At 40.5% G+C, this 66,603-nt stretch overlaps 1 protein-coding gene across 1 annotated transcript; it reads left to right on the plus strand.

The window, feature by feature from the left end:
• The first annotated feature begins 1,669 nt into the window (after positions 1-1,669).
• Positions 1,670-57,183, plus strand: LOC117515614 (tyrosine-protein kinase CSK-like). The gene is made up of 13 exons (XM_034176250.1): positions 1,670-1,842; positions 22,395-22,483; positions 22,556-22,669; positions 28,783-28,895; positions 48,672-48,891; positions 49,221-49,314; positions 49,447-49,512; positions 55,022-55,121; positions 55,203-55,293; positions 55,370-55,443; positions 55,534-55,729; positions 55,833-55,919; positions 56,739-57,183. Exons 2-13 carry the CDS (start codon positions 22,469-22,471, stop codon positions 56,922-56,924), a joined length of 1,356 nt encoding a protein of 451 aa, XP_034032141.1. The 5' UTR covers positions 1,670-1,842; positions 22,395-22,468; the 3' UTR covers positions 56,925-57,183.
• The last annotated feature ends 9,420 nt before the right edge of the window (positions 57,184-66,603 follow it).

Here is a 66,603-nt window from a genome sequence, read left to right on the forward strand (position 1 = left end):
GAAGTGTGCAGTGGCCTTCCAAAAATGGTCATGTTTTAGGAGTACAGGTTCTTCCAACTTTGTCCACCTTCACATACAGTGAGGAATAATCATACTACTAAAGAAACTTCTGCCAGTTTTTGAAACCCATCTACTTTTTGATGCCAACAGCAAAAGAACAATCAGTAATGCATTCACATGTGGTAATAGCATTAATCCAAATGAAAACATAGAAATCAGTTGTTTGTTTTTTTATATTTTGCCTCAATGTACGATGCTTGTAAAATTTAAGGCCATTTTTAATTGCAATTTTTTTTTTTTTTTTCAATTAATTCCATTTGGGAAATCTGACACGTCATTTATGTGGGTGGCTAATGTCTGTTCGATGGGGTAGCTACATTATCTGTGTTTCAGCACTTTGGAGTCACGGGTTAAGCTGTGATGTACAGGGCTCATGAAGATGCACACAGTATACAAAACTCCAGCAATCTTGGCTTTAAGTAATTTAGAATATTTGAAACAATTTTTGGTACAGATGTAAGTGGTAAGTTTGATCCATTATGTCTCTCCCCCCCAACATGTCATAATGAAAATTTGACAGGTGCCACCTTTTGGTTTTCTACGTGTCTGCCCCTCCCTGATATTTTTGTTGTATACCCCACTTATGTCTAAGTATTTCAGTGAAGAGCTGTTTGCTTTGTGCTCTTTTTGATGCCTTGATGAGGGAGGCTGTCCACTTGGGGAATACTACCCCCTTTGAAAGTTCAAACTGTTGTTGTTTTTGACAGAGAATTGCTTTGGTTACAAATTTGTGTTTAGAACCAAGGAATAGTTATAAGTTATGCATTCCGTTGTTCACGTCTAATCTTAAAGGAACACGTCTTCGTAATTGTGCAAGTGCAAAACGGTGCAGTCCCAATGGCAGTTTTGTGTTTAAACTGTTAATGATCAGTGTTGAAACAAAAATGATGCCTTGTGGCAGAAAAGTTTGCCTTTGGTGCACTTTTTTTTTTTTAAGTGTCTCTGTTTACTAATAATAAAAAAAATCTCTGCACACAGTTAGTGAAACTTGCTTGGGCACATTTTTCTGTACCCTGGCAAACATTCCTCTGGACAGATGTGCACGTCACATCTGTTGGCACACGTATTGTGTGTCTAGCAGGTGCTTTTCTGGCGTCGGCCGCCAGGAGGCGCTGAAGGTCCTCCCCTGCAGTGACTCGTCTTTATACTTTGTATTTCCTCATTCGATCATTTTGTAAAATATGAACAGTTTGAGACTGTAGACGGTAAGTTTCACTTATTTGATAGTGAATTGTAAATGCAGTATGAATTTTGTTGGCTAACTTGAAATCCAGATGTGCGGTTTGCACTTTGGCTCTACTGTGCAGAACATTGCTGTGCGATCTGTCACGTCTGCAGATTGAACCAACAATAATTAAAAAATGCACTTCACTCCTTTTGGACTGTTGGTCCTTACATTCGGCTTGATGGCGTGAGTTTTCGTGAACGCGCATGTGCTACAAAAACAAGGTGGAGCAAAAAGTTTAACTTCTAACAGGAGGAATGGAGTGCAAGTTTAGTCTGGGGAACTGCAGATTCAGTTTTCTGACAGAGGAAGAGAATTTGTTTTCTTCGTGACAGCTGCTGGTGGACAAAAATACTCGCTTCCTGCTGTCTTTTTTTTTTTTTTTTTTTAAAGGGGGGAGCTGCTGTTATTTTTATGTCACCTGAGAGATTTCACTTCCTCAGTCTGAGCACCGACGGCTGAGCTTCGACCTCAGCTGCCGATTATTTATGTATTTATTTGTATGAAGTTGTTTCTTGAGACTCTGGACTTCGGGCTCTTCCTTCCTTAAAGCAGAGGTAAGAACTGTGTTCGGGGTCAAAGTCTATACGGTCTGACGCTCCCGTCAGCATTTCTTACAAACTTGCATTTTAAGGCTGCTTGGTCACTTGACTGCAAAAAAGGCTAAAAGTAATTTTTCGAGGAACAATCGGGCGGAGACAGCCCTCATTTATCAAAATACGTAGAAAAGGTGCTACATGCTGACGTACGAATAAAATTTAGTATGGGTGTAAATTTAATAAAGGCTAGTTATGTAACAGGTGCACGTCAATATCAGCTGGTGATAAATCCCAGGTCCTGATGTACAGGCTCGTGCACGCTCTTGGTCGGTATTGCTCTCAATCATATACTGTAGAACATCCGTTGCTTGTGTTCATCACCGGAATAACGGCCGAGAGAGTGAAGGAAGTGAAGTTTTTTGAAACAGAGATTTAGGTGTTTGTGTGTGGGTACAGCAGTTCAACTTAAACGAGTCACTAGCTCAGAGAACACTCCAACCACTTACGTATAGCGTCAGGTTTCGAAAATATGTCAGAAATCACTTTTAGACATCATTTTAGCAAGCTGTTAAAAAAAAAAAAAAACATGCTCACTACAGTTAGCGTAACATGTTGAAATTAACAACAGTAGACAATTATTTATACGTTTTTCCCTGAATCATTTAAGCTCCTGTGACGTCACTGGTTGCTGTCTTTATAATGCTGATTTTGAGTGCATACAGTCATTGAAAGCCTGGTTCTTAGACTTAATCCAAAACATTCGTAAAACCAGTCTCGGATTTCTCACTCTATTAATCCGATACTGCAGTCAGGGAATCTGCTGAGTTTGTAAACACTGCAGCATTATCTGTGAACCTGCTAGTCTCCACAACCTTATCATCACCCAGTCCATATAAGCATTGAACAGTGTAGGAGCCCAGACACATCCTTGAGGGAGGTGATGGTCTAGTGGTTAAGTGTTGGGCTTCAGACCAGAGGATCAATGATTCAAAACCCAGCCAGTCTATTTGATGTTTGGTAGTTTTCATAATGTCCCAGGCGACCGCCTACGCTTCCCAGAATGCACCGCGGTGCTAGCAGAGTTCCGCTGTCTCACACTGCATGTAAACAATGGCAAAGTGAGGATGTGGATGCCACCGATTCGAGTTCGCGAGAGATTATGATGATGACACATTCTCTCAAGTTGAGAGGGTTATCTAGAGGAAGTATAGCACCTGTGATAAACTTCTGCTGTGCTGTGTTGTCTTGTTGTCCACGCTTCATGAGGTGTGTTTACATTATGCCCTAAACCGGAACTCTCGCGTGAGTCACGGCCCGCCAGACGGCGTGAGATTTCACAACTGTGAAACACCGAATGGGATATTGTCAAGAGGAAGATGAGAGCAACCAAACCCAGCAATACAGTTGAAGACCTGGGGCCTGTACTACGAAGTGGGGTTAACTTCCTCAGATGTAACCCAGGGTTAACTTCTTTAACCGGGGTTGACAAAACCTGGTGTTCTCAAGTGGTGTTAATCGGTACTACGACGCTGATTAAGATGTTGATTTGTTGAACCTGTGTTAACTTAATTGGAGTTTGTGCGTGTTCACATAAAAGGGGCAGGTTGCAGCGCACGTCACCATTTTTTAATGATGGCACAGTCACCTTACTTTACCAAAGAAGAATGCACGATTATTATGCGGAGCTACGAGGAATTTAAATTAACGTTAAGGGGGACATCGAACACATCGTCTGCCAATAAAGCAAGACAGGCTTGTTGGCAACGTATTGCTGATCGGGTAAATGCGTAAGTACAATTCAATTGTTCTCCAAATCGGTTACAGATGATTAACCTGTGGAATGTCTGATATGTGTAAAATAATGACCTTCTTTCATGAATTACACCCAGGTGCAACACGATTCAGAAGTGGACATAGGCCTACTAATAAATGTTAGGTTAATTTAATGTTTCCTAAATAGGCTACCTATCTAAGGATTTAAAGCCATTAATGGTTATTCTGTTAACATAGTTACATATATATCACTTTGGCATGAAGGTTATCCAACAGGACAGCCCCATGTGGGGAGAAAAAGAATGTGAAATATGTAATTATAGTAATTGTATATTAGAATATTTAGAAAAATCACCCAAACCAAAGCAACCCTTATGTGGCTGAAATAAGTGAAAAGAAGGTGAGCTTAGAGTGGACTACACGATAATGGGTATATGAAATAGGCCAAATAGAACTATACCTGCACATTGATACTGTGAAAAGATTTGCGATTGATATAATCGCCCTCGTGCTCTCCCAGGGGTACACTGATTGGGATTTGCATGCAATCAGTGGCTCCTATTACTCTTGGGAAACCTAGGAGAAATTGTTATTGATCAGCCCCACTTCGCCTAATTAATGGACATGCATTAGACCTATTTTGATATTAGTAATTACCCGCGATTGCATAAAACCCTTCTTTGATTTGCATTGCAGATAAATGGCCAGGAAAACGACAAATACATCCAACAGTTTAGATAGAGCAAGTACTACCTTGCGAATCATACGACATACAGTATTCTAGCTCAGATGTTCAGCATCACCGATGGAATACATAAATTGTCCACTGGCAAAATATCTAAGTGCAAGGCACATTATCTGCTCAATCGTCAGGGCATTGCTACGATGGGTTGATGTTACAGACGTCTGGCCCGATCAGCTGACAAAGATAACGAATTCCCTCAGCTGAGAATCTATATCTTTCATGGAGTATATCATCCGGGTATGTCAGCGGATTCTGGCGGTCTTTAAAAGCCCTCGCCCTGCGAAGAGAGCCCCTCACAATTTGTGCCCCAATATCAAACGGATCATCCAGGTAGGCCGGCATTGTCTTCGGAGTGATTGAAGGTGGATGGGCGGTACTTATAAAGGGAGTGGTTAAGCGAAAACCTCAAGCTAACCGAGAACATAACCTGCTCGGAGCAGGTTTGGCACGCAGCGTAAATTGCCATGGCAGCAAACCTTGATCAAAACCTATCCACCTTTCGTAGTATGGGTTAACCGGGAAGTTACTCCACATGTCATCATCTTACTCCCGAAGTTACCCTGATAAGCCAGTAACCTCGCTTCGTAGTACAGGCCCCTGAAGACCACTATAAAAGCAACCTGGACTTCCAGAACACCCCAGCAGTTCCACAGACTGATCGCCTCCATGCCAACCAGCACTGATGCCGTGATTCATACAAAAGCAGCCCCAACAAATGACTGAGGGCATAAATGACCATACCTTTCAGAAGTTGACATTTCTGTATTATAAATCCTTTTGTTTTTATTTTTAAACTGATCTTATGAAATATTCAAATATTTTGAGAAGCATATTTTTTATTTTTAGGAGCTGTAGTCTGTAATACTTAGAAATTTGAAAAAAAATGCTAGAAACATTTTTAGTATATTTGTAATGTCTAACATATATAAAATGTCCACTTTCTTAAATAATGAACCAAAAAAAACAGCCTTTTCCCCAAATTCTATTTTTTATTTTATTTTTTTTTTTTTTTGAGCTGTACTTGTGTAGGCTGTCTATGATGTCCAACAACTTGTTTGGGATCCTGTGAATTTTTAAGATGTCTCAGAGGAGCCCAGTGAAAAGACTGAAAGGCTTTGCCAAAACATAGGTTTAAAAAAAGCACTTCAATGAGTATGACATTGTCACATTTACTTTATCTTGGAGTAAACATACAGTTGTATGCAAAAGTTTGGGCACCCCTGATAATTTTCATGATTTTCTTTTATAAAATATTGGTTGTCTGGATCAGAAATTTCAGTTAAATATATCATATAGCAGACGAACACACTGATATTTGAGAAGTGAAATGAAGTTTCTAGTATTTACAGAAATTGTGTAATAATTATTTAAACAAAATTGGGCAGTGCATAAATTTGGGCACCCCAACAGAAAATAAACATCAATATTTAGTAGAGGAAATGTTTTTGTTGCCTTTTCACCAAAGTATCTGCCAGCTGTGACACTGGAAATGCATCCAAGCAACCCTCGATACGATCACAACCGAGGCACACATGGAGCTTGTTGCTCATGATGATTATTCTTCTGAATCAAGTGGCATGCTTAGACGTACATCTGAACATCCAGTCAGAATCATCACAGAGCATGCTAGTTTTGTCTGCCAGTTATTTAAGATTAAGTGATTTGTGACCCCTCTCAGCTTGATGCTTCTTGATTCTTGATTCTTCTTCTTCTTCTTCTTGATTCTTTTCCTGCAGTCATGTAGTCCTTTTCATGGAAGAAAAAACAAATAACTGAAATTTTGTAAAAGCCACCACTGTACTGAAGGAAAGTGCCAGAGATTAAATAAAAGATCAGTGAATGCAGAAGTTTTCAGAGAGCGGAAATGAGGCCTTTGGGTCGTTTGGGGTGATGAAGAATTCCCTCAAAGGTCAGCAGTTTTCTGAGAAAAGCTGAGGCCAATCTGACGCCGTGGGAAGCATGGCTGTTTTTTGTTTTTTTTTTTCTTTTTTAACTAAATTGTAAAGTAGAATTACAGTGATGAAACCAGATGCAAAGAGCTCACAAAACCACAGCAAAGCGTACATGTTGCCCTGCAATGTGTCATGCACTGCAGGATTGGCAGAGCAATGTTGCAGTGCATGACAAAAAGGAAGTGTCCATTCTTTGCTCACGGGTATCTACAGTGCATCCAGAAAGCATTCACAGTGCTTCACTTTTTCCACTTTTTGTAATGTTACAGCCTTATTCCAAAACAGATGAAATTATTTTTTTTCTCAAAATTGTACACACAATACCCCATAATGACAATGTGAAAAAAGTTTTGCTTGTTTTTTTTAGATTTTTGCAAGTTTATTTTAAAAAATTACAAAAAAAAAAAAGACATGTACATAAGTATTCACAGCCATTACCATGACGCTCAAAATTGAGCTCAGCTGCATCCAGTTTCCACAGATCATTTTTGAAATGTTTCTACAGCTTAACTGGAGTCGACCTGGGGTAAATTAATTTGATTGGACATGATTTGGAAAGACACACACCTGTCTACATATAAGGTCCCACAGTTGACTGCGCATGTCGGAGCACAGACCAAGCATGAAGTCAGAGGAATTGTCTGTAGACCTCTGAGACAGGATTTTCTTGAGGCATAAATCTAGAGAAGGGTACAGAAACATTTCTCCTGCTTTTAAGGTCCCAGTAAGCACAGTGGCTTCCATCATCCCTAAATGGAAGAGTTAAGACCCACAAGGACTCTTCCTAGAGCTGACTTCCTGTCTAAATGGAGCAAACAGGGGAGAAGTACCTTAGTCAGGGAGGTGACCAAGAACCGGATGGTCACTCTGTCAGAGCTCCAGCATTCCTCTGTGGAGAGAGGAGAACCTTCCAGAAGGACAACCATCTCTGCAGCAATTCACCAGTCAGGCCTGTATGGTGGAGTGGCCAGACAGAAGACACCCCTTAGTAAAAGGCACATGGCAGCCCACTTGGAGTTTGCCAAAAGGCACCTGAAGGAGTCTCAGACTATGAGAAACAAAATTCTCTGGTCTGGTGAGACAAAGATTGAACTCTTTGGTGTGAATGCCAGGCGTCTCGTTTGGAGGAAAACAGGCACTATCCCTACAGTGAAGTATGGTGGTGGCAACATCATGCTGTGGGGATGTTTTTCAGCAGCAGGAACTGGTAGACTAGTCAGGATTGAAGGAAAGATGAATGCAGCAATGTACAGAGACATCCTGGATGAAAACCTGCTCTTAACTGCATACTGGGGCAATGGTTCATCTTTCAGCAGGACAATGACCCTAAGAACACAGCCAAGATATCAAAGGAGTGGCTTCAGGACAACTCTGTGAATGACCTTGAGTGACCCAGCCAGTCCAGAATCCGACTGAACATCTCTGGAGAGATCTGAAAATGGCTGTGCACCAACGCTCCCCATCCAACCTGATGGAGCTTGAGAGGTGCTGCAAAGAGGAATCAACAAAACTGCCCAAAGATAGGTGCATCAAGCTTGTGGCATCATATTCAAGAAGAATTGAGGCTGTAATTGCTGCCCCCTGTCTCACCCTTTTTATTTGTGCTCCCATTCCGAAATGAGGCACATTTTCATGATGTGTTTTTTATTGTACTATTTCTAACCCTACCCCTTTCCCTAACCATAACCCCCACAGAGTCCCGTGTTGCCCTGCATTTTGTGATACCATCATGAAATTAATTTGTGCTCCAGTCACAAAAATGTGCTGTTTTTTTTTTCGTGACAGTCTTGTAAACCAGTAGATTCATTTACTTTTTATGATGCTATCACGAAATGGCATGCGATTTGCTTGAATTGCTGCCAAAGATGCATCAACAAAGTATTGAGCAGTGGGTGTGAATACTTATGTACATCTGATTTCTTAGGGGGGGGGGGGGGGTTAAATATAAATTTGCAGTTTTCATTATGGAGTGTTGTGTGTAGAATTTTGAGAGGAACTAATTGACTCCATTTTGGAATAAGGCTGTAACATAAAATCTGGAAAAAGTGAAATGCTTCAAATACTTTCTGGATACACTGTAATTTGCCTCATCTTTCTTTTGGGGGTTTGTGTATTTGGCAAAAATGGCATCTATATTCATCCCAAGATCTCTGTTGTGTGGGTTGAATTTTGTAAAATGAAGAGTTCCCTGTAAGCGCCTGTAACGGTGATTGGCTTCACTTCCTCTTGCTCTGAAAGAGGCCTGTTTTATAGTTTGTGTTCAGTTATTCCATAGTTTTTTTTTGTTTTTTTTTTTAAAGATGTTTACATCATCATTTCCTTTTCCTTTTTCCTTTAATTCCTGTGATACAGTGCCTCACAGACAAGACTTCCAGTCAACAGTGAATCACTGGTGTAATTCTGAATATGCATAACCCTTCAAGAGTGGCACCTAGATCTAGATAGGGCCCAATAAAGAATAACAATTATTAATTTTTTAAAAAGCTCTGATCATGTTCTAAGTTGTGTCACATTATTTGTCCCATCATAAAGGTTCCCAAAATGTATAGGTTGGACTATCTATGGCCTAAAGAAGTGACGGTTTGGGGGTAAAAACTAGACAGCCTATGGTAAATCTTAAAAAATGGAAACAGCCAATTTAATTTTGTGCATTCATTTTTGATACCTGCTTACTCCAGTCAAGCATGACAGGGGAGCTGGAGTCTATCCCAGCAGTCATAGGACAAAAGGCAGGGTGCACCCCAGACAGGACAACAGTCTGTTGTAGGGCCACATACAGACAAACACATTCACACCTACAGTCAATGCACCTGCATGCTTCTGGAAGTTGGAGGAAACCAGAGCACCGGGAGGGAACCCACATAAACTCCACACAGAAAGGACCAGGTGGGAATCGATCCCACGACCTTCTTGCTGTGAGATAACAGTGCTAACTACAACTAATCTACTGTGCCATCCTCATTTTGTATATATGTCAAAAATTTAATTTGCTCAAATTTTGGCATAAGGTGATGCAAATTATTGGTTGAGCTAATAGGATTAGCAAAAGAATAGTTTGCACCCTCTGTTACGATTTTAAAAAATCACAGAGTATAGCTCATATAATGTTGACCATGTTTGCCCACTTTTAATTGTTTTTAGTCGATAGCGCCAAAATAATGTGGAATGATCTGAGATATCATGTGTTATGCTTTTCAATGCAAATGGAGCATTTTGAAAATGTTTTATTATTGTGTAATCATTAATTGAATAGCCTGGAGCCCATATATTGTTATAGGTAAGAACTGATTCAATTTTCAACTCATAGGTCAAAGTCAGGAAAAATCTTGGAAAATTGTAAAAATCCCTATCTTTAACATTGAACAAATTTTCAAAAATTCATAACTGTCAGAAAAGATCAAATCTATTTCATATTTGAGAGCGTTATGTAGGATGGTATCCTTTATTGACTGACAAAGTTTGATCTGGATCTGATCCAGTGGCCAAATAAATCTAACATTGAAATCCCCATTTAATATTTTACAATATATCTTAATCAAACATGCCCCAATCACTCTCATATTTGAAGGAGAGGTGCAGACTGGCACTCACTATCACCTGACAAAGTTGGATTCAGATCTGATCCAGATTGTGGATTTTGTGGATATTTGAATTTAATATTGAAAAGCCTATTTGGTGTACATTTTGTATTATATCTCAGTCAAAAGCGCCTCAATCACTCTCATGTTTCTGTTATAGATTTACCTCCACCACGAAAATTGGATGAAGGTTACAATTTTATGCCTGTTTGTCTGTCTTCCGGTTATCAGTCAGAAGGTGCCAAAAAGCAATGACGAATTGTGCATAGCAGAGATAACCAATGTTCTGTGAAAACAATCTGAAAAATAATTCAGAAACCGAAAAAGTTGGGGAAAAAAAAACCCCTGACAACACCACAAACACAACTTTGATTCATTGCATGAACTAAATGGATACTCCTGATTTAGGTATGACAGATGTCAGGCATCCTGACATTTGATATCATCTAATTTATCTTATGAAAAGCCACTTCTAAGAGGAGTTTGACCTTGCAAATTTTTCCATGTTAAAAGCTTGTATAATTGCAAACTAGTGGGGCAGCATGGTGGCTTAGAGGTTAGCATTTTTGCCTCACAGCAAGAAGGTCATGGGATTGATTCCTACCTGTGGTCTTCCTGTGTGGAGTTTGTGTGTTCTCCCCGTGTTTACGTGGGTTCCCTCCGGGTGCTCCGGCTTTCTCCCACATCCGAAGACATGCAGTTTAGGTGGATTGGAAACTTTAAAATTGTCTGTAGGCGTGTGTATGAATGCATTTGTTTGTCTTTATGTGGCCCAGTGACAGACTGGAGTCCTGTTCAGGGTGTACCCCGCCTCACGCCCTATAGGCCCCAGCCCCCGTGACCCTTAACTGGAGTAAGTGGTTGAAGATGAGTGAGTAGTCCCAGTCATCTAGTTTCACATACTTTCCATTACATATCTATTGCTGCACGTGCAAGGAAATATGCAAACTGTGAAACTTTGCAGCTTCCAGTACTGGTAAGAGAACTTTGCTTCATATATCTTTAATAAAAAGGCTGTAACATGCACATGCACAAATATACATACTGCAGGCAAAATAAGTATTGAACCATTTTCTCAGTAAAAATATTTCTAAAAGTTCTGTTGACATAACGTTTTTGCCAGATGTCGGTAACAACCCATGTAATCTGCACATACAAAGAAATCACAACCATAGTCCATAAATTATGTGTAATAATGTGAAATGACACAGGGAAAAGTATTGAACACACTTACTGAAATTTATTTAACGTTTCACAGAAAAGCCTTTGTTGATAATGACAACTTCAAGATGCTTCCTGTGTGGAGAAGCTACAGTAGTTGCATGCATTGCTCAGGTGTGATTTTGGCCCATTCTTCCACACAAACAGAACCTGTCACATGTTCCATGGACCTCTTCTGTGAACTCTGATCTTTAGTTCTTTTCATAGATTTTCTATTGGATTCAAGTCAAATTCAAACAATAAGTTTGTAAAGATCTTGATAGAGCTCTTTGCTTTGACCCATCATGAGATGTTTCTTGTGCGACACCTTGATAATGACCATCAGTTGGGACTGAACCATCTGATATTAATTTGCACTGACAAGGGGCAGGATTGCTTTCATGTTACTGATAGATTTCAGCTGGTGTCTTGGCTTTTCGTGCCTTTCTGCACCTCCCTTTTTCAGGTGTTCAATAGTTTTTCATTGTGTCATTTCACATCATTACACATAACTAAATTTATGGACATTTGTGGTTTGATTTATTTGCATGTGTGTATTACTTGGGTTGTTACTGATATCTGGTGAAAATTTCAAGTCAATGTTCAATACTTATTTTTCCCGCTTTATAAAAGTGTTTTTAAGAGTTTTGTTTTTTAAAAAATAATAATCATTCCCATTTTGCATCAGGTGATGAAGTATTGGTAATGCTGTTACATTATTGTACTCTTGCCCCCCCCCCCAGAAAAAACCGAAGGTATAAATGTCAAAATAAAGCTTATATGGTTAAAAAAAATCAATAGTAAAATGAAGTGGCAGGCATATTAGATATATGCTAATTGGGCATTGACCCAGTGCTGAGAAATGAGTCAAAATTTGTTATTTTTAGAGCCTTTCTGAAATCTATCCCATATAAATGGTTTCTGTTACAATTTGCTTAGGATTAGGCCCTATTTATTCAAAATATGACTGGAATATAAATAAATATGTTCACCCAGGGGTTTATGTTTTACTGTATTAACAGTATATTGACCATGCATCTTTTTTCTTTTCTGCATTCTGTTGCAAGCAGGTGCTTTTAATTTTACACACCCACAAACAGATGTGGTGGAAGTTATCAAACGCATTACCCTTCTCACTCATGGTAACAGCAACATGACACTTAACTAAACTGACTAAACCAACTGAACTACAAAAAGAATAAATCAATGACACCTAACAACACTGTTAAAAAACAAAACCACAGTAACATTTAAAACCCCAAACTCCCATGATGCATTGTAGCACAATGTCCATTGTTCACTGTTGTTACATAATATTGCTAATTTCCCCAAAAATGTTAGTCCTAGCAACTTTCCGTTTTCGCAGCGTTCATCCTTGACCAAAACTACATAAGCATACCAAACAGCAAATGTTAGATCTCCTGTTTCTCCGTGATCGAAGCCATACACATACATGCACACACGCGCACAGAGGGCACTTGGCTATTATAATATAGATTGCACCTATCGGTCTGATTGTAAATGGTAAATGGACTGCATTTATATAGCGCTTTTCCATCTGCATCAGACGCTCAAAGCGCTTTACAATTATGCCTCACATTCACCCCGATGTCAGGGTGCTGCCATACAAGGCACTCACTACACACCGGGAGCAATAGGAGATTAAAGGCCTTGCCCAAGGGCCCTTAGTGATTTTCCAGTCAGGCGGGGATTTGAACTCATGATCTTCTGGACTCAAACCCAACACCTTAACCACTAGACCATCACCTCCCCCCTGGTACAAGTGTCTGTATACAGTATGTTGCCTGTGTTTCTGCTCAGTGATGTCACTCCCACAAAACACAACACGATAGGGTTTGCTTGCTATGCATGAAGTTTGGACTGAGTAACACCCCCTCTGAAAGTTGGCACAACAGTTAAACAAGTATGTAGTTAGGCCATAATAAAGAAATAGTCTGATTTTAATTTACAGAAAGACTTAAATTAATTTAAAAACATGTTTTTAGTTGCTAGATCTTTCCTGCTGTCTTGACTTTGTATTTATTTAAAGGAGCATTTGTGGAACGTATTTATAATGGTGATTTTTGAGGGACAGACGGTGTGACCCTCCATCACTGTATTACAGCAGCCTTTGCATCTCATATAACGCATACATAGAGTTTTGTCTGCAGATCTGTCTGCAGAGTGGCAGATAGAGAAAGGGAGTGGCAGATTTGAGCAAGACCAAAGAAGACATGTCGACGTTCCTGTCCTGTCTTGCTTTGTACAGTCAGGTTACGACTGATTTGTGCAGACAGTCAAATGTTGATCAACCAGTTTGGTTTGAACAAAAAAATTTTAATGGATGTCAAAAGTGTGCAGGATTTAACTGCAGAAGTGCCCTAATGATTATTAAATGAGGATCTGTGCTGGGAAAGCAGCTTGCAAAATTATTGCACCGCTATAAAATCATGTTATGCACTTCTTTGTGTGTGTGTGTGTGTGTGTGTGTGTGTGTGTGTGTGTGTGTGTGTGTGTGTGTGTGTGTGTGTGTGTGTGTGTGTGCGCGCATAAAGAGGAAATGAAGCAGACTACATGTGACATTTGCAAAGTAATTCACAGTAATTTATGTAACTGCAAATTAAAATGTGAGAATTCTGATTTCCGCTCTTGCAGAACTGATGTGTTGCTAAAGTGAAGTCTGCTGTCGAACAGACGATGATGAATTTGTCAGTGAGGCAGGAGTCAGTAGAAACTACTGACAATGGCAGCCTTGTTTGTGAGATCATTCGCTCCGAAGATGAGGACTTTGCCCAGACAGATTCTGTTGCAGTCACTTCAGCATATTTTTATTAGCTTTACAATCTTGTCAGCACCCTGAGCTGTGATCTTACTTAAAGCGATAAGAAGATGGTTTCTGTTTTAAATTAGAGATCAGATACTTAAACAAGAGGAGCATTTTGTGTGCGCTGGTGTTTGTGAAGTTGTTTTGCGCAGTGGAGAAGTCTGGACAAAAGTCAGTGGAGATTCTGACCGGGATGCAGAGAAATGACTGCAGTGCAGCACTGTGGACATTATTGTTTAAATCGGTGTAAAGACACCCTGACACTTGCACGAATTTGATCCACACACTTGCACACAATCTGCCATGCAGGAGCATAAACTTGTTGTAGACTGTGCGCGGGTTCATGCAAGTGCACACAGAAAATTTAGAAATTTTCAAAATCTCTGTCACGCATTAATTATGTGAACTTCACGTGAACAATGAGCAAACTAAAATTAACACTGGGTGTGAGTGATTGTGTCAGTGCACCGCATCACAGCACAGCTCATCTAAATAATTATGAGATGTTAAATCGATCATAAACATAATTTTACAGCTACTCTAAGAAGAAATGAACATGCAACTGTTTTACCAAGCTATTACAATATAAACATTACAAATAATGTGTTCTCCACGTCATGAAGCATATGTACAGTTTTCTAGATATAATTTTTTTCAGTAAACAAAGGATATTTGGTGTAACGTGAATCACGCTGTAATTAAAAGACTAATTCAAGATTGATCTTATTTTGTTTGTCATTTCACACCTTCTGGCAACTGGCACACGCATGTAAGAAATGGTGTCTAAAAATGTGTATGTGTGGGAGGTACACACACAAAAAAAAACAACTTAAAACAAAAAGTGACCAAAGATTTACCATAGGTCACATGTAAATGTCCATTGTATAATTTTTAATTGTAGATTAACCTGGTAGAAATGAGTTTTTACTGTAAATTGAAGACTGGGCAAAGAAGTAAGATTTTTTTTATTATTTGAAATAAATCAAAGTAAAAATGAAATGTGTAATTTTCCCAAAGACATCTAGTAAAGGTACATTCTTTGAGCTTGCCACATTGGAATTGATATGGCTCAGCATGTGCATCTGACAGTTTTTCTGCTGGATGCTTTCCTGACGCAACTCCACATTACACGGAGAGTGGGCATGAGGGGTCTTCAACCAGGAATTTTTGTTTTGGAAGAAAGTGCATTAACCACACAGCATGCTGCAAATAAGGTACTCGTGCTTACAGTGTTAAAAAAAAATAAGGCAAAACTGTAAGTTACTTGATACTACATAATGAACAAAATGTGAGACCAATTCTCATATTTAAACATACATAAAATATATGTAAACTTAAAATGTGAAATGTGTGACAGAGTTTCACCTTTAACAATGATGTCTTACTGAGTAAAATGATACTATGTTAGATGTTCTGAAGGTCATAGGAAAATTTAGTTAATAATGTTATCTGCAACTTGTCATGTGATAATTGTCATGTGCGCTACATATGCAGATAAAGTATATTAAATGAAATTCTTAAGAATGCCATATTTCATTTTTTTTATTTTTTTTATAGTAATGTTTGCACTTTAGATTTTCTTTTGACAAGTACAAATATCTATATCGTTTGAGGCAATCTGAAAACTTTTTCACAGCACTGTAAACTGCATTTATCATAACTGTATCATGTGTTCTGATGGCGTTCACACAGAAATAATTTGTGTGAACATAAAAAATGAACATAAAAATACTTGCATTGCAAATAAATTTATTTATTTATTGAACAAAAAGAAAAATTTATTATGTTCCAGCTTCTCAAATGTGACTGTTTCCTCCATTTATATGCTTGAACTAAACTGGTGTTAAGCCCCTACATAGAGTTTGCTTCACATAGAATGGTTTGAACTGTATACATCTATAAACGTTAAAACTCATTTAAACATGTTATTTCCCTGCTGGTTTCATATCACACTAAACAGTTAAATGAGTGACAGTGTGGTTTTAATGGATTTAAAATATTTTCATACAGAGAAATGTTTTTGATTTCAGTCGACAAAGCTGTACTAGTTTTACTGGTAGTTGTCATATTTGGACAAAATAACTGTATTGCTGTTTGATGGATTAAGTTGCAGTCGACTGGTCATTGTGACGCCAGAGCAGCTGCTCATCTGTCGAGTCACAGTTTCCCGGGTGCAACGTCTAGCAGAGGTCAGTGGAATGCCGTATGAGTTAGAATTAAACTTTCCATACAGACGTGAGAAACCTGTTAACCCTCAAAAGTGATTCTATCAGTGAGAAAGTGTAATGCTCACAGAGTCACCAACCAAAAACCTAAGCAAGTGAACAAAGATGGGCTAACCCGTAAGTAGGGATGGATATTGATAAGGTTTTATCGATATCGATGCTATTATCGATTCCACTTATCAATTTGATTCTTTTGATTCCCTTATCGATACATCTTGTGAATTTTCTGTGTACTAAAAGTACGCTTTACAGGTTTTCTATGTCAACAATATTTTATTGAGTCTTAAAATAAATACTTATGAAATTGGTCACTGGATCCTTGATCTCTGGATCAGGTTCATCCAGAAGTTGGCAAGACCTTATTTAGGACATTGTTTTGGTGATTAAGGATGTCCTCATGTATTGTAATAAATATTCCACAGAAAGACTAGTGTTTTGCTCAGAATTTAGAAGAATAGGCCTGAAAGAAGTTTCTGTTGGAAGTATTTTAGACATCTGTGACAGACTGGCGTCCTGTCCAGGGTGTACCCCGCCTCGCGCTCTATGACTGCTGGGATAGGCTCCAGCCCCCATGACTCTCATTTGGACTAAGCGGTTGAAGATGAGTGTGTGTGAGTATGTATTTCAGACATAGGATTAGCAGGTTAGGTGAATTGGAAACTTTATAATTGTCCAGGTCTCCCTCGGTGGGACTAACCTGGTTAAATGAAGATTTTTAAATTAAAGTGCCAGGGGGAAGTGTTGGCTTTTTAAATACTTGAATGACACTGGACTCATCGATAGGATTTTAGTACTGCTATAACGGACTGATGCAAAAGGTGGCAACGGTGCAACAATAAGGATGGCTGCCGTTAAACGCTATAGAAGAAAGCAGTGTACATTAGGTTTATATCACAGGAACACATTTCTGCATTCACAAAATACCTCAAGAAACCTCAAAAAATGCATTAAAGTACTTAATTTACTTGTATTTGTTGTCAGTCTGGGTAAAACATCAGACTCTAACCCATTGATTGTGCAGCTAAACTCATTTCCTCTGAGTAATGTGCGAAACAAAAACATGTACAACCCCAATTCCAATGAAGTTGGGATGTTGTGTGAAATGTAAATAAAAACAGAATACAATGATTTGCAAATCCTCTTCAACCTATATCCAATTGAATACACCACAAAGACAAGATATTTAATGTTCAAACTGATAAACTTTATTGTTTTTGTGCAAATATTTGCTCATTTTAAAATGGATGCCTGCAACTTTAGTTCTCGGGAGAATAAAATAGAATTAGAATAAAATAGAATCCTGATCTGACCACAGTGATCAGATATACTCTGTAAACTTTGTAAAAATCTGTTAGAATGGCCCAAGCAGAGGGGCACCACGGTACATGTTTTGAAGGTGTATTTTTGCTCTGCTTTGCTTCAAAAATGCACCAGTTCTGTTTGGGACGCATGGTGCATGTAGTACACTTAGCAGTCAATCAGGCAGCAATTTTCACATATGTAAAAGTGTTTTTCTCCTCATTGTATCTGTTTTTTTCTGCTAACAGGCACTGTGCAGGCCTGTACTGAGACGGTTCTATAGTTGAAAGACACGCACCTTTCCTACAAATTACCCTTTAAAAATATTTTAATATTTTAATACATAATAATAATAATAGTAATGTATTTTTAACAACTAAAACACAGCCACCACACTTTCATCAGTGTTCAATCAGTATTACTCTTGAGTGTTGTAGTTTTACTACTACAGTGCTGCACTACAGAAAAACAAACAAACTTTTAAATTATACTTGTCACAGAAAAAGGTGTTTCTCAGGAATTATATCAGCAGAATGTCTGTTCTAACCGGATGCAGCACTAATAACAGACTGTTGCAAATTTGGATTTTCCTAGAAGTAGACTGCATAGTAATGGACTTGTCAGAGGAGGTGACATCATATATATTATGTGTTGGTCTTCAGAGGCAAGATTTTCCCTGCACTCTGAGCCGCATCATCTCATCGCAGAAACTGATATAGAAAGAGAGGAAGTCTGGTTTTAGGGGAGTAGGGGTGAGCATGACTTCTTCTAACGGTCATTGACTGTAACGCCTCTGTTCTGCTTTGTTGTCTATGTATCATAGAAACAGTGTCACAGCGGAGTCAAGCCACACGTCTTGTCACAGTAGACACATTATGAACAGAAGGAAGCTATGGTCTGCAACCCCAGGACATCCTGCGGTCTCATCACAAGTTTAATTTCAGACACTAAAACACATCCAACTTTAGCTTCACTGGTCCAGTTATTTTAGCTGATTTGTGAACCAGTACATCATCTTTCTTTTTTCTCTTTTTTGGACAAAGTACACTGGTTTGCCAAATGTAATGCAAAGTACTTCCATAGATAAAGGTTTTTTTTCTGATCACCACAGTGGACTTACAACTACAGTTTTCCAATATTGCAGTCATAGCAGCACAACCCAGTGGCCAGAAAATAAAGGCACATCTGTTCACCTGGCTGTGGGCAGATGACCACTTTCAAGAGGTGGGGTTGACCACTTGTCTTCCTGGGTGGTTGTCATCCAGGACCCAAAGTGGTTCTGTAGTGTGGTGGATGTGGTAATGTGATGCACCAGTGCATGCTGATAGACCTAAGCTGATTTTGTTTTTTAAAATATAATCCAGCCTAGCAGGCCTGTAATCGATAACTTTACAAAAGTATTAATGATCACCCTTTGGGTGAAGGCCACTGTTTTAAGCTATTTGTTCAGCAATTAGCCATGAAAACTGTAAAAATGTTTAACATTGACCTGTGCAATTTTTGTAACTTACTTTCTCTGAAGTCGGAGTGTGTGTGCATTATGTATCACTACTCTTAGCTTCATAGTCGAGTAGAGCGGAGAAGGATTCTCTTTCACCAGAACAGATCAAATTGGGCTTACATCTCGGATATACCTTCTGGCAATTTGTATCTAAACTTTCAGGTCTTCTTTTTAAGGAAATCCTCCTCTACACCACTTCATCGTGAAGCTGTATAACTGGGGATGGAAAATGCAAAATTTGCACTGTGCACAATTTCTCCAAACACAGCCACATTAGCCTATAACTTCTTCTGGGTTGTTTGGGTGTCTTGGTGACTTTCCTCACTCTTCTCCTTCTTGCACAGTCACTCAGTTTTTGAGAACTGTCTACTCCATGCAGATTTACCATAAAATACCATACTGTTTGTATTTCTTTGATGTAAATAAAGTTCAAGACATATTCAGTGGCAGCTTTAACATCAGAGAGCCTCGTCCACAACGACCACAAAAGACTCCAAGCCGTCATTGATGTTAAAGGGGGCAACACACGATAATAAGAAAAGGGGTATGTAAACTTTTGATCAGGGTCATTTTGGTAGTTTCTGTTGTCGTCATGATTTAAAGAGAGTAAACAGTTATTTGACAATAAATGGCTTCACACAACTACTAACATGAGTGAAAAAAAGTTTTGTGTTATCATTCATATCCTCTGAAAAATGGCCAGCCCCCCCACCCCACCCCCAAAATTCTGCCAGGGTATGTAAACTTTTGAGTGCAATTGTATATGTCAACAAGAATGAAGTAAATGGAAAAACCTGACTTGCGCTGTTAAAGAAACTGGAGAGATTAAAAGAGACTTTTTCGAGGAAGGTTCAGATCACCATCAAAGTTTCTCACCACTTCCTTGATGCAAGAACTGCCTCTCTGCTGTTATCTCAGTCTTTTTTCTTTGGGTTTTTTTTTTACTTCTCAAACACACACACACAGGGGAAATCATATCTCAGTCCTCATCTGTCCATTAGTAAAGAGGTACATTCAGTATTAGAAAACCTTTAAGTCAACTTGTACACCAAGTCCAGTGTCAAAGTGAACCAAAAAAGAATGAACATTAATGCTGAAATTTGTGTGTGTGTGTGTTTAATTACAGAGCTTTGAATTTGTATGACTGGTCCAATGATTCTGTCCACACATATATACAAATTTGATCTATAATCATACTGTATGTCATGGAAACCCTGTCCCAGTTGTGAAAGTGTGATTTAAAAAAAAGACTTGTGACTTCTGCTTTCCGTATCTCTGGGTTATTTTTAACTTTCATCTGACACCAGGGCTGCTGCTAAGGTTTTGGAGGCCCTAAGCATAACTGGTCAGGGAGGCCCCCCCACCCCCATACAAGAGAAACCCCCCCCCCCCAACACACACACACACACACACACACACAAGTTCTACTCAAACCGTTACTATTTATTAAAGTGTTTAAGTTTAGCGTTTAAAGCTACATCAAATCAGCAAAGCCAACGCAACCTAGCTTAAGCAGCACCACTGAACATTAAATAATCAAAACAATTTAAACCTTTAACACGTACTTACCAGCAAGGGATGCACGGGTATCATCTTTTTGTTTCTTTTTCCTCCGTTTTTCAGCTCCAGACTCCTGCTGTCGCTTCATTGCTTAATTGTGGCATAGTGGCAACTTGTCGTCTCGTGTCAGACTCAAATGTGGGCTAGCAGTGCTGCTTCAGTTAGGCGCAGGGTTGCCAGATTGGGTGTTTTCCCATCCAGTTGGTTTGTTTAGGGTAAAAATATGGCACTGGACGAGTTTTTTGTATAGAATCGCCACACACATTTTAAAAATCAGTTCAAATTGCGTAGGATTTAGTGCCTCCATGCATTTTTGAGCATTTATTGGACTGGAAATCATCACATCTGGCAACCCTGGTTAGGCGACACAGCGAACAGAGAAAGACGCAAACAGGGCTGTACCATTTCAGGGAATCGGGGTGGGGGTGGATGGGGGCTTTATATTAGGCAAAAAAAACCTGTTAATTTACCCCAATTAAGTAATGGGGTAGGGGCCTACACAATGTTTAAAGACAAAAACGATGGGCCTATTCATAAATAATTCACATTGATTTTGAAATGTAATAATCAGTGTTGCTACAGTTACTTTGATAAAGTAATCCAATTACTGATTACTCCTTGAAAAAGTAACTTATTTACTTTACTGTTTACTCAATTGTAAAAGTAACTAAGTTAGATTACTAGTTACTTTTTTAGTTACTTTCCCCAGCTGCCGACAACAACCCTCTGCCACCTCAACATGACAATGATACCTGTTTTGCCAAAACTCACTTTATAGTCACCCTTTCTTGACTTCAATGAAAATAAATACTTGTTTTATAAAAAGTAAAATAATCTTTCTTGACCTCATATTTAACTGTTGACAGCACTGTAACAGTAAAACTTGCAATTTCTAACCTTCATTGTTTATAAATGTAACCATTAAATTCTAACATTTTTCTAACATTTAAATTCTCTATAAACATTTTTCTTGTCAAAATTATTATTATTTTAAGTAGTATTAGTAGTTGTAGTAAAAAAAAAAAAAAAAAAAAAAAAAAAAAAAAAATACGGCTTCAAAACTGGACCTTTAATCTAGGGGTGTTGTGAGGGGGGGGCACCTCCCTGCCCCACGCCCCCATTCCATCTGGATTCGCCCCTGCTTTGGCGTTTGAGCACAAAGAATGGATAACATTTATTTATGCAGAAAACATGACCAGATTTACAGGTAAGAAAGTTTTATTGTGTTTTCACATCATGTGGTCCTCAGAAAGAGAGTTTAGGTGCATTTGAGTGGAAAATAGTGTTAGTTGTTGACGCGTCGCGGAGGATCAGCTGTTTTTAACGAGACGATACGGAGCGGCTCAGCTCAGAATTCTAAATAAAGGAGAAAAATAAAGCATAAAAATGACTTTGTAAAGCTCAGTGCAGGTGTGCTGTTTTCACCGCGCTTTAAGAGGTGAGGATGAGTCGTAGCAGTTGAAAAGTTCACAGCTCGCTTAAAGTGGGCAGTTCAGTCGAACCCCGACCTCCTGCCCACGGACCAAGTTTAATGCTGCTGTCGACCCACAATGCAAAAATAATAGTAACGCACAGTGACTTGGAGAAGTAACTTTAATCTGATTACTCATTTGGAAAGATTAACGCGTTAGATTACTCGTTACTAAAAAGTGGTTAGATTAGAGTAACCGGCATCACTGGTAATAATGTAATAATTTCAACACATTTTTCAGTCAATTGGAGGCCCTGCAAACTAGTGCAACATGGTTGGTGCCCCACGCAGGCTGCGTAGTCTGCTTATGCCGAACGGCTGACACAATTCAAATTTGCCCTGATAATACTCGAGCTGTTTGTCTTGCCATGAATGAACACAGCTGTGAAAACATACGTGCGCTCTCTCACCGTAGACTTTTTGTGGTTCCCTCTCTCTGCAGGTATGCGTGTATGTTTACGAGTACTAATGGTAGCTGTGAGCGAGCATCACCTGAGAGGATAGAATTGTGTCATCATGACAGACTGTCAGGTACAAATAGACACACATTTGGCAAATATTTTTATTGATTTGTTCGGTAATCAGTTTTTTGTTTTCATGTAGACTCCGTGGCCGCAGGGTACCGAGTGTGTGGCCAGGTACAACTTCAGAGGCACCTCAGAACAGGACCTGCCCTTCAACAAAGGAGATGTGTTGACCATCATTGTTGTCACAAAGGTACTATGTGTGTCTTATGAGCAGCTCAAGTAAAGTCTCCACTACGCTGATCTAAATACAAGATGATTTTTTTTTTCCTGAAAATGTACCTGAAAAATATGTTCTCATCTTATAATCCTGGACTGGGTGTTTGGTAGGGTTGTGTAAACCAGTGGTTTAGGTTCCTTTGTTGGCAAGAACAGACCTCGACTTTGAGGACAATGATCATTACGGAATCAATGGATACCCTGATTGCAGCACTTGAGACGATGAGTGAGGAATCAGTGTTTGTATTTCTGACTGTCCTGGATCCAAACTAAGATACAGACTTTTAAAGACTTCCTGGACTCAGTCAACAGAAGTACAGTGAGGAAAATAAGTATTTGAACACCCTGCGATTTTGCAAGTTCTCCCACTTAGAAATCATGGAGGGGTCTGAAATTTTCATCTTAGGTGCATGTCCACTGTGAGAGACATAATGTAAAAAAAAAAAAACCTCCGGAAATCACAATGTATGATTTTTTTAATAATTTATTTGTATGTTACTGCTGCAAATAAGTGTTTGAACCCCTACCAACCAGCAAGAATTCTGGCTCACACAGACCTGTTAATTTGTCTTTAAGAAGCCCTCTTATTCTGCGCTCTTTACCTGTATTAATTGCACCTGTTTGAACTTGTTACCTGTATAAAAGACTCCTGTTCACACACTCAATCAATCACACGTCAACCTGTCCACCATAGCTAAGACCAAAGAGCTGTCTAAGGACACCAGGACAAAACTGTAGACCTGCACAAGGCTGGGATGGACTACAGGACAACAGGCAAGCAGCTTGGTAGAAGACAACAACTGTTATGATTATTTATTAGAAAGTGGAAGAAACACAAGATGACTGTCAATCTCCCTCGGTCTGGGATTCCATGCAAGATCTCACTGTGTGGCGTAAGGATGATTCTGAGAAAGCTCAGAACTACACAGGAGGACCTGGTCAGTGACCTGAAGAGAGCTGGGACCACAGTCACAAAGATTACATTAGTAACACATGATGCTGTCATGGTTTAAAATCCTGCAGGGCAGCAAGGTCCCCCTGCTCAAGCCAGCACATGTCAAGGACCGTTTGAAGTTCACCAGTGACCATCTGGATGATCCAGAGGAGGCATGGGAGAAGGTCATGTGGTCAGATGAGACCAGAATAAAGCTTTTTGGAATCAGCTCCACTTACCATGTTTAGAGGATGAGAACAACCCCAAGAAAACCATCCCAACCGTGAAGCATGGGGGTGGAAACATCATACTCTGGGGGTGCTCTTCTGCAAAGGGGACAGGACGACTGCACCATATAGAAGGGAGGATGGATGGGGTCATGTATCGTGAGATTTTGGCAAACAACCTCCTTCCCTCTGTAAGAGCATTGAAGATGGGTCGTGGCTGGGTCTTCCAGCATGACAATGACCCCAAACACACAGCCAGGGCAACTAAGGAGGGGCTCCGTAAGAAGCATTTCAAGGTCCTGGAGTGGCCTGGCCAGTCTCCAGACCTGAACTCGATAGAAAATCTTTGGAGGGAGCTGAAACTCCAAACCTGAAAGATTTGGAGAAGATCTGCATGGAGGAGTGGACCAAAATCCCCGCTGCAGTGTGTGAAAACCTGGTGGAAAACTACAGGAAACATTTGACCTCTGTAATTGCAAACAAAGGCTACTGTACCAAATATTAACCTTGATTTTCACAGGTGTTCAAATACTTATTTGCAGCAGTAACATACAAATAAATTATTAAAAAAAATCATACATTGTGATTTCCGGATTTTTTTTTTTTTTTAGATTATGTCTCTAACAGTGGACATGCACCTAAGATGAAAATTTCAAACCCCTCCATCATTTCTAAGTGGGAGAACTTGCAAAATCGCAGGGTGTTCAAATACTTATTTTCCTCACTGTATATCTGTATGTGGCATAACTTTTGAATTTGTCAAGACATTCACTTATCTTGGCAGTGACATTCATGTCTTTGGGTCTTTGGATTGGAGATCAAAAGATCTTTACTGGAGATTGGATGTCCAAGTCTTTAAGATCCTGGTGCTTTTTGTCTTACTGTGGGAAGAAGACGAAGGGCATTGACTGTTGTACATACATATGAAAGTAAAGCCTCGGTCCCACCGAATAATAAGCCATGAATAATGAGCCACGCATGAGTGTGTCAGCGATTATTTGAAGAATGATCCACGTTTTCATCCATTACGTATCTATTACATATATAAGAAGCCTTTATGTGCCTCGCATGTGCCAGGTATCAGCCTCTAGTGAGCCACGATTGACCTGTCATTTGAGCCCCGTCCAGCCTCGAGTGGCTCGTGTCACCGCATATGATCCACGTCAAGCTACATATGATCCATGTAGCGCCATGTTAACATGTGCACGTTGGTGCACGTTTAGGCATGGGTTTGGTCCAAACCTCCAGCCCTCCCAGACCTGGTCCCTTTAAGTGTGGGTTTTTAATTCACAGCATCCATTCAAGATGTTGTCACATTTTTTAAACATAGTCCGAAAATAGATGCTCCAGTACAGTCCGGCGGGTGTGCGCCATGCGCCAGGCTGCTGTTCACCTGTGTTCCAGAGTCATTAAATCCACCAGACCAGCTAGAACCGAACCACGGGTTCCTGGACAGTCACCTCAGTGATTCCTCTCATTGGATCTATTTCTTCCATGGCTTAACAGGCATTTTGACACCGTGATCCAACTTTTAACTTTGTCTTCGTCCGTTAATTTCTGCGAAATCGCTCTTTTGCGCGTTAGTTAAAATAGTTACCTTTTAAACTGTTCCAAAATAAGTTCTCCACTTCATGGAGCAGGAGAGAGAGGGGACAAAGGGGGTCCAGATGAAACAGTCTTCTCTGATTCCAGAAGTGATTACAGGTGTTTTCAACTCCAAGCTCTGACAGAAAATGATTAATCTGCTACAAAATAATTATTTTATATACAGCATCCGCTGCACAAAGCAGGTGGGATTGTGCGCAAGATGGCTGAGCCTGTCCAAAAGGGTCCTCGTAGCTGCCAGGCACTCGGATGATGAGCTTTTAGCAGCCTCATCCTCACCACAGACATGCCTCTATAATCCTCGTTAGTTGTCGTTGTATTGTACACAAACTGCCCCACACTGTTGTTGCTAAATTTTGAACTTTTTAAAATTAGCGAGATGAGCCTCGTTAACTGAATATACTGCCATTAAGAGCCTCTCAGAGCCACTATTCTCCCACAATAGTTGAATACCTCCTCTCATAGCAAAAAGAAAAAAAAAACATGCTTTGTGGCTCATTCATCCTTCATTATTTGGTGGGACCAGGGCATAAGTCCCGTCGACTGCTCCCTTGTTTTCACTCGGGGTCGCCAGCATATCCAAGGTAGATCTGGATGTTGATTTGGCAGAAGTTTTACACCAGATGCCCTTACTGACACAACTCCACATTACATGGAGAAAGGTGGCAGGGGTGGGATTTGAACCAGGAACCTTTCACACTGAAACCAAGCACATCAAGCACTTGGCCACCACCCCTGTCTGTATATACATACATATGTGCATTGAAATTTGTCTTCTGCATTTAACCCATCCTAATTAGAGTTAGACACAATCCAACCACTTGGGGCAGTGGGCAGCCACAGTCCAGCATCCAGGGACCAACTCCAAATGTAGAGATCCTGCCTTAGTCAGGGACAGAGAAAGGAGCAGACACTGTGCATGTTTGGATGGTGAAAGGAAACCCATTTAGACACAAGGAAACATGCAAACTCTGCACAGAAAGGAACTGTGCAGGGGTGGAATTGAATTCCAGACCTTCTTGTTGTGAGGCAAGAGTGCTAACCACTGAGCCACCATACTAACCAGTGATCTCTTCAGAGCAGATGTCTCAAACTCATTCTAGAAGGGCCGAGAGGATCAAATCAATTTTATTTATATAGCGCCAAATCACAACAAACAGTTGCCCCAAGGCGCTTTATATTGTAAGGCAAAGCCATACAATAATTACGGAAAAACCCCAACGGTCAAAACGACCCCCTGTGAGCAAGTACTTGGCGACAGTACAGTTCTGCACTTCTGTGTGCATTAATCCAGTACGAAGGTGTCTCAGTGTTTAGGACCCCAGTGGCAGGAGATGGCCAATGGTCTCTTTGGGTGTTTGCCATCTAGAACCCAATGTGGGTCCATGGTATGGAGAACGCAAACTCTACTTTTATATATCATATATAGACAACAGCAGTTGGCAACAAAAATTGAAAGTGTGTGCGTTCCTCTTGCACTACTTGCACTAAAAGTACGCACAGGAGCCGAGAACTGGTAAATGTCCATCATGACATGCAGTTGACACTTGTGCAAAATATTTCTTCTCTCAATTTTAACACCATAATCACTTATCAACACAACTTTAACAAGATCAAAACAGGAACCACCACCATTTACAAATAACGTAACAATTATTTACCAGTATTTGCAGTCCTCCCAGGAGCCTTCGCAGTCCTGTGCATTCCCATGTTAGAGTGAACAATTCCTCTGACTCCTGCTACTGGCACAAAGCAGCTGTTTCCTCCCGCAGTTTGATTTCAGCAATGGATCCACATTATTTTTGCTGCTCAAACTGCATCAGGAGACATTTTATCATTAAAAAAAGAGAGCAGCACAATCACACCATATCATATCACTCTCCTATTTTACTCTTCCTTTTTAGATATTTAGATATACCCTTGTATACTGGCATAGTTCCACCTTAGATTTGGAATATAATATATAAGGTATACCTTACTGAATTTTCATCTGTGGTTTCCTTCCTCAATCCTTTATTGTCCTCAGAACATACTGCCAAGCACATCCTACTGTGGAGGTCATGCACTTTACATAACAATTCCTTGTTACTGCCCAAGCACAAGCCCATCAAAACAGTCAAAAGATTTTTTTTTTTTAATCTCTTCTTAGAAACTTCATTGTTGCTTTACTCGTCTGTTAGTGGGGCGGCATAGCAAAACAATTGTTCATTTTGTGATTAAAGCATAGAATTTGGCACACATATTCTAAATTAACTAATCTTTTTTTTTCAGTTATGGAGCCATCCTGGAGCTGACCTCTAATGAGCTACAGGAGTCGATAAAGAATTACACAGGGCTCCAAATTTAATAATGCTCAATCATGTTGAAAACTATACCACGTTATTTGTCTGATCATAACAATTCCAAAAAGGTATAGTTTGGACTATCTGTGGGGTAAAAAGGGCAAAAATGGTGACAAAGTTTCAGTTTGTACAGGGGTCAAAAATTAAAGTTGCTCCAATTTTGGTAAAAAGTGATGTAAAGTATTAGTTGAAATAAAAGGATTAATACATGGAATAGTTTTGACTGTGTTGAATGCTTGGTCTCCAAAGTAAAGGTCAAACAAGGTCGACGTCCATTGGATTCTATGACGTATGATGTTGCCCCGTAACAAAATAACTAAGCATGACAGATGGTGAAAACTATTCCTTTTTAAAATGCTATTAACTCAAGCAATAATTTACATAATTTTTTACCAAAATTGGAGCAACTTTAACTTTTGACCCCTGTACAAACTGAAATTGACCTTTGTCACCATTTTTGCCCTTTTTACTCCATAACTGCATAACATTCAGTCATAGATGGTTCAGACTATACCTTTTGACTAGACTATAGACTATACCCTGTGTAATTCTTTATTGACCCCTGTAGCTCATTAGAGGTCAGCTCCAGCATGACTCTATATCTGAAAATAAACATTAGTTATTTTAAATATATGTGCCAAATTCCATGCTTTTATCACAAAATTAACATTTTTTACAGAAATTTTAGCTAAGCTGCACCACTATATTTATGGGAATCTCTGGGGAGTTTTTAGCATTTACATGTCTGAAGGACGAGTGTGCCAGACAGTATGTCATTTCTATTTTAAATCAGATGCAAACAAATAATACATTGTTATTGTTACACTGTTGAATGTATCACCTCATTGTCTACAGGGTAATCTTAGCTACACACTTTAATAGCTGTTTTGAAGACATCTGTTAACCTATATTATCTCGCTGTAAAGCTGTATAATATGAAAACTCTTAATTTAGACATTGCTGGCATTTTGTGTTTCAGGATCCAAACTGGTACAAAGCTAAAAATACTGCAGGTCGTGAAGGAACAATTCCAGCCAACTATGTGCAGAAAAGAGAAGGTGTGAAATCTGGAGGCAAGCTGAGTCTAATGCCGTGAGTTCCTGCATTTTTTTTATTTGTAGTCTTGCACGTTCACTTCAGGTGAGGTTCGGTCAGGTCTGGAAGCATGTGCACATTGCCACATACAGTATACCACACTACAGAGCCACCTTGGGCCATGGATGTCAACCACTCAGTCAGACAACTTGTCCAACACCACTACTTGAAAGTATCCATCTGCAGTGCATCCAGAAAATATTCACAGCGTTTCACTTCTTTTACATTTTGTTATGTTACAGTAGGGTGGTCCTGAAAAGCAAACTTCTACTTTTTCAAGGTGCTTCATCTTTTTTAGGTTTCTTTATGGGTAAAAATTGTGTTTTAATTGTTGTGCGGTGTCCTCGCTCTCCCCTCAAAGTCTCTCATCATTGTGTTACTGTATTTTCTGCACCATAAGGCGCACCGGATTACAAGGCGCGCCCTCAATTAGCGGGTACTTATCCCTTACAAAAGGCGCACCGGATTACAAGGCGCGCCCTCAATTAGCGGGTACTTATCCCTTACAAAAGGCGCACCGGATTACAAGGCGCGCCCTCAATTAGCGGGTACTTATCCCTTACAAAAGGCGCACCGGATTACAAGGCGCGCCCTCAATTAGCGGGTACTTATCCCTTACAAAAGGCGCACCGGATTACAAGGCGCGCCCTCAATTAGCGGGTACTTACCCCTTACAAAAGGCGCACCGGATTATAAGGCGCGGCCTCGATTAGCGGGTACTTATCCCTTACAAAAAGGCTCACCGGATTACAAGGCGCGCCCTCGATTAGCGGGTACTTATCCCTTACAAAAGGCGCACCGGATTACAAGGCACGGCCTCAATTAGCGGGTACTTAACCCTTACAAAAGGCGCACGCTAAAACATACAGTCTACAAAAAAAAAAAAGGTCACGGAAGCAAAACGGTGAGTTTATTTGAACTTTTTAACAACTTTGAACTGCTGGTATTTAACAATATGGTACTCACATTATTTTTTTATTATGGTTCTGTCACAAATCCATCGAAGTCTTCATCTTCTGTGTCTGAATTGAACAGCTGGTCTTCTAGCTGTGGCCACCTCGCTTTGTTTCTGCGGAAACTCCGTTTGGTCTTTTTAACTTGGCGCAGTTCATTTTCTTGTTTCCTCTCGCAGCTGCTCTATTCCCATGAACAACCGCGTAACTGATAGCCTGCAGTTTGAATTGTCTCGTAAGCATGTCTCTTCGCTGCCGCCATTTTTGGGGGTCCTTAGACAAACAAATGTTGTTTTGCAGGATACCTGTAGTATACGGTAACTACCGGAGGAGTGGCGGAGGTAAGTGTACGTACCATGGACTCACGGACTCTTCTCTGATTGGTTTATCTCTGGCAGCGTACGTACTCTACGCTACCAGCGTACGTACTTTACGTATTACGTCCTTGTGTCAGCGGGAAATGGTGCGATATTCCGACGGTCAAAGACATCGTCGGTCATTTTTACAGATTTTGGAATTCAGTGCGCACATAAGGCGCACGGCCGATTTTTGTGAAAATTTTTTTGTGAAAATTTAAGGCTTTTAGGTGCGCCTTATGGTGTGGAAAATACGGTAAATAAAGGACAAAAAATGACATAAGTCCTGCTCACAAACTGGTTGCCAGAGACAGGACATGTCCACATCAAGTGTAACTCCAGACATCTGCACATTTACTCACGGACGGTTCGTTCGTGTGCACGCAGCTCACGGTCAAATGGAGAAAGATAAACTATAACAGAACTCAGAGCGCAGACCTGCAGCTCAGCACAAGAACAAATATAAACTAGAAGAGGAATCAGAGTGCACAGTCTGGCTGCAGCCAAACTGTGCACTCTGATTCCTCTGTACAGAGAACCTGTAGACTGCGTCCTCACCTCCTCTCTGCCCCCCTGCTGTGCGCACCTGACGCAGACATTTCCTGCATCGTCATGATGCCACATGAAGCAACTCGAAGCAGGCCCAGTGTGAAATGGGCTTGAGGGAGGAGTTGCATTTATCCAGGATTACAAACAGATCCTAACGCAGGATGAACAGCAGCGCCAATACCTGCTGCAAGTTAATGAGTGGCATTGATGTCAGTTCTCGGCGGCGAAGAAAATCGGAACCAAACACCACTCCCCACATGACTGTTTGTTTTCACCAAATAGGTGGACAGTGACATGAAATACTTTTTTTTGTCTCTCCTGTATGGTCAGTTAAGGAGAAAGGAATGTTGGTTCAATTTGTATTTCATTTCTGAACAGGTACATTACTATTGCTGGTTTGCACTAATATGCTCAACCATTGCAATTTCCACCCTGCGTGTGGCAGTGGTTAGAATAGTCATATCAAAACAAAATTTTGCACAAAACATTTTCACATTAAGCTGAGCAATTTTGTCAAGAAGCACTTTAAAAAAAAAGTCACATTTTTATTTTTGGCATACTGTAAAGTGACAAGCTGGATGGTCAGGAATTGCTGAACACAAATGCACGGCTCGAACAAACAGCTCTGGTTTTTAGAAGGCTACTGTGGCGGATAGCAGAGGTCGGTACATAGGCAGTCAAAGAAAATCAGCAGTACAAAAATCATCAGGCAAAAAGGCGTGGTTGAAGCAATAGGCTGGAGGTCAGGAAGACACAAGGGGGCAGGCAGGACTATGGAATGCAGGTATAGAGCTGAAATCAAGGCACAACAAAATGGTGAGGAACTAACACACCCTGTGAGTTTATGTAATCCCAGGTGGTAATCAGCAAATCAGAAACAGGTGTGCATGGAAAGCACCAGAACAAGAGCGTGGCCAGAGAGAGAGAGAAACACCCATCATCAAGACTCAAGAGACAGACAAGAGAAGCAGAGACAGACAGACCCAAGCAGAAAAACCCAGCAAGAGAATACACAAACAAAAACCAATGAAATATGAAAAATAACAAACAGATCAAAAGAACGAAATAAGAACAGATAACCAAACAAAACTCAAACCCTGACATAAAGGACCACCCTAATGTTACAGCCTTATTCCAAAATGGTTGAAAATTTTTTTCCACAAAATTCTATACACAATACCCCGTAATGACAATGTGAAAAGTTTTTTTTATGTATTTATTTATTTGATTTTTGCAAATTTATTAAAAATAAAAAAAAACTATGAAATCACTTGTACACAAGTATTCACAGCCTTTGCCATGAAGCTCATAATTGTGCTGAGGTGCATCCTGTTTCTACTGAGCATCCTTAAGATGTTTATACAGCTTAATTAGAGTCCACCTGGTGTAAATTCAGTTGAAATTCAGTTTGGAAAGGCACACACCTGTCTATATATAAGGTCCTACAGTTGACAGTGCATGTCAGAGCACAAACCAGGCATGAAGTCAAAGGAATTCTCTGTAGACCTCCAAGACAGGATTGTCTTGGAGGCACAAATCTGGGAAAGGGTACAGGAACAGTTCTGCTGCTTTGACGTGCCAGTGAGCACATTGGCCTCCATCATCCATAAATGGAAGACGTTCAGATCCACCAGGACTTCTAGAGCTGGCCACCCGTCGAAACTGAGTGATTGACAGAGAAGGGCCTTAGTCAGGGAGGTGACCAAGAACCCGATGGTCACTATGTCAGAGCTCCAGCATTCCTCTGTGGAGAGAGGAGAACCTTCGAGAAGTACAACCATCTCTGCAGCAATCCACCAATCAGACCTTGTATGAATGGTCAGACGGAAGCCATTCCTTAGTACTAGAAGCACTCAGAGTGCAAACCTCCGCCAAGGCCATAGGGTCACTGACCCTAAAGAGAGTCCCTCCTTCGCACAGTGATCTATTCAACAGTTCAGTGTCACAACCAAAGCTATGATCCATACACTTTTCCTTCCTGTATATTTGACATCCTTGACCATGAAAACATACCACTAGAACTTGGAATCACTTTTATGTCTTTATTAGTTGAAAAGTTATTGTATAAAAATGATTTTTCGGTAATGGTGGTTTTCTTCTGGATCTAGCTCCATAACATTTGAAGCTACATCAAATCTGATGACACCTGGCTTCCGGTTCCGCCACCACCGAGATGGCAGAGTAAAACACGATCTCCTCCGACCAGAATATAAAAACGCCCTGCTAACCTGAAAATAACCACAAGAATATACCAAAACAATTGGATAGCAGCGTAACGATGGAGATGACAGAAAGTAAGAAAAACGCAGTGGAATCTTATGAAAATGAGGAGGAAAGACAAGCTACAGAGGCGGGTGCTAATGCTAAAGATGACGGACGGCAGAAAAGCACCGAAAGACCAAAGGTGAATATGGAACGAATCCTTCAAGAAATTTTAGAGTTCCGAAAAGAGAATGGTCAGCAATTAGTCGAAATAAAAGATGACATTAACAAAACAAACCAGAGGATTGAAGAAGCGGAGATGCGCATTGACAGCGCCGAAGCTAGGCTGCTAACAGTGGAGGAAGTGATAAGAAACATGCTAAAGATTCAGCGGCAGCATGAAGAGAAACTAATCAATCAGGAGGGGAGAGCGAGAAGGGAAAATGTCAGATTGTACAATGTACCAGAAGGAAAAGAGGGAAACTCGATGGTAACTTTCATTGAAACGCTTCTCCGAGAAAAGCTGGATTTTCCACCGACCACCGAACTCCATATTGAAAGAGCACACAGAGCGCTGGTTATGAAACCCGACGCTGCAGGCAGACCTCGATCGATTGTAATTAATTTTCACGGATACAAAGCAAAAGAAGAAGTTCTACGCAGAGCATGGGAAAAGAAGGAAATCCTTCTGGACAACCAGAGAATCTACTTTGATCACGACTACCCTTCGGCCATTCTGAATAAGAGAAAGGAATACAATGAGGTGAAACGAATGTTAAAAGTGAAGAAGATTCGTTTCCAGACACCATATCCTGCCAAACTGCGGGTCTTCTATGAGGAGGGGACACGACTCTACCACACGATCAGTGAAGCCACGAGCGACATGGAGACCAGGGGCCTCCCAGTCAAAGCAGTCCCCCCACCAGAAGATCCACTCGAGAAACTGAACCAGAACCCCTGGCACTCAACGGGAGGACAAGCGGCGCACACCAGAGGTTCACCACGGAGCATCGACATCAGAGAAAAGCTGCAGACCTTCAGACAACAGACTTCCTCTTAAAAACACTTAAAATGATTTAAAGGGAAAGAAAGAAACAGAAGAAGAGATAGGAAAATCAGAAACATTTATTTCCTCCTATTCCAAACTCTTAAAATAATCTGATTAAAAACAAAGGCTGCGATAAGGAACAATGTATTACTGACCTAGAGAAAGACCATACTCCTTTTTAATAGGAATAGATAAACAGGTCACAGATATGTTCCCCCTTCCCTTCCCCCCCATCTCCTCAAAAAAGAAAAAGGGAAAAAAGAAAAAAAAAAAAAAAACAAATATTAAAATGAGTCAGAGGTAGACAATAACCACTTTAAGACAATGGATGTCTTATGGTCTAGACTCCTAGAGAGGGCCCTCTACCTGCAGGTGTTAAAAGAGGCATTCCCTCCAAAGCCAGATACATTATGGCTACTAAAGGGATTATTTAACAAATTCCTTTTTTTTGAAGCCAATGTTCTGTATTTGTTCAGCTTGTTCAATATTAGTAGCTGCTTTAGTTATATATTTACTTGTGTGTTTTTCACCAGAGGGAAAACCTGTAGCACATAGTTATGACCTTCTGATCTCACATAAGAAAGGAAATAGCTAATCAAAAACTGAAATTTACTTCTTTCAATGTGAATGGAATACTGAATGCAGTGAAACGCACTAAGATACTATCGAAAATGAAAAAAGAGAAAGCACAAATTGTATATCTACAAGAGACGCACCTAAACAATGCAGAACATGAGAAATTAAGAAGAATGGGTTTCTCAAACATTTTCTTTTCATCATACAAAGCTAAACACAAGAGAGGTGTTGCTATTCTACTTTCCAACAAGTTGGCCTTTCAACACACATATGCTCAAAAAGATAAGGAAGGCAGATTTATCCTGGTTAGAGGCCTACTAGAAGGGACAGAGGTTACCCTACTGAATATATACGCCCCCCCGGAAGTAATTTTTTGTTCTATAGGAAAATGTTTGACAAGATAGTGAGTCAATCAAAGGGGGTTTTAATATGTGGGGGAGACTTAAATCTACATTTGCAACCAAAGCTAGACGTATCAAACCCCTCATATGCCTCTAGAGCAATAAGTAGGAAATTTGAAGAATTGATGAATGAAGTAGGACTAATTGACATATGGAGGGATATGTTCCCCTCTACTAAACAATATACACACTTTTCCACTACCCACTCGGTATACACCAGAATTGACTATTTCATCATATTTGCCCGGGATAAATCAAGGGTTGTAGATTCAGAAATTGGCACAATAGACCTAAGTGATCATGCCCCAGTATACCTCACCCTTAATCTGGAAAGCCGTAGGAGGAATGCAACATGGCGTTTTAATTCCAGCCTTCTCAATGATCTACTATTCAAGAAACAAATGATAAATGAAATTCAAATGTATATAAAGGAAAATACTAATGGAGAAACTTCACCACCTATGGTATGTGATGCAGCAAAGGCGGTATTAAGGGGCAAAATTATTGCTATGTCCTTGCTCAAAAAGAAATTAAGCCAAAGAAAATTGCTTGACTTACAAAAACAACTAAAGCAGTTGGAAAGCTACCATGCATTAACTCAAGATTCATATACACTACAAAAATTGAAAAAAGTTAGAAATGAAATTAATCTAATGTATACGCAAGAAGTTGAAAAGAGAATGCTCTTCACTAGACAAAGATTTTATGAAAATGGACCTAAATTCACAAAATTATTAGCTTGAAAAAACAATATGCGAACAATATGCTATATAAAATTCGAAACCCACAGAAAAATAGTATCGAAAGCAAACAAGAACAGATCAAAACAGTTTTTGAATTATTTTACAAACGACTCTATTCCAGAACAACAGAGACTCAAGAAGATCAGATTGACTCATTTCTGGAATCTCTAGATCTACCAGTTATGACAGAAGAACAAAATAAAATCCTAAGTACAGAAATAATGATAAAAGAATTATCACATGCAATAAATAGACTCAAAAGTAATAAATCACCAGGTGGGGATGGATTTACAACCGAATGGTACAAGACCTTTAAGGCAGGGGCTCATACCTACGAGGTCTGTCAATAAAGTAACGGTCCTTTTTATTTTTTTCAACTATATGTATTTCATTCATATGTTTTTACGTCAGACATGCTTGAACCCTCGTGCGCATGCATGAGTTTTTCCACGCCTGTCGGTTACGTCATTCGCCTGTGAGCATGCCTTGGGAAAGAGTGGTCCCGCCCCCTCATCGGATTTTCATTGTCTGGAAATGGCGTAATGATTTGGACTTTTTTTCCATCAGAATTTTTTCAGAAGCTGTTAGAGACTGGCACCTGGAAACCATTCAAAAAATTTATCTGGCTTTCGGTGAAAATCTTACGGGCTTCACAGAGAATAAGGACTGTTACTACAGCTTTAAGGACTGCTTTAAGGACGGTCGGCACGCCGCGCTCCGAGCTGCGATGACGAGGCACAAACCACCACATCATTTCTAAACGGAATGCTCTGTGGATACGAGACTGTCGTGTGCTCTTTCTCTGGTTATCACAAGAACTGGACATCAGCCATTTTCCGGCAGATTTCACTTTTAACAAGAGATTTTGTCATGGAAAGCCGCGCGGAGGCTTCGCGCATCACGACCGATTTGCTGATGAAGCGAGACAAAGGAACACCTCCGTTTCGGAGTGTTAGAGGACAGGTTGGGACATGCCCAGCTCTCCACAATTTCTCTTATACTCACTCGACTGGTAAGCACTGAAAGCCAAGATAGAGGACAGGTTGGGACATGTCTAACACTCCGAAACGGAGGTGTTCCTTTGTCTCGTTTCATCAGCGAATCGGTCGTGACGCGCGAAGCCTCCGCGCGGCTTTCCATGACAAAATCTCTTGTTAAAAGTGAAATCTGCTGGAAAATGGCTGTTGTCCAGCTCTTGTGATAACCAGAGAAAGAGCACACGTCGGTCTCGTATCCACAGAGCCATCAGCTTAGAAATGATGTGGTGCTTTGTGCCTCGTCGTCGCAGCTTGGAGAGCGGCGCGCCGACTGTCCTTAAGGCAGTCCTTAAAGCTGTAGTAACAGCCCTTATTCTCTGTGAAGCCCGTAAAATTTTCACCGAAAGCCAGATAAATTTTTCGAATGGTTTCCAGGTGCCAGTTTCTACCAGCTTCTGAAAAAATTCTGATGGAAAAAAAGTCCTTTTCATTCCGCCATTTCCAGACAATGAAAATCCGACGAGGGGGCGGGACCACTCCTTCCCAAGGCGTGCTCACAGGCGAATGACGTAACCGACAGGCGTGGAAAAACTCACGCATGCGCACGAAGGTTCAAGCATGTTTGACGTAAAAACATATGAATGAAATCCATATAGTTTTTGAAAAAATAAAAAGGACCGTTACTTTATTGACAGACCTCGTATATTGCTACCTGCATGTAATTGGGCACTGAAAAAAGCCGAGACTCCACCGTCTTGGAAAGAAGCCATTATTTCCCTCATACATAAAGAGGGGAAAGACTAACTCGAGTGCGGGTCGTACAGACCAATTTCGATACTTAATGTGGACTACCGTATATACACATCGATAATGGCTCAAAGAATGGAAAAAATGCTACCCACCCTAATCCATAATGATCAGACAGGCTTTATACATGCACGACTCACACAAGATAATATAAGGCGCACCCTCCACATTATGAACCATATTAAACAACGTACGATAAAGGCCCTAATTCTGAGTCTAGATGCAGAAAAGGCCTTTGACTCTGTTAGCTGGCAATACCTCTTTAAAGTTCTAATTAAATTCGGCTTTAATGAAATGATGATAAACAGCTTCAAAGCTATCTACAATAACCCGACAGCAAGAATTACAATAAACGGTTACCTATCCACACCACTCATTTTAGAGAGAGGAGTGAGGCAGGGATGTGCCTGGTCTCCACTCCTCTTTGCATTATTTCTGGAACCGTTAGCCCAATATATTAGACAGAATACTAAAATTAAGGGAATATATGTCAACAAAACTGAACATAAAATAGCATGCTATACAGATGATGTCCTTCTATATCTCAAGGACCCCGAAACATCTTTACCAGAGGTTCTGACTTTCCTAAACAATATAGGTTCTATGTCGGGATATAAATTAAATGTTAACAAAACTGAAACTTTAGTATATAATTTCAGTCCATGTAAAAAATTGAAAGAAAAATACCCTCTAAGATGGAAAACAGAATCCTTCAGATATTTAGGAGTAAACCTACCTAAAGACTTGACAAAACTTTATGAAAAAAACTACAAACCCTTATTATGTAAGATTAAGGAGGATCTTAGGAGGTGGAATCTTATATCCATCTTAAGTTTGAGTGCAAGAATTGAAACAATAAAAATTAATATATTACCGAGATTCCTCTATCTATTTCAAACGTTACCAATATTAATTACAAGAAAGCAAACTGGAGAATGGGACAAAATAATATCAAGATTTATATGGCAAGGCAAGAAACCCAGAATACGATATAAAACGCTACAACTGCCTAAACAAAAAGGGGGATGGGGCCTACCATGTTTGGAAAAATATTATGTTTCGGCACAGGTGAGGGCGCTGATGTGGTGGTGCGACCCCTCCTATGAGGCACAATGGAAAGATATTGAATGCGGTCTGATACCTGATTTACACATACAGGCCATACTACCGGATAAAAACTTACAACAATACATAGACTCGAAAATCCATGGGTGAACTCCACTCTCAAAATTTGGAAATCGTTAATTAGAAAATATAAACTGAATGAGGAGGTTGGAATTCTAAGCTGGTGTGCCGTTGACTCGGACTTTACACCAAACAGGTTTGATGATAGATTTAGAGCTTGGAATGAAAAAGGCATTACATCAATGTGTAATATTGTACAGAAGGATACCCTTATGAGCTTTCAAAGTATGAAGGATAGTTTTTCACTACAAAAACAAGATTTCTATAGATACCTCCAATTGCGACATTACTATAATCAGAAAATAAAAAACAGGGATGGTAGAGAGGCCAGTAAACCATTTGTCCAACTGTTTATTGATGCATACAAATCGAATATAAAGAGAGGAATTATTTCCAGACTATATAAGAGTTTACAGAATTTAGAAACTAACTCAACAAAATATATACAAGTTAAATGGGAAAGGGAGGGAAATATAACAATAACAGATAAAGAATGGGAGGACATCTGTACATTTCAATGGAAAACTACAAAATCTCATACATGGAAAGAATTTTGTTGGAAAAACATAATACGATATTTCATTAACCCAGTCATGAAGGTACACCAAAACGATAATAATACTGCTCTCTGCTGCCGAGGATGTGGATGTCAGATTGCAAACCACTACCATGTGTTTTGGGACTGTCCAAAAATACAAAATTATTGGAAAGATGTACATAATGCAATACAGGAGGTCCTTAATACATGGATACCTTTCCACTTCAAAACCATGTACTTGGGAATTATTCCACTGAGACTGATGGCTAAAGATAAGTATCTGTTAGGAGTGTTGCTGGTGGCAGGGAAAAAGGCTTTAACTAAGAGATGGAAACTCCAAAACGGACCTACACTTAATAACTGGATAGACGTGACAATTGAAATATATATTTTGGAAAAGGTTGCTTTTTCTTTGAATTTAAAGATGGACACTTTTATGAAAAACTGGAAAGGATGGGTGCACTTTATTAGACCCCGAAGACCAGACTTTGTCAAGATAGTGAACTAAGGGAATGATAACCTCTCATTTATTATGAGTTACACGTTTTTTTTGTTTTTTTTTTTCCAAATCCTTAGCAGTATCTCAATGACTAATATAACTGAATGAAACTGAAGCACTGCACATATCTTTTGAGAAGTATTCTAAGTATCTTTGACTGCTGTTGTACAACCCCTCTGGATGTAAAAAGTTCAACTGTATATGTTCTGTTCTTTCTCCCTTCCCTCTCCTTTACCCGCTAGGGTGTTAAAACAAAAAGGAAATGGACCAGCCATACGGCTAACATGAACATTCAAAATAAACTCCATTGCAACTACAGGAAGACCCAAGTTTGTTATAACATGTTAAAATATGGTTGTATTGGTACATGAATGTATTATAATATGTATTTCCAATAAAAAGATAATTTCAAAAAAAATCTGATGACACCTTACTGAATCAGTACAGATTCAGCTACAATTTGGTGTTAGTTGTGTATCTCCAGCTTCATTTGTCACCTCACACTGACACATTTTCTATTTTTCCTATATTTTTGCATATTCTGGATCACCAGATCCGGAATCCGGATCCGATCATGACCAAACTTTGTTGTTTGATAGAACATTTGACTATGTTACACCTTAATTTTTTTCAAGCCTTTCTGCCTTGTTTTTGTGGAGTTAGAAACTAGAATGTGAAAATTCCCCCTATCCCGCAATGGTGAAGAATCCTTTAAAAAATTCCTGTATCCGGATCATGATCCGGATCACCACTAAAACTTAATCACTTGTTCCTCTTGTCATTTCCAACCACTCCACAAAATTTTATCAAAATCCGTTCAAAACTTTTGAGTTATCCTGCTGACAGACAAACAAACAAACGCGACCGAAAACATAACCTCCTTGGCGGAGGTAAAAAGGCACATGGCAGCCGGCCTGGAGTTTGCCAAAAGGCACCTGAAGGACTCTCAGACCATGAGAAACAAAATTCTCTGGTCTGATGAGACAAAGATTGAACTCTTTGGCATGAATACCAGGTGTCATGTTTGGAGGAAACCAGGCACCATCCCTACAATGAAGCATGGTGGTGACAGCATCATGCTGTGGGGATGTTTTTTCAGCACAAACTGGGAGACTAGTCAGGATTGAGGTAAAGATTAATGCAGCAGTGTACAGAGACATCCTGGATGAAAACCTGCTCCAGAGTGCTCTTGACCTCAGACTGGGGTGATGGTCAGTGACCCTAAGCACACAGCCAAGATATCAAAGGAGTGTGGCTTCAGGACAACTCTGTGAATGTCCTTGAGTTACCCAGCCAGATACCAGACCTGAATCTGATTGAACATCTCTGGAGAGATCTGAAAATGGCTGTGCACCTACACTCCCCATCCAACCTGATGGCACTTGAGAGGTGCTGCAAAGAGGGATGGGCAAAACTGTCCAAAGATGGGTGCGCCAAGGTTGTGGCATCCTATTCATGAAAACTTTAAGCTATAATGGCTGCCAAACGTGCATCAACAAAGTATTGAGCAAAGGTTGTGAATACTTATGGCACTTATGTGATTTATTAGTTTTTAAAAATGTTTAATAAATTTGCAAAAAATTCAAAATACTTTTTTCATGTTGTCATTAAGGGGTGTTGTGAGAAGAATTTTGTTGGAAAAAAATGACTTACTCCATTTTAGAATAAGGTTGTAAGATAACAAAATGCCGAAAAAGTGAAGCGCTGTGAATACTTTCTAGATGCGCCACCCATAGTTATACCAAAAAGTCTATCCGTTTTGGAGTCCAAAGATCAAAATCACTAAACTGTACGTTGTAAAAGCCTTAAAATGGCACTTGCTAAATGTAAAATGTCACTTGCTAATGGAAAGCATACCATCACTTGCCCAGGGCGCTGTGGGTGCTTCATCAGCTTGTGGTTGTAAATGAAGATGTAGCTAAAGGAACCCAGAGTCAGATAATGGACTGAAGCACAGATGTTGGTCAGCACCAAAAGTCATGTGGTCATCATGGCCACTAGATGCCACAAGTGCAAACTGTGCACTTGTTGAGTTATTGTGGTAACAGTCTGAAGAGGATCTCTATTATCGCTCTATTCACGCACTGAATTTTATGTAGGACATGTATTGGAATATCTTTTAGACGGTTCCATTAGGGCTGGGTATCAATTCAAATTTAGACAATCGATTTGATTCCGATTCTTAAGATTCAGAATCGACTAATTCGATCCTATCCAATATCGATTTGGGTTAATGCTATTAAAACCACTTTTGAGCTGTTACCTGACTGTCTTGTTATGCAACATATTAATACAACTTCACAAAATTTAGCCCTTAAAAAGCAGGCAATAGTGTTTCAGAGAGTTATACATTTAAAATTTTCTGGGGGATAATAGCCCCAGCCTCACCTACAAAACCCACGCATGCAGCGGCATGCAGCAGGAGACCGCGGTTATGAGAAGTTTTCCTGCAGCCGGAGGAAAGTTCCCTTCTTTTCCTTGTTTAAGTGTGGGTTTGAGACCTAAGTCCTAAGTTCTCTGCTGCTGTTGCTGCAGAAGAACTTAGGAGAACTTTGTCCCTGCAGCAGGAGAACACGGCTATGGGAAAAGTTGTCACACAGTCCACCCCAGAGAACCTTCGTGTGCTGTCCCACGGAAATGGCACGTTATGAGGAACGAAAAAAAAGTACTGTGTGAATTATAAATGGCAGTTGATTCTCTTTTCATGCCTGCAACAACAGTCCAGGTAGTCATGATTGACTTCTTTAAATGGCTTTGACAGAGGTTGATGAATAAATTGTGGACAACCTGCTTCCAAATCAGAACCAGCGCATCCACAATCAATGTAAAGAAGTGATCATTTAATTTTCCCCCTTACAAACCCTCATAACCACCAAAAATGCTGTGTAATTTTTTTTTTTCAGGCACGCTGTTATAACACTGGATGTATGAATCAATCTGTGGGAATTAAAATGAGAATCAATTTAAAATATGCGAATCAATCTTTTCAACCCAGCACTATGTTCCATCTCTCCAGTAAAGGTCCAGAGACTTCTAGAATTATTGCCAATGTGCAGTGAACCTGTTGTGGTGCCCCAACACCTAAGACACTTTATGTTGGCTGTTCCGTTATAGTGTACAGTATTTGCCATGTCCATGCGTCACAGGAAGTAACCCTCTTCCTGTGACTGTGTGGCTGCTGGAGGCTGTTGACACTGTAGTTATGTGAATGAGACAAGAGCTCGGTCTGTCTGTGTTTAATTCCAGTGCACTTGAGTCTGTTTTCAGCTTAGTGAAGTGCACAATTTCCTGTTGTTTCTCTAGTTTCTTGCACTGAAGTAATGTGAAGAATCTCCTCATGTGCCCATGTGACTGGTTTCAGACTGCGCTCGTGGTCATGTGTGTTTGTTTGCCGCCTGCATGATACATTTATTTATAAAACCTGCAGTCACAAAGTTATGTCTCAGATGACTTCACAGCTACAAAGCTTTTTATATCAACAACCAGTCATAAAACAAAATGGTGTGAAAACTTGGCAAAAAGATAAAAAAAAAAAAAGTAGTGACAACATATTGGAAGATTTAACAGCAGGTCTTGGGTAAATTTGATTAATTTCCCCAGCATAGGGTTCAGTATCATGCCCAACCAGACTTCAACACTCAGTCACAAATGTGGGTTGAACCCACTGGTTAGTGGTTAGTGAAAGCCTGCTCTCCCACACGGCTAGGTCTTAAAAATAAAAAGAAAAAAAACAGCAAAACACGATTCAGCATTTCCAGAAAATGGTATATAGTGCAGTGATACTTTGGAGTTTTCTTCACAAAGAGATCAGCTTTTGGTACCCGATCCTGTCAGATCTCAGTTAAGCAGAGTTTGTGCTGAATGGTACCTGGCTGATCGCTTGAGAGCATCAGAAGCTGCACGCAGGCATCTTCATGTAGAACTGCAGGTGCATCAAGAAGGGAATCCAGTGTAGATTTTATTTTCATTTATGTCTGGAGATCAAGGATCCAGTAACCAATTTCATATTTATTTACTTTAAGACTCAATAAAATGTTGTTGGCATAGAAAACCTGTAAAGCCTGCTTTTAGTACACAGAAAATTCACAAGCGGTATCGATAAGGGAATCAATAAAGAATCAGATTGATAAGCGGAATCGATAATTGCATTGATAGATAAAATCTTATTAATACCCATCCATATTAATAATATTTTAAAATTGACTTTAAAAGAGTAATGGGTGGACCTCCGTGACGTTGCCTGTAGAAGGCTGACAAAATCAGTTATGTCCGAAGCAGTGGTGGCTGACCCATAGGGGGCGCTGGGGCGCCGCCCTCCCAGATATGGAGGGGAAAAATGATTAAAAAAAACATTTTTTTTTTTAAGTATTACCAATGTCAGTTTTACTTAATAGTATATGCCTACATGTAATCTGAATTATTAAAACATTTCCATCAACTGACTCATTCAGCAGTGCATTTCCACTGACAGAAGCACAGATCGTATCATTTATCATCTTGGGCGCTCACTCATCTGCCCCTTGAAGTGCAGCAAAATGACCAATTGTGTATGTTGTTAAGGGAAATAATAAATATTTGTCCAATCAGCATCACCAAATTTAATATCTTGTGAGCACTAGAATTGGCACCTACAGGACCAATTGTGTGTGGTTGCTAAGGAAATATAATAAATATTTGGCCAATCAGCATCACCAGATTTAATGGCTTGGGTCCCCATGGATTTATCAAAGTGCTGCCGTTTTTGGCGGAAACAGAACCTGCACCGATGTTTGGATTATATTTATTTTTTTGTCTCCGTGTGTTTTGCTGGAGTAAGTTGAAGAGCTTTTGGACTTTACGATTGCTGCGTGCTCCTCCTGGCCGTTATGTTTCGGTGGTTTTCAGCTACGGTCGAATTCGCCTTTGGATCCCACTTCAGCCCAGGTGAGCTGACGATCTGTCCGAATGTTGCTCCTGGTGTGAAAATGAGGATGAAAATGTAAGATAAAACAAATGATTTGTTTTATGAAATGAAATGTTTGTTTGTTTGTTTTAGGGGTCAAAGCTGTGATCTTTATTGGTACAGCGGACCAGTTAGAACAGTTAGGGGAGATCAGGGCTGTTTGTAATATTGTTCAAAGCTGCAGCCATGGAGGCATTTTAGTCATAAAATATTCAGTAGTTTCAACTTGATTTCAGTTGAAATGAAATGAGGATCAGCCCACAGAAGTGAAATATTCTTTGGAGTATTCCATAGTCTAAAACAAATGATTTGCTCATTTTTTTAAAACCTAAAATAGCAATTTGCATTTTTTTTTTTTTTTTTTTTTTTAAGAAATTCTAACTCGGCCACTACCGAGTTCACACAAGACACTTATAGTCAGACTAACTCAAGTTTAGCAAAGCATTTAATTTAGTGGTTTTATATACTTAATTTGGTTTTGGTGTTATTAGTTAGCCAAATTATTTAATTTAAGTTATTGTAGTTTCTTTATTTTGCCTCCATTCCACTCAGTCATGTTCATGCAAATTATGACCTTAATTTTACCTTAGATTTCTCCCTCCCTCCCTCACAGACACACACACACACACCACCTCTCTCTCTCTCTCTCTCTCTCTCTCTCTCTCTCTCTCTCTCTCTCTCTCTCTCTCTCTCTCTCTCTCTCTCTCGGAAGGTGGTCTGAACATTGTTGTACGTACATAATGTTCTTTTGTCAATTGAGGATTTTTTCCATATTTTGAAGGAGTCTAAATTTGGTGAGATTTTCTATTCTGTTAAGGGGGTGTCATTGTGAACCCCAGGATCTGTTTGGCTGAAGATAATGGCAGTGCAGTACAGTTTGGTGTACTATGTGTGTAATTGGTGTCAAATGGTGAATACTGTTCCTTTCCAAAGTATAAATGTGGCCTATTAGTATAAATGTGGCCTATTAGGCCACATTTATACTAATAGGCCACATTTATACTAATAATACAGATAATTGTTCTCCCTACACCAGACCGACTCCCTACATCAGACCAACAACCACAATAGCGGTTGTCGGTCTGGTGTAGCGAGAACAATTTGATCCTCAACACCTCAAAGACAAAGGAGATGGTGGTGGACTATAGAAGGAGGAAAACAGTCATCCAGCCACTGGTCATCGATGGGGACTGTGTGGAGTGGGTCTCTGAATTTCGTTGTCTGGGCGTGTATTTGAGAGACAACCTGACTTGGAGCACAAATACTATGGCTACCATCAAGAAGGCACAGCAGAGACTCTATTTCCTGAAGGTTCTCAGGAATAACCACTCTGTGGCAGATGGTGTCCTTCTATCGCTGCTCCATAGAGAGCATCTTAACCTACTGTCTGTGTGTGGTTTTCCAGCTGCACATTCACAAACAGGAAAGCTCTCCAGAGGGTCGTCACCACAGCCCAGAAGATCACTGGTTGTCTCTTGCCTTCATTAGAGGAACTGTATACAAGTTGTTGTCTCAGGAAGGCAAGGACTATAATCAGAGACCCCTCCCATCCTGGACACTATTTGTTTGAATTATTGCCTTCAGACAGACTATACAGGGCACTTAAGGCCAGAACAAACAGACTTAAAAATAGCTTTGTGGGAAGAGCTATTTGTGCACTGAATGCTGCTGGTCCTGCCATTTTATGATTGTGATTGAGTGTTTTAACTAGGTTTTTGTTATGTGGGCCGCTGAAGAGGAGGTACTGCTGGCCCACCACCACCAGAGGGCGCCCTGCTTGGAGGGCGGGCTCCAAGCACGAGAGGGCGCCAGACCCAGAAGAAGTGACAGCTGTCATTCATCCTCTGCACCAGCTGTCACTCGTTCATCATCATCATCACCATCATAAAAGCCGGACTGCAACTCCACCTCCTCGCCGAGAAATCGACTACTATTGAAGAGGTAATTTCTCTGCTGACTGACACTTTGTGTGTATAACCTGAACTTCTGTTGCAGCCGTTTTCCTGGAGTGTTGCCTTGTCTGGGGAATTGGCGTTTGGTGTGACAGCGACGGCTTCGCCTCACACCCCAACCCAGATAAGTGGTTAACCAGGAGCTGCACGAGTGTGTGATTGGAGGTGGAGGTGCTCCCTCCTAACTGTATATGGACTGTGGATTACTGAGTGTGCGGACTTACACTCATTCATCTTATCTCTGCTTTCTGCCAGCAGTACCAGGGTCGACAGCCGAAGACAGAGGCCACCTGGGGACTCGGGACTTGGCGGCTCCGGTGTTCTTCAGACCGTTGGTGGTGGAAGCCGTGTGGGACGCGGCTTCTCTCTCGTCAGGGGTCTTCTATCTTCGAGCCTGCCCACACGTCACCTGGTGTTAATTGACTGTGCAAATTTCTGTGAATTTAGTTGTGTATTATCACAACATTAAATTGTTACTTTTTGGCTTACTCATTGTCCATTCATTTGCGCCCCCTGTTGTGGGTCCGTGCTACGACACCTTCCCAACAGGTTTTATGTAGAATTTTTAGAGTTATTTATTTATTCTATTTATTTATTTTAAATGTGCTTTTAAGCGATTGTTGTTAATTTCATTGTCATGCACAATATTTTTTTCTGGTGTCATGTACAGTGATAATAATAAATTCTTTTCTAATATAGCTGTAAATGGTTATTTTTTTTCTGTGGAACTGCTTATTTTGAGAAGGGCATGAAATGATTATTGTGGAATTGTAGCAATTTCCGACTGTTCCTTTGAATGCATGTACTGTATAGGTAGGGAAATCTGTTGGCACACCAGCCCCACCAAGATTTTTTTTTTCCACCAGCCGCCACTGGTCCAAAGGAAGTTGCAGAGGTCAAGTTGTGAGAATATAAATGTTAACACAGGTTTTTCCAGGTTACTGTGCACACAATTTTACAAATGGCTTTCAGCTGTAAGGAACATGGTTGGTTTACCTTTTTTTTGTCGCATGAAAATATACCCACAAATTTCAGTTAATTACACAGGACTATGACAAAGTTCAAAAATGTAAACAATTTTGAATTTTAATTAATCTTGTCCTTTAATGAGTTGTGTAGACAGGTAGTTGATGAAACGATCAAAGTTATTCTCATCTAAACACAGGGACAAGTACCGTACTGAAGAAGTAGTACCATATCCAACCAGGTTCCCACTAGACGGCCCACAGCCAGACTAATGACACTGAGGATAATGCATGACTCAGGATGTTGTTGATGCAGTTGAAAGTATAATTAAACTTTTTTGTTGAGGACCCCGCTTCTTGCAGAAAGTCAAGGGGTTTTCCATGCTTTACCTGTCTGTGGCAGATAGTTAGTTATGGTTGATACTGTGGAAGTAGCAACAGCTGAAAGGAGCAACAATTTCCAATTTTGACAATGCATCAGCGTTCCACTTTAATTCTCTCTTTATTTCTCCATTTTTCCTTTGTCCCCTATTTCACACAAATCACAGACCTTTTATACAGCTCGACGCCACCCATTAACAACACAGGGGTCCCAACAGGAAAACATTAAAGAATCAGTATTTTGCCACATGCCTGACAGGAACAAACATTAACGGGGCCAAGAGGCTTTGATATGTGCTTCACACATAAACATGTGACCAGAACAGGAATACACATCAGAACAGGAATCAGCTTTATATGAATAGCAGAGATACACATTGCCGAGACAGCTTTATATGCATAGAATACACATTGCTCACCCACGCAGGGGCCGAGACAGGAAACAGTTTTATATGCATAGAATACACATTGCAGAGACAGGAAAACTCAGTATGCATGCCTCGGTATGGTGAATTATGTCCACAACGTGCATTACGTGTTGATTGCCCACAACTATACGTGGGGATGGACACAGAGAGATTCCATGGTGTGGTAGATGCTGTGATGCGTGGCACCAACACATGCTCTCAGACTTTATCTCCCCAAAATATTTTACACTCTGTCCAATCTGTCGCAATGTGTCTGTTCTTTCACCTCCAGTTGGTTTCATGGGAAGATAACACGGGATCAGGCTGAGCTGCTGCTTAAACCCCCTGAGACAGGCCTGTTCTTGGTCCGAGAGAGCACCAACTACCCTGGTGACTACACGCTGTGTGTGAGCTGCCACGGCAAGGTGGAGCACTATCGCATAATCTACCACAACGGCAAACTCACGATCGATGAGGAAGAATATTTTGAGAACCTGATGCAGCTGGTAGAGGTGAAGTTTATAATTATTTCATGTTTTTGGCATGAAGTTTGTGTGCTTTCTCCATTTTTGCGGTTTTGGAGCCTCCTGGCTGTTTTGTAGACCACGTGTAGTTCCTGCAACAAGTGATTACCAGGAAGTATCAAAGAGGAAGTGTGAACAATACATTATGCTGAGGTTCAGGGTTCTAACCCTAAAATGAGACGAGTCTGTGCTGTGTTTTTGATTTGAGCTGTTGACTGGTTGTTGTTAGGCACTGCTCATTGGGCTTTGTTGCTTCTGACGGTTCATTGTTTCTGCATTAAATTTGAGCTTTCTGGCTTTGTTTTCTTGGGACAAAGCACTACACAAAAGATGAAGATGGCCTGTGCACAAGACTAATCAAGCCAAAGCTGGAGGAGGGAACCGTGGCTGCACAGGATGAGTTTTCCAGGAGTAAGTCCGAGTCAGGCAGGCATTTAGAGTTTGTCAAAGGAAGAAATCACAACCTATTTTAAATGAGACTTGTGTTTAGGTCTGTTTTTTTTTTTTCTAAACTGAATATTTTCCCCTTTGAATGACCAACAGGTGGCTGGTCTATGAACAGCAAGGACCTCAAGCTACATCAGGTTATCGGAAAAGGGGAGTTTGGAGGCAAGTTCCTTAATGAACACCACATTCTAAGTTTAGAATGAGCCAAACAGATCAGATAACTCATCTTATAAATGTGTACAAACATAGTGAAGCACAGTCATTCCTGCTTTGAAAAGTGCAGGCAAGGGGACCTAGAAATAAATGGAATTGGGCTGAGATCTATGTGTATTAACCCATCATGGCCACTAGATGTATGCATGAAGCTTCACGTTTTGTACTAGCATGACGATCTTCATTCATTCATATATTGTTTTTCTAAAATTGCTTTCCAAGGCCTTGTCTGTCATTCATGGAGGGATTGTGTCATTTAGTACATTCATTCATTCATTTTATATACCCACTTACTCCAATCAAGGGTCACTGGGGGGGCTATACAATACCATCTATTTCTGACAGTGTTAAAACAGAGTGACAAACACTGTGACTGCATTCTCCTTAAGGAACTGCAGAGAGACAACTGAAGCAAATCAGCTCTAATTACAATGACCTATTTGTGTGCATGCACACACAAGCGCATGAGAGACTCACAATGTGAGGAGCAGATCAACAACGGATGAACCTACATTTACATTTGAATATAATGATGGACAGGTTTGCACACATGACTCGCTAATGCACGGGTCACCAGCACTACATATGGAGGTCACCAGGCCTGCATGCTTTCTCTCATATACCTGTTGCAAGCACAGCTGATTATTCATGTCTGGTGTTTTGTAGCTCTTGATGGGCTGAGCTCAATAGACTAGAGTTCCTTTATACAGAGAGTAGCGATATGACGAGCCGGAAAAAAGGTCACGTGACTCATGGTGCCATCTTGGGGCCAAAATGGCGTTCACTGTTAAGCTATCTGCATGTAAATCCAGCTATTTTATTTATTTATTCGCTGAAAATGCTGGGTTGCTGGGTAGACACAACAAGGTCCAAACAGAAGAAAAATTTTGGAAAATAAAGTCAGCCATGGGGATGGAAGTGACTAGAGTTGAGCTGGATAATCGTTTCAGACAACTATCCGGTACGGATAAAGCATTTTTGACAAGTGCAAGCATGATACGAGTAAAACTCGTCAATATCTGTGCTTATGCTGAAGGAAAATCCTGATTGGCTAACTGACTGTCTTCACACTCTGTGATTGGCCAGTCACATACAGCACCCACCCCTCCCTACGCAGACACATCTCTGCAGCGTCTCGCGCACACATACACACAGGAACTGATCTGTCTGTGCTTGGCTTGACTCTAGCTCACGTTGCTCTATTAAGTTTTCTTCAGTTCGCCTCTAATTTGGTTTGCATGGTATTCAAAGTTACTTGGTGAACTTGTTTCGTAACATACACGGTGCATTTGACAAGACAGCTGAAAACGGCTCGTGTTGCGTCGGTCACTGCCTCCACTCTGGTCAATTTTTTTTTTTTTTTGCTGTTTTTTGTTTATTTTTAACTGTTTGTTTGCTCTTCATTTTGCTGGTGATATAAAGTCATTTGGAAAACTTTGCTCCTACTGAACGCGGTGCTTTTGAGAAGAATACAGTGAACAAGGCTGACATATTATTTCCCTGTTTGCCATCATCATGGATGTTTGCATGAATCACCAAGTTCACACAGATCATTAAAAAAATAAAGTCTTAGAACAACCTCTCTTTCTCCCTCTCCCACAGTCATACACACATGCACAGTCACCTTAATCAACATTATTTAACTGTGTGGGGAAAAAGTGCCAAGAACATTAGGTAGTAAAAATAAATAAACAGTTGAAAAAAAAAAAAATCACAGTTTGATCATCAAATAATAAAAAAAATCATTAAAAAAAGTTGTGTTGAGTATGACAACTCTTGTTCATGCATACTTAGTAGTTCATAATTTCCTACTACATTGAATGTCACTTCTGAGGCTGTTCTGTCAGTATTCATTCATACACATAATTCATTCATACATAATATTCATGTTCTGAGTTCATAAAAAAACTTGTTCTGTAAATAGTTCTCTTTTGTGATCAAAATCATTGATTTGAATCTCAATTTTGAGACTGTTCTGTAAATAGTTTTCAAATAAACAATAAATATAGTGACTTCTGATCAATCCATATCAATTTCAGGCTTAAAATAATGTACCAATTTAAACCACGCCCATTTCCAGTTAAACCACGCCCACTTCAGGCTTAGGTCCCGCCCACTCTGAGTACAGATACAGCTCATTTAGATGGTTGAACAGATACAGATAGTGGTGTACTTGCTCATCCCTAGAAGCGACTTCATCGTTGAATTTAGTGTTCAGTCCCATGTACAGTAAACTGTCATTGTATAAACCGGATGGGTTTCCATGTAATAAGCACCGTATATAACAGATTTTGTATAATGGATTTTCACTCAGATTGGATAAAATGTCCTGTCCGATCACAATATATTCCCATTAAAAACCCAGAGCAGTCTGGATGTGCACAGTAACAGAGGCACAAAATTAAAGTTCAGCACTCTGACACTTGCCGATTTGAGGAAAGTGGTACCACAGTCATTTACGTGATTAAAAGCCGGACTGTTTATTTTTTCAAACTGTGTTCAGACATGGATCTGCAGCCTGACATACACCTGTTAAATCAAACACAAAAGGCTGTGATATGACACTTTTCAACGTTTACTCTTTCTTCTCATATTTTAGTAGTTTTTGCAGTGTGCACGCTGATTACAAATGAATCAAATACATTTGGCAGAAAAGTCAGAAAATTTACAACACGGAGTCGGAAAAAGAGGAAATTGTACAGCTTACCTTTGAATTGGAAGTTGATTAGAAAGAAAAGCTTGTTGAGGGTCAGATTAATCCAGAATAAAGCATAATTCAGGGATGGAGAACTTTAAACCTCCACGCACGTCGATGTCATTATATAACACGGAGTTACAGAGTTGCAGAAGCATAAATCAGGCTTTAAATTAATTAAATAAATCATTATAAAATTAAATTTATGTAAATTTGATAGCTTAACTATTTTTTAGATTTATTTTGATAGTACCTGTACCTGGATGTGTTTCTGCATTTAAAAAAAAATAAAAAACATTGAAAACATAAATGGCTCATTCAGTAGTTAAGCACAATTGGCCCCAAAATGGTGCCATGTTCTCAGTTCACAGTAAATTTTGCAGAGTAAAATAGTAGTAATAGTAGACTACTAATAAACTGAATGTGTTTTAAATAAATTATATACATTTTAAAATATATTGAAGAAATCCAATTTGGATCACATTCATATGAACCAGTTTAAATGACGAATATGCCTTATATTAAGTTTACTGGTTTAGGTTAAAACTGCAATCCAAATGGATGAAAATCCTATGTGCAATTACAGTGTATCCAGAAAGTATTCACAGCGTTTGATTTGATTTTGATTTGATCATTTATTTAGTCCCCATGGGGGCAATTCAGGTGCAGTCAGCAGTAAAAATTACATTACATTCATAAAACCACATCATACAAATTCATAAAAAACATAAAAACAGCAGAATAAATATACAAAAGAAGAGCCCAGAAATAAGGTGCAAGATTCACTCTTTCCACATTTTGTTATGTTATAGCTTTATTCCAAAATGGAGTAAATAAATATTTTCCTTCAAAATTCTTCTCACAACACCCCATAATGACTTTTTTTTTTTTTTGCAAATGTATTTAAAAAAAAAAAGAAATCACATGTACATAAGTATTCACACCATTTGCTCAATACTTTCTTGATGCACCTTTGGCAGCAATTACAGCCTCAAGTCTTTTTGATGCCACAACCTTGGTGCACCTATCTTTGGGTAGTATTGCCCATTCCTCTTTGCGGCACCTCTCAAGCTTCATTAGGTTGGATGGCAAGCTGGACCACTCAAGGACATTCACAGAGTTGTCCTGAAGCCACTTCTTTGATATCTTGGCTGTGTGCTTAGGGTCATTGTCCTGCTGAAAGATGAACCATCACCCCAGTCTGAGGTCAAAAGTGCTCTGGAGCAGGTTTTCATCCAGGATGTCTCTGTACATTGCTGCATTCATCTTTCCCTCAATCCTGACTAGTCTCCCAGTTCCTGCAACTGAAAAACATCCCCACAGCATGATGCTGCCACCACCATGTTTCACTGTAGGGATGGTGGCTCGTTTCCTCCAAACATGACACCTGGCATTCACACCAAAGAGTTCAATCTTTGTCTCATCAGACCAAAGAGTTTTGTTTCTCATGGTCTCAGAGTCCTTCATGTGCCTTTTGGAAAACTACAGGTGGGCTGCCATGTGCCTTTTACTAAGGAGTGGCTTCCACCATACAGGCCTGATTGGTAGATTACTGCAGAGATGGTTGTCCTTCTGGAAGGTTCTCCTCTCTCCATAGAGGAATGCTGGAGCTCTGACAGAGTGACCATCGGGTTCTTGGTCACCTCCCTGACTAAGGCCCTTCTCCCCCAATCGGTCAATTTAGATGGGCAGTCAGCTCTATGAGGAGTCCTGGTGGATCCCAACAGCTTCCATTTACAGATGATAGAGGCCACCATGCACATTGGGACCTTCAAAGCAGCAGGAATGTTTCTGTACCCTTACCCAGATTTGTGCCTCGAGACAGTCCTGTCTCAGAGGTCTACAGACAATTCCTTTGACTTCATGCTTGGTTTGTGCTCTGACATGCACTGTCAACTGTGGGACCTTACATGTAGACAGGTGTGTGGCTTTCCAGATCATGACCAATCAACTGAGTGTACCCCAGGTGGACTCCAATTAAGCTGTAGAAACATCTCAAGGATGATCAGTGGAAACAGGATGCACCTGAGCTCAATTTTGAGCTTCTTGGCAAAGTCTGTGAATACTTATTTACATGTGATTTCTTTGTTTGTTTTTTTTAATAAATTTGCAAAAATCTTAAAAAAAAAAATCTAAAAAAAAAACAAAACAAACAAACCCTAGTTTTTCACATTGTCATTATGGGGTATTGTGTATACAATGTGGTGAAAAAAATGTATTTCATCCATTTTGGAATAAGGCTGTAACATAAAATGTGGAAAAAGCTGAAGGGCTGTGAATACTTTCCAGATGCACTGTAAAATGGATAAGTCTTATAAGTAGGACTAAATGTTTCTTTTCAGTACATGATAGTAAACAACATGACGGTGTTAAGGTGGTGTGATGCGTCACATACTTATTTATACCATTTTGGAACCTTTAAGCTTCTTTCACTCAGTCACTTTCCTGGTGACATCATTGAGGGGTCAGGGTCACAGCTTAGGGAAGATATTGGGACGCGACCTTTCAATGGCGTCACTACCACAACAATACATCTTAAGTGCCATACAGTTCCAAGTGCATTTATTCTTTTAACAGTGATGAAGATTGAATGACAGGTAACATTTAACAGGACAGTTAACATGTGCATTTAACATTTTGCTCTAAATTTGCTCCATTTTTTTTTCTTCAGCAGAGGTTTCCATGAATGTAGTTTTACTGGTAGATAATTACAAAGTACATTTTGTAATTTTATTTGATTTTTTTTTTTGGTGATCATTTCAGATGTTATGGTGGGTGATTATAGAGGGACTAAAGTGGCCGTGAAGTGCATAAAACATGATGCTACAGCACAAGCATTTATTGCAGAGGCTTCTGTCATGACGTAAGGAAAATGATTTTGTTTTGGTAAAACAATCAAGAAACCAAAAGTAATAGATCTAACAGTCGTCCTCTCCTTCTGCAGGCAACTACGGCACAAAAATCTTGTGCAGCTCCTGGGAGTGATTGTGGAAGAGAATGGGAGTCTGTTCATAGTTACGGAGTATATGGCAAAGGTAGCACGCTGGCTGACTTTATCACCATTGTCCAGGATTCGTAAAACTTATGAACACATTATGTTTGGTGTTTCAGGGCAGTTTGGTTGATTATTTACGCTCCAGAGGCCGGACGGTACTTGGAGGAGATTCTCTGCTGAATTTTGCACTGTGCGTATGCGTACATTATTCGACCCACACTGCCTGGTAACAGCACATTTACTTTGAAAAGTAAGGTCCATAATTTTTTCATGTGTACAGAGATGTCTGTGAAGCCATGGCGTACCTGGAGGCCAATAATTTTGTCCACCGAGACCTGGCAGCTCGGAATGTTCTTGTTTCAGAGGACAACGTTGCCAAGGTCAGTGACTTTGGTCTGACCAAGGAAGCTTCTTCTACTCAGGACACTGCCAAGCTGCCAGTGAAGTGGACATCACCAGAGGCCATCAGAGAAAAGGTACACTGTTGTTTTGATGGACTCTCAATGTGCTAGCTACCGTACTGACTGACTGAAAAAATAAAAAAAAACATAACCTCTATATTTCTCTCTTGATTGATAGAAATTTTCCACAAAATCAGATGTCTGGAGTTATGGTATTTTGCTTTGGGAAATTTATTCCTTTGGGAGAGTGCCTTACCCGAGAATTGTAAGTATCACATCACCTTGGAAACCTGTATCGTTCACCTTGTGAGTAGAAGACATCAATCAAAAATGATTCTGTACCTTATATTCGAAAATGTGTTGATGGATTTTAGGCACATTGCCAACCCATAGTTTCCAATCAAGCACAACACAACTGTAAGGCTCACACCCACTATTCAACATCTATTATTATTATTACATCTGCCAAGGACGTGATAAATTCATCAGTGTTTGTTTATTTATTTGTCTGTCTGTCTACCTGCCTGCCTGTTAGCAGGATTACGCCAAAAGTGCTGTACAGAGTTTGACAAAATTTTCACCACAGATAGATATTAGGCCATGGAAGACTCCATTAGATTTTGGCGGTGATCTAGATCCGGATCCAGATTCTGGAACAAGTTTCACTTTATATAGGCTTTGAAGGATTATGTCAAAACTGCTTCACAGATTCTCACCAAATTTGCACCACAAATAGATATTAGGCCATGGAAAACTCCACAGAATTTTGGAGGTGATCTGGATGTGGATCACTTCCAAATTCAGTCGAGTCAAAACTACAGCACAGATTTTGATGAATTTTTCACTACAGATAGATATTAGGCCATGCAAGAACCCATTAAATTTTGGAGGAGATCTGGATCCTGATGATCAAGATTTTACTTTATATAGACTTTGAAGGATTACGTCAAAACTACTCCACTGAATTTTGGATGTGATCTGGATCCGGATGAGTGGACATCAGAAATCTCTGATTGCTCTTGTTATAATGTTTATTTGTCCTGCAGTTTTTCTACCAATAATTTGGCCCTTTTCCATTGTGTAGCCACTGAAAGACGTCGTTCCTCGGGTGGAAAGTGGATACAAAATGGACTGTCCAGACGGCTGCCCTGAAGTGGTTTATAACATCATGAAACAGTGCTGGAACCTGGATCCTGATGCTCGACCGAGCTTCCACATGTTGAAAGAATGGCTAAAACACATCAGGCATGGAATGGGAAAAACACAGTGAGAAAGCTGACAGAGCAGATATCACTTTCTCCTTCAGGTTGCCCATGTGGACCATAAACTGGTACAAGATACCAGTGGCAAGGACTGCATTGTTTCACAGGATTCACAAGAGTCCACACACAGTGTCCTCTGATCAAACTCTTCTTGCCATCCATCACCTCAGGTTGTAACAGCTGGACTGACTCTGTCCTCGTCATCTTATCTGTTATCAACAGTGAACCGTCATATCAGCGAGGGCTGCCTTAGACCACAGCACCAGCTGTTTTTCAATAATTTTTTTACATATGTGCTTTTTATTATAAAGATAGTGTCAACGTTTGATTTTATACTCTCATGTAGTTACATCATTTGGCTAAACTGGCTGAATCCATGATATTTCAAAAGAAACCACTGTTTCAATGCATCCTTAATACTCACGGTACAGTGTTTCCTCTACCTTCGGCTTGAGGGTTCAAAACAAAGTAGTCAGCCTCAGGGGAAACACTGCTTTGTCATTTATTTCCAGTTAGTAGGCACAGCTTTTATGCAAGAACTATGGAATGTTTAATTTTTATTTAAATTTTTCTAACTTTACAATAATGTGTGTGTTGAGGTTGTATTTCAAACATTCTCAAAGTACAACAATTCTATAGCTGTGCATGAAAAAACTATCTTGTTATAAGCAGTTCTTATGCCTAAACTGAGTCGTTTTAGACTTAATGTGACATATGTAACAAAAGCCATTATCAGAACTCCTGTGTGCTCTAAAACTCATCCCCAGTCTTTGCTGTCTCAAAAAGAAGACATGACGTACCCAGCAGCAGTTCCTTTCCATTTTAAGCTACAGTGTTTACCCTTACCAAAAAAATAGTACTGATAAGTATATAAAAAGTAAACTGGAAGTATACTTGAAACATACTTGCATGTACTACTTTTTGGTAAGGGTAGGATTTATACTAACAGAAATGGAATATAGCATTCCTAAGGGCCCCTTCACACATAACACAAAGTTGGGCGAAAGAAGCACAAACCGGTGTCGCCGACCAAACGGTCTACCCTAAAAATTGGTCCGCCCTGCCTTCACTGTGCATGCATCATTTCTGTGCATCAGTTGCGGTTTCACTGATTATCACCTCGTTTCTGCTTCAAATTGCACTCCAGTCATCATCTGTCTCAGCGACAGATATCTGAAGCTTTTGTACAATAATCATTTCCACATAAATTCAGCATTATTTCATAATAAAAGATGGAGGAAGCAATCAGAGCACAGCAGCCAGAGGAGCTGCTGCTGCTACGTTCACTGTGCCCCCGTCATTTCAAAGCATCAGTAGCGACTCATTGATTTCTGCTTAAAACGGCCTCGTTTCTGCTTAAAACTAACTTTAGAATGATTTAAGAGGTTTTATCTTGTCATCTGATGGTTAATAATCACATTATTTCCTTTGATCACTTTGGGTGTAGAGACTCAGTCTCAGACGAGCTGCTGTGGTCCCAAATGACGCATGCGCAGTGAAGGCAGGGTGACCCATTTTTAGGGGGGACTGTTTGGTCTGTGACACCGGCCGAAAAAGCGTGAAAAAGGAAAACAAATTGGTGAGCCGCGAAACATTTCCACCTGCTGTCGGGAGGGACATGTGGTTGGACAGGCGTGAACGATCGTGCATGTCACGGGAGGGGTAGCACGCCACACACTCGCATGCTATTTGTTGTGCAGGGGGGCACACTCACAAAATTGTGTCGTTTGGTAACACACTCATGGAGCATTTAGGAATGTGGGGCCATTCACACATCCACTTCGAAAGTGGTCTACCCGCACTCTATTTTCATGCTGGGAGCGCAAACGGCCCCGCCTTTTCTAAGTGTCCTGTGAGTGGTGTTGGATGTTCGTGGGTAGCACCTGGACTCTGGCCGATGCTAGCCGTGAGTGGATCTAATGGGCAATTACATGGAATTCGTCGAATGTCGGCCGTTGGTTTGAAGGCTGCCTTGATCACGGAATCTGGCCATGGTTCAACATGGCCAGTGATTTCGTGCAGCGCCATGATATGTCCAGCCTGCGTACGACATGCTGTGCAAATGCTGCGAACACAGTCAGATGGCAGTGCGACCTCATCCTGCCTGCCGTTTGAATGGGTTTCCGGCACGAGTGGCACACGAATACAGAGTGCATGTGCCGTGCCCGAATGGATGTGGCAATTGCTGTATGAGGCGTTCGAGTGCGGCTCAGATTTTCCACAAGTGTGATTCGACTCCACCTTCATGCTCCATTCTGCCTTAATCATGTTATGTGTGAAGGGGCCCTAAGCATGTGTCTAATCTGCAACTGTGAATCAAAGTATTTTTATAATCTTAGAATGATCTAGTCATACCTGAATAGGAGGAGTAGGTCCTCTCGTGGCCACCATGGTGCAGGCTAACAAATTTGAGAATCCTCATTTTTATCAAATGGAGTATCGTGTTTTCTCTCTTATGCTTATCACAAGAGAAAGCAAGGGCGCATGGATCCGTCAGGAAGGAAGAGAAAACATGAAGTGATACAGTATCGTGACTGCCGATGGCACAATGAAATCTGCAACCTCCCCACTAAATGGCACTAAATCCTACACACTGTATCTTTAATGCAACAGCCACACAAAAGGGTGATTAGAGCTGATTTTTTTTTTTTTTCTAAGGTACCTTAGTGTTTCCAGATTGTATTTGGCTACAACCATGAATGTGTGTTTAAGATGCCTGTAGTGATCTATATTAGCTTGCTGTCACTGTATACATGAACCCTTTAAAAATTACCAAAATTATGCAACTTAGTTTTTCCAATGTCAGCTTTATATTTGTATATGTGCTTAATTTTACATCCTTTGTAAAATCAAATGGGGGAGCATCTGTTTGGACATATGTAACTTTTGCTGCTGATATGATAACACCATTCACTGAGTCATCCTCCATATGTACAGATTTTTTTTTCGCTTTGATATCAATAAATGTTTTATTTTCTAAATATTTAGATTTATGTAATGAGAATAAAAAGGTTAATAAACTTGTTGATCTAACGTTTGGGATAATAGGAATTGTTGGGAAGTGACAAGGATGGATAGAATTAGGAATGGACATATTTTTTTAGACAAAGACAGAGAGGTGAGAGTGAGATTGTTTGGACATGTGCAGAGGAGGGACCCAGGGTATATATACAGAGAAGGATGCTGAGGCTGGAGCCACCAGGCAGTGGAGAAGAGGGAGGCCAAATAGGAGGTTTGTGGATGTGCTGAGGGAGGACATGCAGGTGGTTGGTGTGACAGAGGAAGTTACAGAGGACAGGGTGAGATGGAAATGATTAATCTGCTGTGTCGACCCCGAACAGGAGCAGCCACAAGAAGATTGGGAATTGTTCCATGAGAAAAATGTTTTAGATTTTTATTTATTTTTTCTTCCAAAAACTAAGGTATTTATATTTTGTAAAGAAAAAAAACAATATTTCGTTTTTTTTCTGGTGCTGTAAGTGATATTAGACCAAAATAATACAATATAGTTTGATAAATGTATATATGAGTTTCCTGTCAAATGAAGCCAGAGAAGGGGGACCGGAGGGTGTGTTCCAACTATAGGGGGATCACACTCCTCAGCCTCCCCGGTAAGGTCTATTCCAGAGTACTGGAGAGGAGAATTCGACCGATGGTCAAACCTCGGATTCAGGAGGAGCAGTGTGGTTTTCGTCCTGGTTGCGGCACGCTGGACCAGCTCTACACGCTCCATCGGGTGCTCGAGGGTTCATGGGAGTTTGCCCAACCAGTCCACGTGTTTAGTGGATCTGGAGAAGGCGTTCGACCGTGTCCCTCGGGGCACCCTGTGGGGAGTGCTCCGGGAGTACGGGGTCCGGGGTCCTTTGCTAAGGGCTATCCGGTCCCTGTACGACCGCAGCAGGAGCTTGGTTCACATTGCCGGTATTAAGTCAAACCTGTTTCCAGTGCACGTTGGCCTCCGCCAGGGCTGCCCTTTGTCACCGGTTCTGCTCATTGTTTTTATGGACAGAATTTCTAGGCGCAGCCAGGGTGTAGAGGGGGTCTGGTTTGGGAACCACAGAATCTCGTCTCTGCTGTTTGCGGACGATGTGGTTCTGTTGGCTTTGTCAAATCAGGACCTTCAGCGTGCACTGGGGCGGTTTGCAGCTGAGTGTGAAGTGTCCGGGATGAAAATCAGCACCTCCAAATCCGAGGCCATGGTTCTCGACCGGAAAAAGGTGCTTTGCCCTCTTCAGGTCGGTGGAGTGTCCTTGCCTCAAGTGAAGGAGTTTAAGTATCTCGGGGTCTTGTTCACGAGTGAGGGACGGATGGAGCGTGAGATCGATAGACGGATTGGTGCAGCATCTGCAGTGATGCGGTCGCTGTATCGGACCGTCATGGTGAAGAGAGCTGAGTAGGGGGGCAAAGCTCTCGATTTACCGATCGATCTACGTTCCGATCCTCACCTATGGTCATGAGATTTGGCTCATGACCGAAAGAACGAGATTGCGAGTACAAGCGGCCGAGATGAGTTTCCTCCGCAGGGTGGCTGGGCGCTCCCTTAGAGATAGGGTGAGGAGCTCGATCACTCGGGAGGAGCTCGGAGTCGAGCCGCTGCTCCTCCACGTCGAAAGGAGTCAGTTGAGGTGGCTCGGGCATCTTTTCCGGATGCCCCCTGGACACCTCGCTGGAGAGGTGTTCCGGGCACGTCCCACTGGGAGGAGGCCCCGGGGAAGACCCAGGACACGCTGGAGGGACTATATCTCTCGGCTGGCTTGGGAACGCCTTGGGGTTCCCCCAGAGGAGCTGGGGGAGGTGTGTGTGGATCGGGAGGTCTGGGCGGCTTCGCTTGAGCTGCTGCCCCCGCGACCCGACTCCGGATAAAGCAGAAGAAAATGGATGGATGGATGAAGTCAGAGAGCATGTGCTGTCTGGACTTTGCTGCGTCAACACCACCATGGAACTGCCTTTGGTTGTGCATGGCAACCACTCAAGTAGACAATCGGTCCATACCTACATTTCAAAAGATAACCATCTACAACCCCAATTCCATTGAAGTTGGGACGTTGTGTAAAATGTAAATAAAAACAATACAATGATTTGCAAATGCTCTTCAACCTATATTCAGTTGAATACACCACAAAGACAAGATATTTAATGTTCAAATGGATAAACTATTGTTTTTGTGCAAATATTTGCTCATTTTGAAATGGATGCCTGCAACATGTTTCAAAAAAGTTGGGACAGTGGTATGTTTACCACTGTGTTACATCATCGTTCCTTCTAACAGCACTCAATAAGCATTTGGGAACTGAGGACATTAATTGCGAGTGTCATGACTGGGTATAAAAGGAGCATCCCCAAAAGGCTGAGCTGTTCACAAGCAAAGATGGGGCAAGGATCATCACTTTGCGAACAAATAGTCCAACAGGTTAGGAACAATGTTTCTCAATATTCAATTGCAAGAAATTTAGGGATTCCATCATCTACAGTCCATAATCAGAAGATTCAGAGAATCTGGATAACTTTCTACATGTAAGCGGCAAGGCCGAAAACCAACATTGAATGCCCGTGACCTTCGATCCCTCAGGCGGCACTGGATTAAAAACAAACATTGTGTAAAGGATCTTACCGCGTGGACTCAGGAACACTTCAGAAAACCACTGTCAGTTAACACAGTTCGTCGCTACATCTACAAGTGCAAGTTAAAACTCTACCATGCAAAGCGAAAGCTACATCAACAACATCCAGAAATGCCTCCGCCTTCTCTGGGCCCGAGCTCATTTGAAATGGACAGACGCAAAGTGGAAAACTATGATGAGTCTATGTTTCAAACTGTTTTGGGAAATCATGGACGTCGTGTCCTCCAGACAAAAGAGGAAAAAGACCATCCAGATTGTTACCAGCGCAAAGTTCAAAAGCCAGCATCTTTGATGGTATGGGTGTGTGTTAGTGCCCATGACATGGGCAACTTACACATCTGTGATGGCACCATCAATGCTGAAAGGTACATCCAGGTTTTGCAGCAACGCATGTTGCCATCCAAGCAATGTCTTTTTCAGGGACGTCCCTGCTTATTTCAGCAAGACAATGCCAAGCCACATTCTGCACGTGTTAACAACAGCGGTGCTTCGTAGTAAAAGAGTGCAGGTACTAGAATGGCCTGCCTGCAGTCCAGACCTGTCGCCCATTAAAAATGTGTGGTGCATTATGAAGTGCAAAATATGACAACGGAGACCCCAAACTGTTGAACAAATGAAGTCATACATCAAGCAAGAATGGGAAAGAATTCCACCTACAAAGCTTCAACAATTAGTGTCCTCAGTTCCCAAATGCTTATTGAGTGTTGTTAGAAGGAAAGGTGATGTAACAGTGGTAAACATACCACTGTCCCAGCTTTTTTGAAATGTGTTGCAGGCATCCATTTCAAACTGAGCAAATATTTGCACAAAAACAATACAGTTTATCAGTCTGAACATTAAATATCTTGTAAAGCAAAAACAAAGAGTTCACCGCGCTTCTGCACAGCACAAACAAATCTGGTGCAACCAGGCAGGACCAATTTGTAAAAAAGAAGAAATAACTGGTGCAGCACAGAAATAAGTGCAAAAAGTCTTTAATAAGGTGCTGAAAGGAAAAAAAATGTCCAAAGGAACTGATGTTTCGATGTGAGAGTCACATCTTCCACAGAGTCCTGCACAAACAGAGATGGTATGCAGGACTCTGAGGAAGATGTGACTCTCACATCGAAACGTCAGTCCCTTTGAACATTTTTTTCCTTTCAGCACCTTATTAAAGACTTTTTGCACTTATTTCTGTGCTGCACCAGTTATTCTTTTTTTAAATATCTTGTCTTTGTGGTGTATTCAATTGAATATAGGTTGAAGAGGATTTGCAAATCACTGTATTCTGTTTTTATTTACATTTCACACAACGTCCCAACTTCACTGGAATTGGGGTTGTACATTGCAAGGGCTAAAACATAGAGACAGATAAACACTAGAGGGGATATCATCATTCACTGAACTGTGCATCGTACGCTGTCCCCTGTCATCAAATTCATCAGTATTTAATGTCTAGTGACAAGGCATGCCAGTGAAAAGTGTTAAGGTTCTGGTGTTAATCCATCCTTTTTCTAAACCCACTTATAACTGTTAATAGTCGGTGAGGCTGGAGCCTATCCCAGTGGTCACTGAGCAAAACGTGGAGTACATCCAGGATAGGCTGCCAGTCTGTCTCACATACAGATAAACACATTTGCACTCTTACTCACACCTTCAGTCAATTTAGACTTTCCAGTTCACCTAACCTGCAAGTCTTTGAAGGTGGAAGACACCAGGGCACCCAGAGGGAACCTACTTGAACATGCCAGGTTGGAGGTGGACCTGGGTCCTTCTTACTGTGAGGCAACAGTGCTGACTACTGGGTCACCATGCTGCCCTCTGGTGTTAATTTCAACCAAATTTACACACAAGTGAGTGTTTATTATGCAGTGTTAATTCAGTTATCTGCAGATCTTAATCTGCATCCATTAGTCAGTGAAAAATTACTTAATAAGTCCCTTCAGTTTCTCCTGTTTTTCACTTTGGGGTCACCACAGCAGATCCGAGGTGGACCCACATGTTCCAACTTTTTCGGTTTTTGTATTCTTTTTCAGAGAATTTTCATAGAACATTGGTTATCTCTGCTATGCACAATTTGTCATTGCTTTTTGGCACTTGGCTTCCGACTGATAACTGGAAGATAGACAAACTGGCACAAAATTGAAACCTTTATCAAAATCCAATTTTGGTGGTGTAGGTAAATCCATAATAGAAAACATACAATGACTGAGGCACTTTTGATTGAGATATAATGCAAAACGTACACCAAATGGGCATTTCAATATTAAATTCAAATGTCCAGAAAATCCACAATTCGATCAGATCCGGATCAAACTTTGTCAGGCAATAGTGAGTGCCAGTCTGCACCTCACTTTCAAATATGAGAGTGAGTGGGGCATGTTTGATTAAGATAATGTAAAATATAATGGGGTTTTCAATGTTAAATTTAAATGTCTATAAATCTGTAATCTGGATCAATGTGTGTCAGTCGATAAAAGCTACATCCTACATAATGCTCTCAAATATGAAAGAAATGCAATCTTTTTTATTAACAGTTCTAAATTTTTGAAAATTCATTCAATGTTAAAGGATAGGGATTTTTCCTGACTTTGACCTTGAAAACTGATTCAATAGGGCACAGAAGTCTCGTTTGAACCCTGCGTGATATCATGGGATTTAACCACTTATGGGGACCTCCACTCCCTGGTGTACTGTTTTCTTTTCAGTTGCAATCACCGAAGCAGTTGCGAAAAGTGTTTTTTTTTCGGTTCCGAGTGGAGAAGGGAACAAGAAGCGAGAGGGAGACGTCGTGTTGGTAAAGGTTAGCCGCTTTTCGGGTCCTTTTTTTAGTACCTGTTCGGGAACGGTTCCAAGCGAGCCGAGCCGATACTAAAATGTGACGTCAACAGGCTGCCGGCCACTGATTGGTCAGAGAACGTCGTCACTGGACGAGTCATGAGTGCGCCGTCCGAGAGGAAAATCAAAACCCGCCATTTTTAAATAGGCGGCGTTACAGCGACCGTTGTTTTCTTTCGTTTCACGGCGGTTTTTTTTTTTTTTTACTCGCACCAAACCACACCGTGGTCTGTGGATGAGCTGCGGACGTTTATGTTTGGTGGCGGAGGAGAGAATACAGAGAGGTGGATGAAGCGATCGAAATGAGGCTCACCGGACATTACAGCAACTCAGAGAACAGCTGAAAAAGCGTAAAAGTGATTAAAGGACCACAATGACCGGAGTAGGTCGGACCGCAAGGGCTGGACACGGTTTGACCGCAGGAACACTATTTACGGACACCGACCGGCGAGCAACGGAGGCAGGATGACCGTGACTGGGCCACGGCTTTGTTGGAAGCGACGGATGGTGTTTTTGACTGTAGTCTGTTTGAAAGCACCGTTTAACGTTCCTTATCCCATTGGTGGTGGGAAGCACACTTTAACTAAGATTGTGAATCTAAACTTGTGTTAAAGTAACATCGTTGTCTCATGTACGCGGACACTGAGCTAGCTGACTGCTAACTAACGAGCTAGCTAACTCCGTGCACCGCTTTAAAGTATTTTCTGACAGAAAAACAACTCAAGTCAGCAAGACAACGAACGTGTACATTTGACTCATTTAGTGCCATTACGGTGATTTTTTTTTTTTTGACATGTCGCCATTTTGAAGGTAAGAATAATGTGTCTCACATCACCTTAACTTTCCCAAATACGATATATACAGGGTGACCCCCCACCCCTTCACCAAAAAACAAAAATCCAGAACTATAAATAGTAATAAATCCCACAAACCTTCCCAAAGTTTGTTATCTTGATCACTTTGCATAAAAGTCATGTTCTTTCAAAATGATGCTCCAAATGATCTGATTTGTTGGAGGATCATTTTGAAAGAACATAATTTTTACGCAAAGTGACCAAGATAACTGAAACTCTGGGGAATGATCATACAGAGACTGAAGGTTTTTTTTTTTTTTTAACTTTCTTTCCCATTTCTACCTTCATTATTGTCCAGGCAAGAGATAAAGGGAGCCTGTTCCAGCAGGAGAATCTCACCATCTTGAGTGACGTTGAGGCTGAAGCTGAGCTGGGTTCAGTGTGATCGACACATC

This window comes from Thalassophryne amazonica, chromosome 8, assembly GCF_902500255.1.
Source record: "Thalassophryne amazonica chromosome 8, fThaAma1.1, whole genome shotgun sequence".
NCBI classification, from domain to species: domain Eukaryota; kingdom Metazoa; phylum Chordata; class Actinopteri; order Batrachoidiformes; family Batrachoididae; genus Thalassophryne; species Thalassophryne amazonica.

What these genes read in the sequence shown, in the direction of transcription:
- LOC117515614 (XM_034176250.1), top strand. An exon ending in CCATCATTGTTGTCACAAAG is followed by an intron (nt 22,670 to 28,782) that starts GTACTATGTGTG and finishes TTTGTGTTTCAG; the next exon opens with GATCCAAACTGGTACAAAGC. An exon ending in GCAGAGGCTTCTGTCATGAC is followed by an intron (nt 55,122 to 55,202) that starts GTAAGGAAAATG and finishes CTCCTTCTGCAG; the next exon opens with GCAACTACGGCACAAAAATC.